General features: G+C 41.5%; 1 protein-coding gene across 1 annotated transcript; it reads right to left on the reverse strand.

The window, feature by feature from the left end:
- Positions 1–8,615: 8,615 nt before the first annotated feature.
- BASP1 (brain abundant membrane attached signal protein 1) lies at positions 8,616–59,380 on the reverse strand. The gene is made up of 2 exons (XM_064427966.1): positions 59,180–59,380; positions 8,616–10,247 (listed from the first exon to the last, which is right to left on the reverse strand). The coding sequence occupies exon 2, from the start codon at positions 10,236–10,238 to the stop codon at positions 9,507–9,509; it is 732 nt and encodes a 243-aa protein (XP_064284036.1). The 5' UTR covers positions 10,239–10,247; positions 59,180–59,380; the 3' UTR covers positions 8,616–9,506.
- Between the last annotated feature and the right edge of the window lie 12,709 nt (positions 59,381–72,089).

Below are 72,089 nucleotides of genomic sequence, written 5' to 3' on the forward strand. Positions count from 1 at the left end.
GAGACATGAAGGGAAGAATGTGTGAAGAGGCTTGTGACCAAAACACATGCTGTTGTTTCTCATTTAAGGAGTGATTGATGTACACAGAAAAAAAGTAAACAGTTTTGCCTATTCATGGCCTGGTAGAGAAAAGAATGGCTGGAATGAAACCATGTAAGAGGAGGGGCGGGGGGAAAGTGAAGTAAAATTGAGAAATATTTCATTGCAGGCACTCAGAGAGCACTTAAAAATGCATGTAAGAATACCTTGTACTGCCCTTAGTCCTGCTGAAGTCAATGTAAAATGAATTCTTATTCCATGAAAGCAGATACAGTCTAACTCTTATTCAGATGAAGGAAAACAGTACTTCCTGGAACAACCTTTGGTAATCATAAAACCATAGAAAACTTGAAAGACTCTGACTTTCAAAGTTTTTTAGGGCTTTCCATTCCCCTGCCCTAAAGAAGAAGCAACCATATCCATGTAAAGCCTGTCAAAGGGTTCTTCTTGACATCCTTACCTCCCTCAAGGTGGTTCCACAGCCTTCCCAGATAATTTGCTGTCCTCCAAGCCAAGTCTCTTCAGCAGGAGACTGGTGCAGCTACATCCCAGGAGGAAGGAAGAGCAGCTGGAGGGCAGACAGAGTTGGGAAGCCCTGGTGAGCTAAAGGTGGGCAGCTCTTCTTACCCTCATGGTCAGTCCAGGCCTGACAGCACACAAGACTGCCAGAGAAGCTGTTCATAAAATGGTCTCACTGGGTTAATAGGACCGTTGGTTTTTTAAGAAAAATCTTAAAACACTAACATCTGCCTCTATCTTCATAGTGATAAAGCAAGGGATAATATCTATGTGGAACCAGGGTAAAGCATGTGATGGTTTCAGGTACCAGGTGAGGTGGTGTATTTCTGTTTTGTACTTGGTTTGAAGGGCAAAGTTGTACATGAAGCCTTCCAGAAGCACAGGAGCTCTCTGGAAATCATGTGGTATGATCATGTTCCTTTTAAACAGGTGTTTTGGCCACTTTAGGAAAATCCTATTAACTAAAGCATGCACTGCGAAAAAGAAATAGATCCTTGAAGGAAAAGTTAGCCTGAAAGAGGAAGTAAATATCAACAGGAGAACTGGAGTGAAAGGAAAATTAAGAGAGTGTGTGACTTTCTCTGTGCGTTCTCATGCAGGAAAACCCTTCTGCTTTCTTCTTGCATAGTGTGGCTAACCTGCAACCCATGCTATCTAGACCAGACTCCCAGCTTGTGTATTGCCTCCACATTCATTTAAAGTATTGCTCTGAAAAATCATTATCCTTGCCTTTCACACTGATTGAAAACTTCTGCTGACATCCCCTCATGACTGACTCCTTCCCAAATGATAATCTGACTTTGTAATGTTTTTTCAGTCAACTTCTCTATCTACTCATACCCTGTCACTGACTAGCCACAGATAGATTGATTCTTACTTTCAATGTCATCAAACAATTTCTGGGATTTCAAAAGTGGACAGCAAGGTATAAAATCAATGGAAACAGCCATTCACATAAAAGTTGCTCCCTTCAAAAATCCATATCTATGGTGAAGCATTATGAGTAGAATTGACTGCAATTGGATCTGATTAATAGTACCGTTGGATCAGACAGTATCTCATGGCACCATCACTAAAACAGGAAATTCACTGAATATTGGCTCAGGTCACTGTGCAGAATTGTTGCCACAGCTTCCATCCCATCCTCTCATCTTTACTGGAAACACTGCACATACTCAGGGTGCTAGAGAGGAAATTGAACTTCACTGACATCACAGTCCATTTCTTTTTACACTCCTATATCCTGCTGTAGGAAGGTTTTGCTTAGGATGCTGAAAAATTTTATGGAGAACACCAAAAGATATTTTATTGCATTTGTCACCTAAAAAAATCAGTTCAAAAATCAATTCAGAAATATAAACATCACACAAAAAACCTCCTTAAACACATTTCAAATGTGATCTCTTCTCTAAAAATGATTGTAACTGTGGAAATGCTTTCCTGCCAAACTAGATGCTCCCCCCATCATTACCAGTTTTGCTTTTGCCTAAAAGTGATATTTGTTCTTGCAGTAACTACATTTTTATACTCAGCTTCCTCCTCTACTGTACTGTATGAGACACCATTCCTAAGGGGCTGCCCTTCTGAGGACACAGCTCGTGTCTTTGTCAACCTTGTTTTACTATGAAGTTAAATATCTCTGTAATGTTTATACCAGCTCTCAGGCTTTCAAACTCCTCCATTCTCTGGTCATCTTGACCAAGGAACTGAACAGCTTTTTTCCGAGTTTTCAAACTTTCAGCTGAGAGAAACACCCTCCAGCTCAGCATGCTAGAATATATCAGCCACCTTTACTCTTGGGAGAGAGGGGAAAAAACACGCATTAAAAACTTCTGAAATCTTTCCCCAGTCCCTGCCATTGGTATGGACATATCAAAGCTAGAGGTGACGAGCACAGATGGAACCCAGTACCACTGAGCTGGTCTGAATGTTAAAGGTTCATCTGACAGTTTGGGTCATCACCTCTTTAGATCTCTATGAATGTAGGCATCTTGGTCCTGGCAGATTAAACAAGAAAAATTAATTTAAAATTGTGTCAGGTATAGCTAGAAAACATGGCAGTGAAGTGAAAAGTCCGGTCCAACATGTGTGTGATACAGCTAATCTAGAAGACCAAGATACAGCAAAAGGCAAAATTCTGGCCCAAGATAAGTGCAGCATGACACACCGGTTTAAATTTAACACTTACCAGGAAGTATAAACCTCTTGTCCCTATAAGCAATAATTTTTATCTTTATTTAATTTTCACGTGCATATGCAGAAATATGCTAATCCTTATGTTGTCTCTTATGACTACCAGAAACACTCTGAATCATTCATAAAATTTGACTATGTAAAGTCTTAAATAAATCCTTTAAATGTGCCATTTCAGAACTTGTATTATTTTCCTACTTATTATTCATATACTTCTTCAATTCAAATCCTGCCTGTTATAAGCTTATCACTAAAGTTAAGTTTAATTCATTCATATCTGACCATTCAGTTCTACATAATATAATGTGACATTCTATTGCTAAGGGTTTGGGTTTTTTTTAAGTCTGTATGGAATAACTGAAATAAAATTATTTTCATACAGTTCAATGGACCTAAATCACTAACTTTGTCAGCTGATGATCTGCCCTCCCATGGTTCAGCTTTTCCTTACTTAGCCTGCAATATGTGGCCAGACACCTTTAGACTGTCCATTTACCATCTGTCAACTGCTATATCATAAAAGTATGATTTTATTAATGTCCTTGAAAAACTGGCTATCAGAAAACAATTCAAAATTTATTCTAGACAAAATGGTGGAAAATATTTCTAGGTAGCTTTAGAGCTCCTTTTACTGAGAAATGTTACTCAAGTTTTAATGGGATTGAAATTTTCTTTTGCAATGTAGTCATTATGAGATACTCTTGTTCGCCTTTTGAAAAAAAATGTTAGCTTATGAATGCTGTCTTTTATTTAAAAATAAAAAAAATGAAGTGCAGCTGACAAAGTTCAGATAATTGGACAGAGCAGCAGAGCTTAAACCAACAATGTATTCAGCATACTGACATGTGATATCTTTTGAAATCTCCATAGGGTCTTTTAGCTTACAGTGAGTCATTGCAGAATCCTGTACTGCTGTAGACTAAAGGCTTTGCTTTTTCAGGCATGCACCAATTTCCAATAACATAACTATTTTTTCAGCTTCTCCTTTCCAGATCAATTAATATTAATCAATTAATATTCTACTTGGTAAACACAGAAGTTTCTGCCACCTAAGTCCAGAATCCTGCAAGTAATGCCAGAACCCTATGCAAAAATTCAAATCCAGAAAAATGTGATTTGTGGAGCATCAGTAGAGTCTGTCATTACTGCACACTATTCTCATTAAGACATAATAAACCTATCACTACTAGAAACCAAATAAAACAAGGATGGGGAAAATGGTGCTAAATGAGAGCCACAGGGATAAAACGAAAGACCAGCAGCTGTCCTCCTGCCACACCACACTGGGTACCTCTAGTAGCCCTGCTTCTTAGAGGTGTGTGTAGCCTGTGATTAAAACATCTGCTATTCAAATGTAAGGCTTAAAGTACTAACTGTAAAGTTTTAAAGACCATTTTGTGGCTAGGAAACTTACAGTCTTGCTGCTATGGTATTTGCCCCATTCCCAAAGTGGAAAGACCAGCTAAGGGTGAACCTTGTTTCTAAGCAGGATGGAACTAAACAAAGTTTAAAAAATTTATTCTATGACTTTTTTATCTCCTATTGCGACCAGTTCTGTTTCTTGAATTGTTCTTGAATTGAGCTTAGTACAATTTGTTTGATTGTCAAGAGAGAATGAATGTCAAACTTTACCAAGCGTTGATCTAAAATTACTGGCCAGCTGAACCAGAAGTGATATTTAGCAAGTTATGTATTTTGCAGCAACCTCATGGCATTACAAAACACAGACTGACAGGACTTGTAGGAAGATTTCACTCTAACCTCAGCAGGTATACTCTGTAAAGCCTTTGTATTTTTGCTTAGTAAGTGAAACAAACTTGTAACTCCATCAAATCTGTATCTAACCTAACTGAACCATCTCAAAAAAATCATCTTGATCAAGCCAAAACATCAAGAAATTCAGTTAGTCTCCTGATGCAATAGGAGGCTCAAAGAGATGTCAGATTGTGGAAGGAAGACAAGCAAAAGATAGAGAAAATACATTTAAACAGCTATGACAGTAAGAGCCAGAACTAATATTTATTGCATAGACAAGCAAATTTGCTAAAAGAGAGACATGAATCCTGACAAGTTGAAAAGGCTTGGTAGCCCTGTGGTGGCCAGCTAACACATAATAGTGCTGTCTCCAGGAAACAAAAGGATTGTGTCATGTTTTCTGTGTCCCAACTCCTGTGGCCATGTTTCAAAACATTTGCACCTTTCCTGTCTTCCCCGACAAACAACAAAAAAAAAGCAAAAAAACTCCTTCTGCTTACCAAACTCTACAGCAGATCTTGACCCCACCATGATAAATGCAGCAAGCAAAGCTCTGCCAGTCCTGGAGAAAACACTTTTTCATAGCAGTGAAGGAAACCACTGGTACATTGCTGTTCCTTTTGCTGGCTATATTTTTCCCATGGCTGCAGTGCCATGGTTTCTAAATCTGACCACTAAACAGCTGATGTGCATTCATGTTGCATGAAGTGTGGTGGGGAGGTTAAATATAAAACAGGATGTAAAAATTTAATATATAAAAATAATTAAATGAGAGTCAGAAAGTCAACTAAATCAAGATAAGCAGTAAAGATTAATGTCAAGAGTTTAATGCAGAAAGAAAATATGTATTGTTGAATAAAAAGAGCAAACCACATGATTAGCATCTCAAAAATCTTGAAAAATAACTTTAAATACTATGAATAACGAGCAATGAGCCAACAATGAAAGCATAGCAGAAGATTTACTAAAGAAATTTATTATAAGAAAATGCTTTCTTGCAGCAGTGGCAACAAATCTGACACATTTCTTTGAGACGCTCCCCTATTTGGTTAAATAAGGATAAATTCACAGAAATGTGATGTAGTGATAGGAAGCTGCTGAAGGAAGACTAAGGAGCTGATGCACCCACTGATTCAGTACACTTACATGAAGCTGGAGTTCATGATGATCTGGAAGAAGCAATGGTCAGGTGAGACAGACACCAGACAGACCTCCTAGTTCAGTGTTGGGACAAAGGAAGCACCAGCAGAAATTCAGAAGTCACTGACTGTTCAGATATTGGCAGCCACACAGACGTGCCTGGAAATGCCATCACACAGGACACCAACACATCCTGCAATGTTTTGTTGTAGTGTTTCTTCAAGGAGGTTTCTTGTCCTGTACAGACACAGGAGTTAAGTGTACGGAACAAACTACAGGGCAAGTGGTAGGCATTGCTTCTATGAAGCCACTTAATTATGAACAATTTAACATTACTTAAGGGTTTTTTCCATCCCCAAAATTCACTACAAAACTAGTAGCAGGAAAAGAAAAGAGAAGAAAAAATGGGAAGGGAAGGGAAGGGAAGGGAAGGGAAGGGAAGGGAAGGGAAGGGAAGGGAAGGGAAGGGAAGGGAAGGGAAGGGAAGGGAAGGGAAGGGAAGGGAAGGGAAGGGAAGGGAAGGGAAGGGAAGGGAAGGGAAGGGAAGGGAAGGGAAGGGAAGGGAAGGGAAGGGAAGGGAAGGGAAGGGAAGGGAAGGGAAGGGAAGGGAAGGGAAGGGAAGGGAAGGGAAGGGAAGGGAAGGGAAGGGAAGGGAAGGGAAGGGAAGGGAAGGGAAGGGAAGGGAAGGGAAGGGAAGGGAAGGGAAGGGAAGGGAAGGGAAGAAAAAAGAAAAGAAAAAAGAAAAGAAAAGAAAAGAAAAGAAAAGAAAAGAAAAGAAAAGAAAAGAAAAGAAAAGAAAAGAAAAGAAAAGAAAAGAAAAGAAAAGAAAAGAAAAGAAAAGAAAAGAGAAAAGAAAAGAAAAGAAAAGAAAAGAAAAGAAAAGAAAAGAAAAGAAAAGAAAAGAAAAGAAAAGAAAAGAAAAGAAAAGAAAAGAAAAGAAATAAAGTTGCTGTACATTTAAAGGCATCTGAGCTTCTCTTTGCTGTGCAAGTGCAAGCAAAGTATGAGCAAAGCCAATGGCACTGACCTTCCTATTGTTGAAAGGAAAGCAAGAGATTCTTGACAGTTTCCAGGGCAAAACAAGGGAGACCTTGCAAACATGTCTCTGTGGGGGCTCTAAACAATAGCAAAGGTTCTTTCCCAGGGTTGAATTTCTCTACTCCTTTGGCACACTTTCACAAAAGAGTTGGGTTGGGTCCTTTGAGGCTATCTGCAGTGTGCTTATGCTCACAGCATTAACATGCCTGTTAGCTCTGTACCCTCAGCATACTTTTACTGTCATTAAAAAGTGATTATAATGCAGAAAAAAAAATGTCTTGGAGATGAGACACTGGACTGAAGAAAAGCAAGCCTCCAGGCTCTCACTTCTTCTCATGGCTCCGCTGGCAAGCAATATGCATCACATTTCTATTAACCATATATGTTTAGTTCATAACCTCTTTGAACAGAGATTGTTTCTTTCCTTGTGTATGTAGGTATAGAATAACAGCATTTTGGAGCAGTGGTCTGGGCCAGAATGCTTTTTAACCATCAGCTGTACATTAAGAAATTTAGCAACTATGAAAAAACCAATTTTGCAGGCCTCTATATTAATAAAAATATTTAAAACATCATACAGCAACTTTTCTTTTTTATTCTTTGAGAGTACTAACATTTGAAGTGCACTGATCTTTGGCTGTGCTGACTCTCAGTTTCCCAAACACAAGTGTATATTTCTTTGATCATATGCTATTGATTTCCAGCCATGTGGAGCACATTTCTTTGCAGCATTGACCCTGTTGGGATGAAACTGCCATCAGCAAGCAGGTTATGAGAACAAGAGCACGTGTGGTGAGACTTTGCTGTCCACAGCTGCAGAGGCTGCTGGGTTTGGATACAGCTGTGGAGCACAGGGGTATTTTTAATTACCTCAAATAATTTAAGTAAGACTGCATTCAGCATCACATTAAGGATCCAAAATCTTCACGGTGGTGCAAGAATTCGTGGAGATGAATGACCTGATCTAAACCAAACTGAACTATTCCTGCCTGTTCCAGTAAGCTTCTCCTGGGTGCACAGCTGCATAACAATATTGCCAGCATGGTATGGGAAGTTTGTATTTCTGAAAAAAAATTAGTATTAGTATTATGCAAGTCTGTAGAGTGAATCATCCTCACTGCATGGAGAGAAAGTATTTGACATAATTTGTACCAATTTAAACACCATTTTCCTTATTTACTAAATACAAGCCTGCTCAGTCCTTTGGTATGTGTACCAGCTGTGTTTCTATTTACTACTACCCACTTCTTTCAGAACTTCTGCTCTAGAAGTTTACTAATAGGCAGGCCAAACGTGCTGCTTTAACTGGTTTGTGAATCCCAGGCTCTGCCCTGAAATCGTTGTCCGTATCCACCAATGACACCACTCAGCAGAAAGTGAAATTACTCAGCTGTTCTGTTGAATAATAATGAAGCAAGTAGGCAAAATTGGTGAAAAAATGTTTATGCTGGGCTAAACTCTACTTAGTCACACAAGATTATCCATATTTGAAATACACAGGACTGGCCTTTTGTGGCATCAGTTGTTTATATCCTACACAATAGTAATGGGGAAAAGAACAAAGTGAAATACTTTAATAGGACTGGGATTGAAATTAATTGCCTCATTTTAAAAGATCAGTTTATCAAATCCACTGTCTTAGTCCCAATTAAAACACTGTCAGCATGCCTGTGGCTCTTCAAAATAGCAAGACAGCATTTTTCATATGTTAAGGCAGGCAAAAGCCATTTTTACTTTGTCTGGGATAAAACATATATGAAATGCACTTCTCATTGGCCACTTCTTCCAGCCTCACCTGAGAACACTTGTGGCTGTTGGAGAATGACTATTTATAGGCAAGTAAACACCCCCAGACATAATACCTCTTGTCTAAGAACCTCCTTTGCCTAGTTCTCAAGGGGTGAAAGTGAAGATTTAATCAGTCTTTACACTTATATATTTTTTAAATTATTTAACTTTTATTACTGTTGCACCATTTATACAATTACATATAATTTCAATGCATCCATTGTACATTTTGTTTTTTCATTTGTTTTCCAATGAGTGTGTGTTGGTGTCTGTGACACAGAATGGAAGAGAAACTGGAACTGCAATGAACGCAGACTTTTTCATTTCCACTGACCAATAAACAGAACTACAGGTGCACCCAACCACGGACATGCATTAACTCGTCATGAGAAATCTAGGTAGGCTAAGTAGGATGAGAATGCTTTTTACTCCCAAAAAATATTTGGAGAGGAAGAATTGGAGGATTGGCATTGAGAAATATGTGGACAGCTAAGTGGGTTTTGTCTGAAAGTTGGCATTCATCCACTGCATAAAAAAAATATCAAAATAAGAAAGGCTGTAAATAAAAAAAAAAAAAACACAGAAAATACTGCTTTCATAAAGATCTGATTGCCTTGGCACAAACCTAGTGGGCAGAATCAAACGCATCACTCCCAAACCCCATTACAGAACAAAAAGAAGATTTTGATACACTGGTGGAGTGCATTTACAGCAGTTCAGATACAAAAGATGTGCTGTACTTTCAGACATCCATTTATTTATTTATTTATTTATTTTAATCCAGGACTTGTGTCAAGTTGGCAGAAAGTATATTAGATATTTCCCCACAAAAATACTATTTGGATTCTCCCCCCTCCCTCCCTCCCAACTTGATGGGACATCCTTTTCACTTTTTCTCTCTCTTTTTTTTTTTTCTCCTTCTTTTCTGGGCAATACACATTTGCTATTTCAGATCTGAAACGAGTTAGTATAGCTGAAAAAATAAAAAAAAGACACAGGTTGTTTTAAGTGGTTGTTTCAACAGGCTGTCCAATTTAATCTTGCACTGCTATGGTTTGATCCGAATTAGTCGCTGGAACTTCAGAAGGTTTCGCTTCCTCTGGAGGGGCTGCAGGGTCCGAGGCCTTAGCAGTCGAACTAGGTGCTGCTGTTGCCGCGGGCTCCTTGGAAGAGGGCGCAGCCTCGTTGCTGCTAGGTTTTGAGTCTGAAGCTGGGGCCACTTCACTTTTAGTTTCTTGGGCTGCAGGCGTTGCGGGAGCCTCAGTCTTTTTGGCTTCCCCTTCCTCTTTGCTCTTGTCATCTGCTTTACTGGGAGCTGTGGCTTCTGAAGGCTGGGAAGCTTTTGCATCGGTGCTAGGCTCAGAGGGTTTGGGTGCTTCGCTACTGGCAGCAGGAGCAGAGGCAGCAGTCGGCTCCTCTTGCTTGGGTGCCTGTTCGGTGTTCTTCTGTGGCTCTACTTTTGCATCAACAACAGCCTCTGACTTCTCAGGTTCTGTTTTCTGGGTTTCTTCCTGGGTCACTGTTTTCTCCTTCTCTCCTTCTTTTTCTTCCGTCTTATTGGCAGTGACCTGAGTATCCTTTTCTCCCTTCTCCTCCTTGTTGTTCTCCTTCACTTCTGTGGTCTCTGTGGTTTTCTGGGCATCCTCAGCCTCCTTTTGAGTCTCCTCTTCCTCAGTTGCTGCTCCTTCAGCCTTCTTGTCTTTGTCTTTAGCTTTTTCATCATTGACACTGTATCCCTTCTTCTTCTTGCTCAGTTTGCCTCCCATGTTGGAGCTCTGTAACAGAAAAGACAAAAGGGTTGATTACACAAAGCCCAGTATTCACCACTGAGAGAATGAGCAGAGTGCAAAGGAAAAATTTATTCTGGTTCCTGAAAAGGACACCACATGAGGTTTGGTAAGATGTTGCCAGCTGAATGTACTGATGCTGCAGAGCCCCACTGTCACTGAGCTTACGTCCTGCTCAGCCCTGCAGAATTTCAGTCAGAAAACACCCTTCTGCCACCTCCCCTTACAGACAGTCCTGCAAACACCTCTAACCCTGGTTACAGTTCAGTGGGGAGGAAGGGGACAGAGTAGCAAGAAGTACCAGGACGACGTAGGACTAACATACAAGCACAATCTTCTGTGGCCTGAGAAAGACTGGAAGTAGAAAAAAGACAAATTTATATTCAGGCTGGGAATGAACTAAATTTGGCTGCCAATTGTGGCATCCACCCCTGGTTAAACACAAAGTCCACCATCACTTTAGCAAAGACTCTGAACCAACTTTTCATTAAGGTTTGGAGAAATCAAAGGTAGCCTAGAGTCAGTGAGAAGACTAACACAGAAGACTGCATCTACTCCCTACACCTCACAGCCTGTTACCCTCACGGCCAGTTTTCCTTGGATATACAGCCTTTGTTGGTACCAGGGGCCAGAAGCATGTGCTTCCCTCACCCACAGGGATGTAGGCACCCACATCCAACTGCCCCAGGAGCAGGAACAGCTCCCACTCACAGAGTCCCACCCAGCTTTGCAGCTTCCACAGGGATCGCCTACCCAAAGCCCTGCATTCCCACACTCAGCAGGATGGGAGACACAGAGCCTGAGGCACAGCAAGACCACTCCATAAGACAAAAGAAACAAATACGGGTACTTCTGACCACAAGCTTACACGTGGCACGTGATGTGATGCAACATAAAATGGGAGAAGGGAAGGGCACATTTGTGCCTCTGCTCCAGTTTTCAAGCAATAACTGCTCAGCTATTTAAAAGAAGCTGACCACGTGTATAACCATATCAGTATTTATATAGCATTTATGTGGGAGTCTTAACTAAGAATACACAAAATCTTTCACAGTACTTCAAAGCAAACTTTGTCTATAAAAACAGAAGACACAGATATATTGGGTCATTGTCGAAAACAAAAACCTCTATGAATGGAGAAAAATTACACTCTCAGTATTAAAGGTATTTAATTCATGATTAATGAAAGGTTAAGAAAAATATTTCTGTGTTTTCTACTATTTGAAAATAGGAAACAGTGACTTTTCTCAAAGAACTGTCAAACAAATGTTTAATGTAAGGACCTCTCCAAGGGAGATGAATCATTCTAATTTTCCATTTTGCACAGGTAGATATAATTATAGGCTGTATTTTTTTCACACACTTGCTAAAACTGTGAATACAAACCAGTAAAAATCCATATGATTGCTCATAGCAGGCTGAATATAAAGTAATATTACATACTACTAAGAACTAGCTGCCTCTCAGCAGATTATCTGCTACCACAGACACAAGCCCCAGGCAGAGCCCAACAGCAAAATATCCACACACCCTGGGCAAAACTGAGATATCATGGTCAGCAGAGATCTTTCTAACTTCAGCTTTCAAAAAGAGAGTAATAATTTGCAAATACTGTTGAAAGGTTATCACACAACCCTGCAAAATGGTAATGTGATGTTACTGAAACACTGCTTTATTGTCTGAAATTTTACGGTAACAGCAATAAAAGGATTAACTTCCACAGAGTCACAGCTGAGCAATCTAATCTCTACCTTCATGACAGAGTTATCAGGTTTTTAGGTATTTAGGGCAGGCTGTGGACATTAGTCCATTATCTGACAAACATATAGTCTTCTAGATTATTGTTTATGTGCAGTTACAACTCAATATTTTGGCAGGGCATTTGCAAGTCAGCCAGATTGGAGATTTATATTGAAATCATGTGTGTATCCCAATTCGTAATCCCTAATTAAGCCTTTGTTTCCCAGCAAAGTCCAGGTACAGTGAGCCTAATTTCATTTGTTGTGTCTTCTGTATTTTTCAAGATTTTGCTGTTTCATGGATAGTAGTAACACACCACAATTTATATTTATTTCCACAACAATTCTTTGACCTCAGATACAGTTGGATACAGAATGTCTATGCCAAAGGACCTTTAAAAATTAGAGAAGCATGCATACGAGAAATGTGCTCCCAAGCTAAGAAAAGAAACATTCACTGTCTTTGCTTGGAGATACAATGTGAAATCTCTGTGTCTCAATTGGCACCAGGGCCAGCTATCCCAAGGTACTGGAGCAGTAGATGGGGAAGAGGTTCAGAGACTACCATTGTGGTCTATTAGCAAATATTTCCGCTTACAAATGGACTGTCGTCTTCCATCAGAGTTTCAACTACTTTACAACAGAATAAATTCACTCCTTGGGACACTGAATCTCATATCTCCCTGTTAAAAAGCTGCCTAGACCATCGTGGTAACAGCTGTGCCAGGCTATGATGCAAAAGCAGAGCAATCATTGGGGTCATCACCCAGGTAGTAATGCTACAAAGTCCCTTTTTCCCCAGATCTGATTTACAAATATTCTTCCTGTCCCCAGTCTTCTGATAACACATCTGGGCTTCCCTGAAACCTTTTTTAGAAACAGCTCCACATGCTCCACTTCTTCAAACAGATTCTGGTCTTGTCCCTGTCCCAGCCTGAAGCACAGCTCTGAACCATCCAGTGCAGACTCTAAAGGTGTGGCAGACACAAACCAGGCCTTAAGAAGTATTTTAAAATTACAACCACCTGTACCCGCAAGAAGACCAGCATGTGAACCACAACACCTAAGCATCTCTGTGACTGTGCTGGATATTGTTGCAGGGATAATCCTGCCTGGTACTAAATGAAAGTGGATCTCAGTGAAATGTCTCCCAAGTGAAGCAAAGTGCAGAAAGTCATTGAGATGCGAATTTGTACAGTGTTAAATCCACTCTGTTTTACTACCTACATGTTAACACTTAAAAAGAGACAGACATCTTTCCCACCCCCCACCAAGGGACTAAATTATGAAAAAAGAAAAATAAAGGGGATGCACCCTCTATCCCAGTGAGGTCCTGGCTGAGGTCCTGGCTTCACTGCTCAGTCTCTTCCTTTACCCCTGCCCCTCCCTAAACCCATAATCACTGCATTCACCTTGTGAATGAGGGACCCAGGACCAAAGTTTGCCTACAACTATTGACCACTGTTTAGAGGCTGAACCCCAGTAGGTCTTCAGTTTTTTTCACTTCCACTGACAGGTACAGGTTTTCAGCTAGCTTGAGCAGCTGCCAGCTGAACATAATGCTCTCTGTAGCAAGTCCCAAATGAAGATCCTTGAGAATTTTGGTGCTGAGCACCATTGCTATAAAATGGCACAGCATTTGATGTCTGTGCCTCCTTACTGCTGGAAAGAAAAGGGTCTAGAGAAAGAGAGTCCAGAATCCGATTTTATATAAGAAATTGCAACTTAGCAGTAATTTTCAGGGAACTTTGGTCAACAACTCTGCAGAGCAGTAGTTCAGAATAGTGAGGGAAAATACAACACTTGGAAGCTGTCTGCTTCCCAGGCTGGTCAATATACTTTGTATTGCTGTTCTTATGGAAAAAGAAATCAATCCAGAGATCACTGTGTCTGCCTGTAGAACAGGAGCAAGGATTTCTTCAATTTCTAGAAGCTGTTATACATTTTGCACATCCTGAAGTTTCCATTCTCCTTCAGGAAGCAGAAACAGAACCAGCATAGTTATCTTCCTTTTTGTACAGTAGAAATAATCTCTGTGGTGGATTATTTAGATGAAAACATTTCGGGTGTACAGGTCACCCAGAGAATGTTAAGCACTTTGAAATTTCCCTGTTTGTGATAATCAGGACTCAAAAATTCAATGTCCATAAGACCATAACGCAAGAGGAGGAAGAACTCATAAAACATTTCAAATTCTCCATCTGAAGAGTCATAAGCATGAGTCCCTGGAACATGGGCAGCACACATTTGTACTGTTTGTAAAAAGAACTATTATTTGGAAGTTTTATACTTCAGATTTTTCTATATTGAAAAAGTCTCTAGAGTCAGACTTTTACTATCTCTTTAGTCAGTAAAGGTTTGTCTGCCCAATTAGTTAATTAGTTTTATGTGTTTATAAACTTCTAAACATTTCTTTCAGCAGAGGCTTTCACACACCAATAAAGAGTCTGACTATTACAAGACCGGGTTTGCTATCACCCTCCCTCACAGTATTGCGACCAGGGCAACAGGAAAGGACAAAGTCACAGATTGCACCTGATGTTACCTCAGTCTGATTGCCAAAGCCAAACTTCCAAAGCTCCTGTTCGACTGCGTGCAAAGCTTCAGGAGTTCAGTCCATTGCCAGAAAAACCAGTTCAGGAAGACAATAGGTACCTTCTGAAATTCCACTGCCTCCAGCGCAGGGCAGGCACGTGCTGTGGGTCAGGCCAAAGTAGCCCTTGCACAAGCCTGTTCCCAGGCATGAGTTATCTCACACTGCCTGCAGACAAAAATGCACATCCCTCCCAAGGCAGGGTTTCAACACTCCAAATCAAATGAAATACCGATCCCAGAAACTGCCCCATCCCCCAGGTGCTGAAAAGAAATAAAAAGATCTTGAATAAACCATTACATCTCTGTAGCCCTACACCTTCATTTACAAAAAAAAAAAAAAAAAAAAAAGGGGCAAAAAGTTTTTATTAAGGGATACATATGGGAACTGAAAGAAACAAGGGGTATGCAAATGCTGGTTTTGAAAGATTTTCTGAAATTTTTGTGAAAGAAAAACACCCAACACATACTTCTTCTCAAAATACGAAAAATAATGTCATGCTCCTCGTTACACTTACACACACTCAAGAGACATTCCTCTCCTTCCCAGGTCAATCAGTTTTCCAGGTTAACGTTAGAAAATGTCTGTTAGCATAACCTTAGATACTATTAGACTTGCTAGCTTTGCTTTTTAGCTACAAAGCCGTGTTTTTCTGTTCTTTCTCCATTATCTTCACTCATACTTTGTTTCATCTGTTTTTACTTGGAATTAGCAGAACGGAAATGCTAGGTCTCGTTCAGGTTCAAGCCTCTTCAAACCTCAGAATCAGTGACCTTTTCTTTTCTCTTTTCTTTTCTTTTCTTTTCTTTTCTTTTCTTTTCTTTTCTTTTCTTTTCTTTTCTTTTCTTTTCTTTTCTTTTCTTTTCTTTTCTTTTCTTTTCTTTTCTTTTCTTTTCTTTTCTTTTCTTTTTTCTTCCTTATCCTACCCTACCTCATCCTCTTTTTCTATGTTACTTGTGCTTCAGAGCAGTGATGGGAAACAGCTCTTCCACAGTCAGGCAGGCTGGTGTGAGGGTGGCAGAAGGACACACACCCTTGGCCATCTCTCCCTTCTGAGGAGATGCTGGGTTGGGACAAAGCTGTGCCAGGAGAGGCAGAGCACACCATGGAAATCTGCACCTGTGGGGCTGTGAGCATCACCTGCACGGACCCCAGAGCAGCAAGGTGCTCAAACATGAGGTGCACACAAAAAAGTATAACCTGGTTGTTCCTTAGCACCATGCAATTTTGTGCATTTTGTGCTGTGAGACACAATAACAAACTGGGAACATCTCAGCTTGGCACTTGTGGTGTTTTCTTCATGGACCACAGATAATCTTTAATCCTTCCCTCAACATGTGCACAGTCCTGTAACTACTGCATCTCCTTTCCTTCTTCCAAAGCCTTGTAAATCTCTCAGCAAAGGAGTATAGAGTAAAAGAACAGTGACTGCTTAAAACACAGAAATTATGCTCATCTGATATCCTAACCACAATCTTAAAAGAAGCCAATTTAAATTTTGGGACCTATCTGTTTTCTTTTAAAACTCAGACAATAAAGGAATTCTAGGAAGTAATACTGCCCAGTTCAAGTGCTTAATTCTCAGCCAGATTTCAGTTCTAGTTTCCTCTGGTGAGCAGCAGAATATATTTAATGCAAATTTCTTTAAAAAAAAAAAAAAAGGAACGTCAATTTTTATATTACTTTAAATTTCTCTGGGACATGTACACAACACAAAAATGGGAAGCATGATTTTAATAAGAGCCATTTGTTATTAATATACCTAAATTATTATTGTTGATATTATACATCAATTATAATAACTTAAGCTACACTAAAAGATTATATAAAATTACCTCTGTCTATTTAAGAACTCGCACATGAAAATCTGCTTAATTTGAGAAGCACAATTTATAGTAATACAGCAAGTTATTAAAAAAGCTAGCAATCACGTGATAATTTTTCAGAGAGCAAATTAAAAAATTGTACCTGAGATACTGCTAAGATTTATGTGACTGTGGTCAGAGGTGTGTATTAATTAATCAATTAGGAACCAAATTTTTCAAGAACAGATGAAGAGTGATGTCAGCAGTTTCATAAGAGTTAAAGGTATTGCCAGAACTATCAATTCATAAAGCATCAACTGAAACCACAAGCACTTCACACATGTAATCCATCATTGCACCCTGTGTGTAAAAAAGGTAGCTAACTAGGCAGAATTCCTGAATAAAAGTTGTCCATTATTTGATCAAAGAGTGATGAAGATTTTATGGGTTACTTTGAAAGCCACTGTTGGAAACTCTGGACTTGCATCCTCCTGACTTGGAGTGCCCTACAGATGGAGAACCTGGGTGCACAGCAGCGACTGAAGATCCACTGCTGAGCCTGACTGTGGTCAGACAGCAGCACTCCCTTTGCTGTAGGAGGGTCTGTGGGAACAAGGTCTGTGGGAACTGCCTTGTGCAGTCTGTGTGTGTCACTCCATGAGAGCCACTTGACTGAGTACTGACCTGTGTGCTGCAGTCACTCGGTGGGAGCAGGTTCCCAAATATAAAACACCTCATTTCCAAATGCACAAGTAGCCTCTCCAGCTACAGAGCCATCTTGCATAACACTTAAGCTGAAAACACAGGCCATTCTTGTCTTCCCAAGTCAATGAGCAGCATGGAAGAAATGCTCTGCTGTGCACAAATTCCCTCCTCACCCCAGGCAAGGCTGTGCTTTGCAGGCAGAGGCAACTTCTTCTGTTAGACCACCTAACAGGGAGAGAGATCACAGCACCCCTATTCTCCTGAGACAATTGTCTACAACTGACACATTTTTGTGTTAGTTTTCTTCGTTATTTTCCCATTGCTGCTTTCAAAGCAGAATTGTGGTGTTTTGCTATGTGTGGGCTTTTTTCACTGATCCAACACAGTACTACTTTGCCCAGCAGTGCAGATACAACTTCCAGCACGTTCAGTTTCATCCCTGGCAGCAAATCCAAAGCTGTTTTGCATTGTGTACAACAAAAACAAGTCATGTTAAAAACTGAACAAAAAAGAAGCGGTATAAAATATATTATTTTTATAGTGCAGTGGATGTATTGCTCAGGTTTGCACTCAGTTCATCTGATGCTCTGATTGCTTAAATTAAAAATGCTGCCATCAATTTCTATTAATTTGCCTCATCTGCTCCATTCTGCCTACCAGTCTTCTTACATATTCAAGACCTATTCAAAGCATTTCTCCTATATTCAGATTAACTGCATATGTTCTCTTTGTTGAATAATAAAAGCAGCTTGCAGACATGCTCATGCAGGCACACACATGCAGCCAAAAGTCAGCCTGCCCCAGAGTGAGATCTTAATCACACTATTGTTAGGCACATGGTTGGAAGAGGAAACTCTGCTGTAAACACCTGCTTTGCAAAGACTGAAATTAACCTTACAAGAACACCTCTTGTAGAAACAGCTTGCAGGATTCAAATAACCTGAAAGACTAAGCCAAGACATATAAGCATATGCTGTCTCCTTCTTTCTAAATTGCCACATCATTTTGGGCTTTGTGCATGTCTCCTCAACGGCCAGTTTAATAAATATTTTGTACTAGCCCGTTTTCTAACCTGTATCCTAGAATCAAGTTTCTAAGTAGGTAATGATACAAATTTCAGAGGTGGTTATTACCCACATCTTTGAAGCTGTTTAGGTCCCGGGACACGCAACACTGAGGGAGAGGTGAGATTCCACACATATTATTCCAATTATGGCCAGCCACTTTCTGCCTTCCTCAAATACCTAAGACACCACCACCATGTATAATTACAAAAACACACAAGGTGATAAAAGCCTAGATAATGGGATGATTTCCTTTTAAATCATGTTTTGCTTGAATTCTGTCCCTTCAGTGCAATCCCTACCATGGATCTCAACACCACAAATATGCTTGGCTTGTAGATCCAGGAACAGTTCCTCCTTTGGGTGCCTCCAAAGACTACATTAAAAATGTAACAGTCAAATGCTAACAAGCAATGAAAACATTATCCTCCTCCACACTACAGTCCTACTGAAAGCAGTGGTAGAAGAGCAGTGGTGAGAAGACCTCATTCCTGGACTTCACACTGTTAAAGGGAAGCAAGCTTAACACCTATAGCTGATATTTTTCTAGCCTCTTCCTGAACAAAGAACAAACAGTCTGGGGAACATGAAGACAGTTGAAACTCATTTTTTCTATACTACAAAAAGAAATTATCATATGATCCTAATTTACATGTTTTCTTCAATAGCAAAAGTTCTTGGTTACTGTTTGTATAAATAGTAAACTTTCCTGTCATTTCTTAAAATAATGGAGAGCCACATTCATATTCTGAATACAGCATTTGGGTATTTAACTAGGGAACTCTCACTAAAGAAAATTATTTATGGGGATCTATACTTACTTTTTATTTGTCTAACATTCCACACTAAAAAGACTTCTATTACTTTAGTGCCCATTTAAATGGTCAAACTAGTTTTAATCGAACTTGAAAGAGTCCTTAGAGCATTAATTGCGGTATTCTACAAGAAATAGCTTTGAAATATAAGATCTATCAGTTTTCCTTTGAAAATGGATTCTCCAAGTCATTGTTAAATTCTTCCTCATTTTTGTTTTCCATCTCATGGTGCTGCTTGATGAAAAAAAGCAATGGCTGTAAAAAAACATTCATAAACCTGGCTGTAAGAAAGCATCCTATACCTGGGAACACAACCTTTAACAGACATAGGATAGGTCATGGCAATCCTTAGACTATGTAATTTCCTTCTTCTGTTTGCATGACACCCTCACCACAAGGAATGAAACCTCATTTAAAATTATACACCAAATCCAGTTCTCAGTTTAGTTTTTCCTTTTTGAATCTGAGGCACATGGACTGTAACACACCATTTCTGACTGCAGCACATGACTCCACAACTGCACCACTGAAAGGAGGAAAACAGGGAGCCAAGACCAGCCACCACTGAATTAATGCAGCACCTGCTGCTGCTGTGCATATTGTGGTGTTCATGAGAGCACTGCAAGCTCTTACTTCCAAAATAGACAGTTCACCCAGCAAAAAAACCCAAAAAAATAGCAATTAAAATTAAATATTTATTTTTTACTTCCTGATTCCATAGCGTAACTCTTCAAGTATTTTAAGATTTAGTATTTAGTTAATATATTCTCTGCCTGATTCTATCTGTTTTAGCTCTATATTGAGCTGCAGGAATAGCTTTTCTCTCTTTTTCCTCAAAAGGAAATGATTGCACATCCACTTGATGCTCCTGAATGTACCATATTTTTGGGTTTAGACATCAGAAGAGGTTGGTTGATTTTAAAAGAACACTGACAGCTCTTTTCTCCCAAAGAACATGCATCTACTTCAGTCACTGTTGATGTGCCAACCCTTCCAATAACCTCAGCCCTGAACACAACAACAGCATTCCTCAAAAATAAAGGCACATGCAAGAATCACAGGATAAAACCAATTTCATCCTTCAGTTAATACACAATTGCTAATGACAGTTAAATTAGTAATTGAAACATTATTCCAAAAATACCTGCACGTCTAACATGGCATTAGAAAGCTGAGCATGCTTACGTCTTTAGGATACTGTTACACATCATGCTTCTGCTGGAATTTAACCTCCTGCAAGCAACCATCACAAAGCCTACTCACCACATCAGCAGCACTTACAGGCTATTTTATACCAACTCCCTGAAGAGCTGTTGCATTTCTTCTTGGAATAAAAACTTCTGACTTTCAGTCCTGTGCACAAATTTCATTTTAAACAAAAAATGTTTTACTGAAGTCAAGGTATTCAAGTCAAGTCATGCCTTGCGTAACATCAAAACTACCTATAATTAAACCTGTGAGACTTTGGGCTGAATTACAAGTATTTCTCATGTTGCTAAGAAAAATTCTTCCTCGTGATCACAGTATCAGTGTCAGCAGCTTATCAGCTCTCAGCTTCTCACAGCTCTGTTGTAATAACATTTTCTAGTAAAGACGTGTTCTTTAGAACTCAGGAAAATGGAAGATGGAATGCTCAACACCTTGGAAAACTTTCTCTATTTCTGTTCCTAAGCAGTCATTTGTGCCATATACATTTTCTAGCAGACTGCAGCTTTGTCTATTATAGTAAGTTTTTTCACTTCGGTCTCTTTCACTTCCTGGTTCTCACACTAGCACAATATGCAGAGTTTTTTTTAAACCAGCATACATTAAGACAAAAGAAAATCTCACATTCCAGACTTTCTTTTTGATCTTATTTAGAATGCATGTCTAATACTGCAATTTTACTTTTTCTTCCTGCCCCTGCCCCCCCCCCTTCTCCTTTTTTTAGCAAAATGTTACATTCAAGCCGATTTACCAGTTTCACTTTAGCCACTGGGGGAAGTTTATCAAAATAACATGGAATGGGTACTCCAAAACCACTGAAAGAAAAGAGCATTAACCAGATAATTTTTACTTGTGTCTCATCTCTCTCCATCTTTTCCACCACTACTCATTTGCACTCCTTTAATCACTGTTAAAAATACCAAGACATCTGAGGCAATCTTTAATTAAGACTTGCAATAATCTCCAAAACCTAAGAAATGAGAGTTGTATTTCCTGACACACATGGAGAACCATAGGTACACATCCATGAGCACTGTCAGTGGAGCCTTTTACATTCCTTCAGTGCCACACGACTTGCTAATAAGGTGAAGCATATTCTGTGTGCCAGAGGGTTGAGAGGAAACAACCACTGTTTCCTTTTTGATTTCAGTGGTGCAAGAGAACACTGGGAACAGCAGAACAAAACCAACATCTGCTAGAGAGCTTCATCTCCTGATCCAACAGGATAAAGGTCAGCTTTAAAAAATTCGCTTTAAAAACATGAAGTGTCTCTAATCATCCCAAAATAAGAGCCATGGCCATGGCAGGCAGTAAGCTGTACAATGTCATGTTTAAGCTATTAGACATCAGCTTGGATTCAAGACTCCCAGGCTTAGACTGATTGTCTAAATTTCTTTCTGAAATCTTCACTGACTGTACTTTCTCTTTTCTTTGTGCTTGTTTTGGTTTGGATTATATTGGGATGTCTGATCAGCTTTGCTAGATGGAAGGTTACATAAGACCAGAGGCAAACAAGTCCATTTGGCAAGATATGAAGTGAGCAGCTAGTGCAATCCATGAATTGCACTGAGATTTATGTTTAAACCAGGAAAGACAGCAATCCAATTTAATAATTACTCAGCCAGAACCATTCCAAGCTAGCAACTACTCAAAAAGAAGAACACCATTGCAGCAGCAATGAAAACTAGAAATCAAGAAAGATGATCAGATGCATATCTCCTCTCGATAAAATAGCCTAGTTTACATTTCCATTTAAGTATCTGTAGAAAACCTGTCCATAAGAACTATCAAATTTAAACTCACTAAATGAAAGCAAAAATAACTTTGCAGGGATGGCTGTGGAGTTGGATGCCCTTTTCCACCCCCTCACCTGAGCATTAGCTTGCATTTTATGTCAATGAATTTAGTTATACCTAATATGGCCACAATTCATTTTTAGCAGTTCAGAATCCATACCAACTGTCTTTGATGACATAGCTCTTAGATGCACCTCCATCAAGGCTGTATGTTGGCCACTTTGCAGTTTTGCAAAGTATCATACCATATACCAGAAATGCCCATATGCTATTTATAGAGAATTCTTACAGTCATTCCTCAGTTTAAGAAAATTTCAGCCCATGACTATGTGAAAAATTATTTATTCTAACCAAAGAAGGTAAGTAGACATTAATATAAAGTATAACCGAGCTATTTCAGGATTTAAATGAGAGAAGTCTATCAAAGCAATGGAGATTTCAGAAATATGGAAAATTGGTTTTCATGTTTCAAGACAGAGCCATAAATAAAAAGCAAAATACCACCAGAAAGGTTCTGCTAGCTGTTTCAGCACTAATATATTTTAGTAGTAGCCCATGTTTCAAACCAGCACTGCATCTCCAGTTCTCTGTCAACCATACTAGCAGATGCATGGAACCCATCTGTGCCCCAGGAAGCCCATGTTGTAGGAGTAAGAGGATATAAATTCATTTTAATTCCATTAACAGAACACAGCTGCTACAACTCCCAACAGTAACTGGCTTTTCCAGAGGCTTTTTATAATCAGTTCTGGCAGGTGAGGTAGCAGTGGTCAGACTGGCCAACACTTCAGTTTGGGGATTTTTTCTCTTTCTGCCCTAGCAGGTCAGCTGGTGGGACAGGGCCCCTGCATTTCCCTGAGAGATGTCATCAAGAAATGTGAACTGAGTAAATGCCTCTGCCCTGCTGCCTCAGCTCTGCCTCCCAGAGTTTGGCAATTCATTTTCTTGGGCACTGGGGAGAGGGAGCTGCATTTCATAAACTTCAAGATGTTGGCTGTCAGGAGCCAAGGCATAGAGCTCTGCAGAAATCATGTTCACAGTTCTGCTCACTGCAGTTTTCTGGGTAATCCTCCCCATATGCACAAGCTGAACACCAAATTCACACATCCCAAACAAGGGGGCTGGGTTGAAATATGATTCAAGCACATTAAAGTCTCTTATCCATATTTGGAAATATTACTTTCAAAGGTCTCATGCTATCCCAAAAAAATGCCAAGTGAGCCGGTTTTAAGAAATATGCCACAAGAAACACCTAACTATTTTAAGAATCTTTACAACCCCAAATATATTCATTTCAGTCTCTTGCCTACCTCTATCTCTTGCTTTCTGTATTTCTTTTATTTTTAGTCACAGGTAACTGGTAAGCAATACCACAAGTAAGGTTATTCTATGATTTACACATAAACAAAAAAACCCCGCTTTTTTTGCAGAAATGCCCAATTTCCCTGTCCACTTTCAGCTCAGCAATTCTTCACTACAAGTGGACAAATCTTCTATTTAAGTATTTACTAGCTTTTACAACGTGGTGATTAAAAAGAAGTTTCCTTTTCAAATTCTTCTCTGTGTGAATATATGAGTCTAAAATGTTTAGATTCTTTTATGTTGCTTGCCAATGACTTCAAACTCTGCTTGTCATAAACTTCTCCTCACAGGATCTGACATGAGCCACTTCATTCCAAAACGGAAATCAGATACAGAAGGAATTATCCTCTTTACTCAGGACAAGTTAGATAAGTAATGCAAAAGTACAACCACCCCATCACATTTTCCCTAAAATCACAATATGCTCATTTACAGCAGGAGGCATCTGATTCTCAGAAGGTGAAAGAGCCTCTGGGACCTGTCATAGTACAAAAGTGTACCATTGTAAAAATGACAGATGAGATCTTCCCTTTAAAGCAGACATATATCACTGCACTAAAACCCTAACACATCACTAAGTCATAAGATTACCTCTTCCCCTCTTTCTATTTTCAGGGATCCACAGCAGCCTGTGGTTGGAGGAGGCAAGAACCCAAAACCTATTCAATCTTTCCCAGCTGCTCTTGTGTGGAAGGCCATCTAACTTTCAGCCCAACTTTCCCATTTGAAAAATGAGATAATATCCCTTCCCATCCTCAGAAAAGTTCTGCCTGATGCCAGTAGGTGCTGTAAGGGCTTGGAGATATTTCTCCTTGTTTTAAAAAGCAAGCCCATCCCATATGACTCCTTCACCCCAATTCTCTGTTAGAGAAGGCTGTTTTTCTGCATGTTGGCACTGTACTGAATTGCTCTCTTTGAAGCTTCCCACTGTACACCATATATGAGAACAGCATAATAAGCAAGTCACTCACGGTGATTTTACAATACTATGCCAATACGCAGTTGTAAAGCATCTCTGACCAATTGCAGGTATTGCTTAAAAATCCTTCTGGAACCAAGATCCTTCACATTTATGCCTCTAGGCTGAGAACATCTGTACATGGACATTTTGATTTATAGTTCCAAATATGCACATTTTGCTCAGTTATGGTTGACTTACTGAGAAGGATTTTTTCTCAAGCTAAGAAAGCTCAGGTGTATCCAGCTGGATGAAGATATAGCTACTGCTTGGCAGCCATCTTAGTGCTTTATTGAAGACAGATGTAAGAAAACAAAGCCATTTTTTCTTAAACAGAAAATTTTGAATCTTTTAAAAACAACCATAAGCCCTTTTTAATCTGCTTTCATTATGTTTCTGGGCATTGGACACATTCTGGTCACTGCTATATTCCTTTTATGTTTATCAACTAGATGCATGTCTCTGTTAAAACTACATCCCTTTTAGGAGTGATTATTCAAATTTGAACAGATACAAGAGGAAGTTCTAAATTGGTTCACTAACTTTCCAAGACCTTTTTAAAGATTACACAAGTTCAAAAATTCTGAGTTATATTTGTCACATTCTGCAGAAGCTTCCTTTCCTACCCACAGATCTGAGCTGTAGCAATTACATTATTACAGTTATAGAAAGTAATGAAAATCGGAAGTGTCTTTCTTTAAAGTGTGATTAAGCATCAAGAAGACACAGCGACATGGCACTGCTGGAGATGATATTCAACAGAGCAGGATATGAAAGGATCATCTGAAAGAAATGGCAGAAATTAGGGATTTGAAGGGTGACAAATTTAGATACATTCCCCTTTATCATGGCGCTCAAACTCATTTCTAATCTGGAATTTCAGAAGTCTTGGTAAGTAAATCAAGATCAGCAGTAAAAATTTGACCATGTCAGTATCAAGGGAATAAAGAACGGCCTCACAGCTCTCAGTGCTTAGCACCTGCACTGAGGGACAGACAGCTACAAAGGACTGCAGGCCAGGCTCAGTGTCACAAACTGAAGTTGTGAACCACTAACTTTGTACATTTTGACTTGTTTTTTTTTTCAATATGAGTATATTATGTGGCACTGAGGCATGGTGTAGTGCTGAACTTTGCAGTGCTGGGTTAAGTGCTGGACTCAATGATCTTAGAGGTCTTTTCCAGCCTAAATGTTTCTATGTTTCTGCAGGTTATTTCAGAACATTTACATTACATAACCACAAGTCTTTTAAAAACATACTTTCCATGTAAAAAAGTTCAAAAGTTACAAAGGGAGAAAGAAAAAAATTGAGGCGCTTTTTTTTTTCCTTTAAAAGAAAACTGCTTTCATTATCATATTTGTCAGAGACCAGTCAGGAAAATATTCATGTGCCAAGAAACATTCTAGCCTGAGAAAGAAGAGACCTTATGTAAATGAATAATATGGGATCCTAACCAAATGACACTCAGCTTCATATTTACTCAGTTTCTATGAACTCTCATATTTGTAAATTGACAGCTCATAATTTTATCATATACTCCAAGCATTTAAAGCATCAGCTCTAGAACAGATTACAAAAAAAATCTAGATTTGACTTCTAACCTTGGATTAAGCAAGAAAAGTCTTGAAAGAGTCCTAAACCATAAGGCAATTTTTGTCTCATTATTTCTTACAACTTCATTCACCATAATTAATTTTAAATGTTTATGCCTGGGAATACTGCATGCTTGCAAGAAAGGTATGTGAGACATTCATTTTAAAAATGGATGCCAATTTATTTCAATCATTCATACTTTTTAGGCTGGTATTCAGAACAGTTCAAGAAACACAAGAGTCCATTAAATTTATTTTTAAATTCGTGTGAGTGTTCTTAACTTGCTTTGTTCTGGCAAGTTAACTGTACATATTCAGAAGCCAAGATATGCAGCACCATTTGAAATAAACCTAATAAAGGACTGTATAACAAGGCCATAGAGAAGACAGAAGAATTTGAGATGGAAAGTAGAGAACTGAGTCTCTGGTAACTAGCTTGCCAGGAGTACTGAGATGGGAGTCTGTCAAAGTCACCACAGGTAGAGAAAGAAGATATCTCCAGAACTTTTCCTTTTCAAACCTACACATAAAATACAAAATTGCCCTAAAAATATTAAATTAACCTTATAAAATCGAGACAAATTTTGTCATTTACAAGCTAGATATAATGAATCACTGTAAGACAATCTATGCCATTAACTCTCCAGCTACTGAGCGTTCTGATATAAATGTCTTTGCTCGTTTGCACATTACTGATATTTTTATTTTTGGTGCTCTTGAGAGGTTTTCCAGCTGAAACACTATAACAATAATAGGATTTTATTTATTTTATTTATAGAATTTAGTTATTCCACTAATGAAAGCATGGAAATTTTACCTGGCTGCCTATTAGGCCATTTCAACTGTTTTTCCTGGATATTTTTGAACATCTTTTTTTGCATCTCATCCTTATTTTTAGAAACCGGCAAACAAATATTTGCTATTAGAAAATATTAAATGAGCAGTTCTAAAACTTGTTCAGAGTAATGTGGTAATTCAGTCATAAATCAGTGTGCAATTTCAGTATTGCTGAAGAGACAGGGGCTTCCTCACATTTTTTTAAGTTCCAGATTTTATTTGCAGGGGTTGCACTTTCAAAAATCAGTTGAGGGGTCTTGAGAGTTTTTCTCTATGATCTTTTCCTCAAAGATAACTACAGATAGTGCAAAGCAAGAACTCAGTCTTTAAAAAATGCCGTCATTCTTAAGAATCATTTTATCGTTTGACTCAACTACAATAAAAATACTTAGAAATGCTAAACAAAAGTGATCTGCCATGAATGTTCATAATTCAGTACTCAAATAAGTATTAAAAAACTAGGTTTTATACTTAGGAAGGTAGAATTTAACTGGGATCTTAGATCACATCTACATCACGTACTAGTACAAATCTCAGTTTAAAAAAACAGTAAGAGATAGAAAGATTCCAGCACTGTCTGCTTGTTCTACACATGAAGTTAGTAGCTGGAGCAAAGAATACTTAACTAGAGGCTCAAGCCAGTTGGCTTTGTTGGACCAAAAATTCAACAATTCTTTTTAAAAATCAAGCGTTCCATATGCGGCCCAACCGTATGACATCTACAGTTACTCAAATGCAGGGCTCAGTTGCCAGAAACATGCTCATACTAGCAAGCAGCAGCTGGAAAACATTAGTCTCAATGGCAAACCTGGGTGAATATCAGTATCTGCAAGCGAATAGCCAGAGAAAAGAAATATTGCAGCTACGCATGACCACCTGCCTATACAGATTGAAAGCAATTAAGTCTCTTCTCAGCTGAGTGTCACTCTCCTCAGATCACTATAATGACTTTCTAACAGTGTTCAGAAAGTTAGTGGAAGCAAATTTTTTAAATTTTCAAGATACACCACCATTTCTCCACTGTAAATTGCTGAGATTTTCAGCCTCCCCTTGACTAGCACCTCAGCACGATGCTGGGTAGCAGAATGCACCACAGAGCCTATGAAAGCTCAGCACATGGAATTAAGCATGTGGAACAAAAGACTCAATGCTCAGCTGCAAAAACATTCAACAATTAATTTAACTACAGAAGAATGAAATTAAAAGCCTGAGTTTCCATTAGCCCTCTGTAACTCTACCTTGGACTTATGTCTAAGAAAATATAAAGGTCTGTCATCCCTCATGTGACATGATTAATCACTTTACAACTCTGTTAATAAGTAGACAGGAGAAGAGAGCAACAGGAGAACAACTTTGTGCACGTACCAATTTTCTGTATTAAAAAAGAGAGACATTAGACCACAATTGCAATTAAAGCTGCCAGGAAACAAAGTCTGGAATTTGTAAAGAGGTAATAATATCTGAGAAAAGAGTGGTTTTTTTTCCCCTTCCCTTGGTACTAGAAAGGAAGTAGAGGAAAAAAATAAAAGAACAAAAGAGTAAATGTTAAACATTACCACTCTCCATTCCCATTCAGATGTGGGGACTTCACTGAGCCTGTCAGTCTGCACTTATTTTGAATCAATGGTTACCCACCGAAAATAGGAATGCATCACTGAAATGTTTGTTTTCCCTTTAACACCTCATATGGAAATCTTGCAACTCTGAAAGTGTCCATGCTCCACTGCTGATCTTGCTAAGGTTTGAGAGACCACCAGCACTCCAGGGCTCTGTGCAGATTTATAAGCACTATGGGATGAATAAACAATCACGGCCTGAAACAATGATGTCTACATGAAGACACTTCCCTAGAATTATTGTATGAACACCTCCAAGCCATACTTTTGTTCTTGGAGCATGATGTTGCTGGGAGGTTTCTGTGGCACTAAGGAGACACATTTCTTTCAGATATTAGCATAAATTTGATAGTATAGGTTCATGGAGGCTAATATTCCTGCTAACCTAAATCCTCCTAAATTTTCAGCTCTGCTTTAAATACAAAAAGAAAATAAAATATACACTGTCCTACCACACCTTTTCCCCCTGAGAAGACACAGGACTTTGTATCTCATCTGGATTTGGTATCATGAGGTCACACTGCATAGGAGACCTAGAAGCCTGAACAACCTATACTTAGCAAATGCATTCCATGCAAATGGGACTTACAAATGTTAAGTAGTTCTTTCATTCCAGGCTATGTTTTAACTCTTTTCTACAGCAGTGTTATAGATCTCAAAATTATGAAGGCATTAAGGCACTAATCTGGACATTGCAAGCAGTTACCAAGGAAAGCTCTTAGGTAGAATCTGCAAGTTAAAGGTACAGAGGAAAGTTAAACCACAGATTTAAACTAAGACTACTAGCCAGAACATAAGGTATTGAAGCATGAGTTATGATTGCAATTCAGAAAATTCACTCTATGATATTGTCCATACTGAGCATGGTCTAATAGGAAATGTTAAGCAAACAATGCCAGGAGAAGGTTGCTAAACTGGTCCTTATGCTTTTCTGATAATTCAAATGTTGTGTAAGTATTTCACAAATGGCAGACATCTCTGCAGCCCTCAGGATTAACAGTCATTTTAGGATGCCACTGATTATTTTTGAGGTCAAGCTGTGTAAATGTTAAAGAGTGAAACTGCTTTTACATCCAACAGAGTTTGCAAAAGAAGGAGAAAGGACAAAAGGGTGACCTTTTCCCCTCAGAACATTTCTGAAGAAAGGATGTCTTTTAGCTTTTAAGTGGATATTGGAAAATGGCAGGTCACCTCCCTCTCACTGTCTTTCCTCTGTTTTTTTACCATGTTCTTCACTGCAGAAATATCCAGAAAATTATTCTAGCAGGCAAGGTAGTGTGGACCGTCACACAGAGAAGGCAAGATGTGTTCTTTCCTAACCAAAAACCCAAATCAGCTTTTATACAGGGTCAGTATGGCTCATATTATTCTCTATAGCCACGACAGAACATCTCAGCTTCAAGCTGTCCTGTGCATGTTCAGCACAGGATGTGCCCCATATTCCTTTTCCTGATGCCATTTACATCTTCCTACTTCCTCTGCACTGGCATGTAGCAAAAGAGCCCATGAAAATGCACACTTTTACTTTGCAAGGGAGAGAAGGAGAGGGTCAAAAGAGAGACTAAAAACCTGGACAAAAGGATATATAAGAAATCTATCCTTCACATGTTTGAAAAGAGCAAGAATATGCTAACACAAGATGAGCTTTCATCCATTTTTTCATGGGATCTCAGCAAACAAAAAGTTCTCCCCACCCACAAGTGGGAATTAGATATACTAGCTGTTATACACAGGTGTAAGATGATGCTCTGGACTAGATGAGAAAGGTACAGCATTAGGTAAACATCAAAACAGCAAACCAGCAAAGAACAAAAGCTCTCTCAGACCAGTAGCAGCAGCTCCGGCAATGGAGCTCAGCATCTGTTTGGGCACAAGGCTGGCTCGTCCAAGTGCCTGGTGTCACCAGGGAAGTGGCACAGTTTGAATGCACAAGGCTAGGACCAGCAAGGCACCATGTGAAATCCACACAAAGTGTACAGGGAAAAGTGTTCTACATGACCCATTCTTTATAAATGGTTGTTCAGTGAACTTGGGTTGGGATGTAGGGCTGACCCAGGGACCTGAGCAATCTACATTTGCCGTAACATTCTGCAGAAAAGGGGCATGACATTGTTAAATTGTTTGATAAAATCCTTACTTTCGGTTTAATCTAGAGCAGATAGAAAACAGTAGAGTTACTTAGCAACATTTTTTTAAGAGATAGATGAAATTAGAGGCAATCATCTACATCTCTAAAACTACTTTTATAACTGTTCGTATTCCTATAGTTGCATAAACTTCATTTATATGCTGGAAGTGATTTCTGTGCATGTTTTCTGTGATAAGCAGGGATAATCAACAACAGTCTTCTGTTCTTCACTGTCACTTTCTGCTGTATGTCACATTTTGGTCTGTACAGTACCTTCCATAATTTACCCTCCTCTTTTACTTACAGTGCCCCTTCACTTTTATAAAACCGCTGTCAAGATCTTCAGTAACAAAGAAATTCCCAAATTCTCTCACTCTCAAGCATCTTCCTGTCTACTACACTGCTTACAATGTCAGAATGGCATTCTGTGGAACAAGGCTGCCTTAAGAGTATAGCTGCCACTATCTATTGACACAGGACACTTTAAAATGAGAATGTAGTAAGAGACAGAGTTCAAGAATTGTGCACCCAGTCCAGCTGGAGAACATACAAACATCTTACAACTGTCTCATTAAATGAGTTCAGGGAAAGGGCATTGCTAAAAATGAAGAACAAATGTCTTGATTTACAGATCTACAGAGCATTTGCTGCAGCACATTAAACAGCAACAGAGGTTGTTTTTAATTCAGCCTCTTTCTCTGAGAAGCACATAATGACACCACATCACTGCTGCTAAGGAAGAGCCCAGAAACAACATGTACAGTGTAAGTCATCTGTGCTACCTTTTATTTAAAGCCCATACCAGTATGGGTGATGATGGCAGAATGGTTATGTACAAAATATTGCTGCAGTTACTAAAATCAGACCCTTCAATCCTTGCCCTCCCTTCCTGACCACTGCCTGTTCAGCAGCCAGGACATGCTCTCAATGACCACCAAGTTGCTCAAATGCACTGTATGCCACCACATTTAAGGGACTCAAACTCATGCATATAAGCAGTAGGATAGAAGATCAGAGATTTGCACATTCATATTTTCACATAGGGATGTATAAATCAGAATACTGATTTACCATTTACCAGCAATAACCAGCTGGTGCACAGCAATCATACTGATTGTTGCATAAAGGCACTTTGTTGTCTGCAGTGTGCACATACCTCTGTGAAAGAGCTCTGTGTCAGGGCAATTGCTTCTGAACTGCTACTCCACTCTTCCCAAAGATGCCTAAGCAACTTCCCACACATGTTTTATTTCTCTCTTACTGCGAAAGGCCATGCAGCACAGGGCACATAGGCCAGATCCCACTTGGGTGGATGTGAAGCATTGGCAAAGGCATCTGCCATGGTGAAACCAAGTCAATATGTTCATGACTAATTTAAAAGTGAGCTGCTTGGATTTGGGATTTTGGGAGAGGGGCAGCAGCTCATTTCTTTTAGGCACAGCATTAGTTAAATTTCTGCAGCTAAGCAGACAATCAGAAAAAGACTCACAGGATTATAAGGATCATGTATCCATGGTGATTTTAATAAGAAATCTTACTTGCAGTAGAATAGATAGAAGCAAGAAACAGAATCAGGCTTCACGGATGATTTATTTTAGTTCATCTCCTAGGAAGTAGAATGTTACTGGTTTGATTTGAAGCCAAAAATTGTAAGCCTGGATCAAGTTCCTGAGGTTCAAACTCAACTATATTCCACTCTCAAAAACCAGGACACTGTGGCTGTCTTTATCTTGAATATACCAGTTCTCTTTGATAAGTTGCTTATAATGTACTAAGCCAAGTTTTGACAGAGTCATGCTGTGAACATTAATTTCATCAACATAAGTATCTTACTTTAACTGCCCTGTTTCTTTTCCTGTAGCTTTCTGACAGAGCAATATTTATGGTTCCTTCTGTTCCTTCCCAAGGCCACCAACATTTAAGAGCGCTCAGGTAAAGTAGCCTAATAGAGATATACCTAATATTATTAGGTCTATCAGGAAAGATATAGAAGGAAAGAGCCAGGAAAGAGCAAGAGTTTTGCTGGATATGTCAGGATGATCTGTAGGGGGAAAAAATGCTAAACAGTTGCAATTTTCATTTGTATTTATATTTAAATTACAGTATTGCAACTCCTTGCAGCTGATTGCAACATTTTCTGAAACAAGTTCACTGTTTCTGGTTATTTTGACAAGCTTGTCCATCAAGCATTTTTAAAATGCTCACTACCACCATATTCCCCAAGATTCAGCAGTATATTTGGACGCGCAATACCCATGGGATTCTGTGACTGAACTGTCCAACTGCAGGTGTGTCCTGAGCAGTGAAGCTATTTGTGATGCTATTCTATGCACATTGGGTTTCCCTGTTGTCTACAGCTATATTTTACTCAGTGTCCTTGCTCAGTCAAAAAACTAGAATTTGATGGAAAATCTTGTAAGAATACAGAGAAAAGAGACCTGTTTGCATTGAGACTGACTCTGAAGGGGGGGAGATGCCATGGTTAGAATTGCAGGTTTGAATGAGCTAAGACTGGAATAGAAATTATGTTAAGACTTCTGAGAAAAGGACTCTGACAAATGGCAAACCAGCAATGAAATGTTTGCATTCCTTTTACAAGGTGCAATAGCTCTGTTCCCATAGCTACTGTATGTTGAGATGGATGATGTAGCTACAGCAACAGAGCCAACATCCATGCTCAGTGTAAAATTCCTAACTCATTACTTAATCCTTCTTTTACCTCCCTGCAAACTTCTAAAAGAGGAAAAAAAATAGGATTATCTTGTTCTTTGAATTAATTAAAACTTCATAAAAATATTAGAATTAAAAGATCCACTGCAGACAGCTGGTGCTAGAACATGCCTCCCTGACACAAATTGCCTCATCCCATTCCCCTCTCCACACTGACTGAAGTCCATTGCTTTTTTGCTAAAAGAGATCTGTCTCTGCCTTCCTCAATGGGTGATGTTTGGCAGTCTGCAGCTCCTCCAGGTCCCACAATATTCAAGTGCATCACAGTCACTAATAAACCAATCCTTCCATTGGGTATATTTGGTTGTTTCTTATCACCCACCACCCACTATGATTTTGAAGATAAACTTCCAGTCAGAAATTCTGCACTTTTTCATAGCAATTATTTGCTTCCACTTAACAGCGCTAGTTCCTCTCATAAAAAGGGAAATATTACATCAAGTACAGAAGGTGTTGTTTAAAGCAGACTTTTACATTTCAGCATGTTGTTTGCCATATGATTGCCAACTGGATAACGTTTGGCAAGCCAAGGTCATATTTTGTTATATATATGTACAACTAAACAGAAAATAGTTTAAATTTTAACGCCGTATAATTATTTCTGCTTTAATACTACAATTCAAGCCTCACCAAAAACAAGGAATCTCTTCTAGGGGGATTTACACGGGGTCCTTAAGAGGAATAAACAGCACAAGCCTTGATTTCCTAAGGATCCCATACAAAAATATGCCTTATCATTGCAAAATGCCAATGTGAAAATACCAGCAAAAGCCAGCACCCTGAGGTCTACCTAATTTTGCTTCAATGTTCTATTTCAAACTGCATTTTTTTCTAAGCTACATAATCTTAGTCAAGTGGTCAGTCTTTACTAGAACTCTAAAAGGATTAAGCAACACTTAAGCACTGATTTAGCATAAATTAATCTGTAACTGTTGATTAGAAGAGGAGTAAAGCAGTTTTATTTTAGTCAACCTTAGAATATTCTCAATTAGAAAAAAAAAATCCTCACTGTTTAGAAATAATCTCACAAGAGTCCATAAGGCAGCAGATTCTCAGTATAAATATTTAAACTTTTAATAACAAGATGTTTACACAAGCTCATAAATCCATGTGTGGCACAACTACCCAGCATCTACACTGACGTTGCTAATTTTGGTTCGTCTGGACAGAAGGAAGGCTCAAGTAAATACTGCAGGGCATTTTTTTCCATACCCTGTCTTTCTGTCAGGTCAGAATTGCTAAGCCTTTCAGAGACATACAGTATATGGCAGAAAAAGTTTTTTTCTGTCTGAAAAGGTACAGCACAGGTAGCATGTATGCAAAGTTATTCCTTCAGCAAGCGTTATTACTCAACAGTTTTCCATTAAAAAAAAAATAGTGAAAAAATAATACAAGCGCAGCCCAGGTTTCAGCATTTTCAGGGAAGAAGATGACCATGCAAGTTCTGAGAAATGACCATTCTGTAGATGAGGCTGGTGTGCTTTTTCCCTCCTCCCCAGCATTACAACATATCTTTCCCACAGCTGAGGGCACAGCTTCTGAAAGAGGAAAGTTTCACAACAGGCGCCGTCATACCACACACCGGCCTGGGATGGCAGAAATGGTGCAGGAAGTGAAACTACTGTAAGTTCACAAGTTCTCTAATATACAGCTGAATATAGATACCATCTAGCTGAAGGAAAGAAAAAAAAAGTAGTGTTGATTGCGTTCATGCAATGCAGTGAGACAGAAAAACTCAGAGCCAAGAGTTTATGGAGTTTTCAATCACTTCACAGATAGCCAAACTGGTTGATATTCCACACATATTATGTTTTGTAAAGAGAATTTACAAATAATGTCTCCCTTTTTTTTTTTTTTTCTTTGGTTGACAAACTGTATGAGCTTTGGGCAATCTAACAAAATGAAAACCTTGTAGTCACCAGGTAATCACTAACCCTGGTGCTGTAATACCTTTGAAGTACTGCAGCAAAACTCATTTAAACATCTAAAGCCAGCTATCAAGTTGCACTGGCAGAGTTCTTAATATCTACGAATTTAGGATGATTGTAGGCTCTGAACTAATTAACAGCAGAACTGGAGATAGGCTGCTCCACACAAGACCTGCATACAAGCAGGCACTCAGGCATGATAGGAATTTCAATCAGAACCAGGAAAGGCTTCCTAAAGCACAGAAGTATTTGCCACCACCCTTCAAGTAACAGTTCTGAGGCCAAAAGGAAGGAGTAGGAGATCATCAACATTTTCTTTCAACACTTAAGATTCTACCTGCATACCACAGTCGTGTGAAACATGTCTGGTACAAGCCTAAGCAAGGAGAAAAGAGGATTCAGAGGGCATTCTGCTGCTTCCAGACCTAAATACATACAGGTTTTCACCTCAATTTTAACATCAGATTCTTGAAGAATCAACAATCTGGATGACCAGGACCTCTACAAGCTCTGTCTATTCTATGAAACCAACCACTACACATTATAAGGAACTGGGTCTACCACATCTGGATTTGGCTTGCTTTATTGCCTTAAAAAGAATTTGATGCAAAGAATCCCCATATGACAGAAAGCAAGCTACAGTTCCAGAGAAAGCTATAGTTCCTTCCTGCACACTGGCCACTGCAAGAGGATAGACAGGAACTCCAAATGCACATAACCTTTTCAATACAGTGACAAACCCTGTAAAAGTGAAGTGCAAAGCTGTAAAATAATTTGCTGTGGGATTGCCCCGAACGTGAGTAGTATCACTTCTTTCTGAAGGAGAGATGGAAATAACTGCAATAAATTGGATTTCAATGGCAGAATATCAGTATGGGGACTAACGGTAAGGAAAAAGTTGTAAACTGTCAGTATCCTCAAAACTCAGCACTACCAAGATATTAATTTTGTGCATTATAAAATAAATTTAGAAAAAGAAATCCTCCAAATTCAAGAGAAGTTAAAGCGCCACTCTCTCAGAGAGGAACCAGTCTTATTATTAAAAGCAGTTGTGGTACTTATTCCACTGAACACAATAAAAGTGCCAGATCCAGGGCAACGTTTCTTCTGTTCCTCATCAAATTTGTTCCTTAAATTTTACACACTGATTCCTGACATGGTTTGAAGGTGTCCTGCCTGTCTGAATTACCCATTCTGGTGTGTCCAGCATTAAGCAAGGTTTTCTCACAGGAGTCCAGTGGACTTTCATCGCAGCAACAGAGACTCAGCACAATGATCTGAATGAAAAAGAAAGTAACACCTCACAGACACAGTCAACTCTATGACTTCCATCCTGAATTTATTTTAAGAAATGCAGTAACTTACTCTAATCCACCTGTGGTAGGATAAAGGTGCTTTACACACAAGAACATCAGAGCCACAGCATTATTTGATAAATATTTTCACAGCTTCTCAAGCAAACAACTGTCATCCTCTGATCAGTGTGTCAAAAATGAAGCTTACATAAATGGAAAGTATAAACAGCAGGTGGTCTGCACCCACCCAGTAAAACTAGCAAGAGAATTAATCAGTATTCTGGTAAAGAATCTGGAAGAGAGAAGCATTATGGAAGGTCATCCCAGAGGCCATCCCAGTAGCTGTGACATAGTTCTAAAAAAGTTTGCAATTTTAAGTGATTCAGCCTTCTTGTGTCTTCAATAAAGAAAAGTAAAATTTTAAAAGTACAACAGTGATGTGGGCAACATTTAATCAGTATTACTTTAAAGGAATCAGCCATGTTGTCATGACAAAAAAAGAATATTATTCAGACATCTCCATCTTATATATTCTTCTTTTTGTGTGCACCAACAGAGTAGAATAGTAAGCCTTTAAAGAGTCAAATGGATGCAAATAGAAGCTGTTTACAGTGAGTGGTCTGAGGTGACTGCAGGAGAACTCTTTATTACTCAGTGTTGACAATGGTAGCCATGAGGTGTTCCAGGAATGGAAAGGAAAATAATTAGGATTTGGTGATATGGGTGAAGTCATTTATGCATAAGAACATATTCCAAAAGACAAGATGCAAAAGTCATACCTGAAAATTCTCATTAAACGTCCTAAGAAATGACATTGGGAAAAGATCATAACTGATCTAGAAGCTATCAAGAGATGGCTGGTCTGATTCATTTTCTATGTTTAATCAGTGTTTGCAAGGCAAAAACTAGAGAGCTTCATGCAGCAGAGAAGGGCTGAGCAAATTCAGGTCTCCCCATAGGTCTGTGAAACTGTGTTATGTAAGTTCTTTCCATTCTACATACCTCAATTATTCACTACTTCCAACACACCAAGCACACAGGATATTTTCTCTGTATCCAAATGAATGTAGTTGCCAGCTAAAAGCAATTATTTTCTCCAGCAAAGGAAGTAATCCAGATATAGAGACTTCTGCTTTGAGGTACTCATTTGCACCTCCCACTTGTTGGGGGAGGTTGTGGGGGTGTAAAGTATCACAGAGAATTTCTTAACCCATGAGTGGCTTTCAGCTCAGGGCAGCTGAACACATGGCTGATGGTCAAGGAAAAGAAGGAGCTCCTTGCTCATGGATGTGCTGCACTTGTGCACTTAGTGTGGGCCTCCTGGGCTCCACCCATTCCTATAGCCCACAAGAGAAAAGCTGATCCCATAAAATTTAAGACATGCAAGAGAGGATTTAAAATAAACCAAAAGTAAGGAAGGACCAGTATTTTTTGAAATGCTGCAAATACGCAAAAGAATCACTGCCAGCTGGCGGCCTGGTGACCGTACAGCCTGCCAGAATAAACTATCCTGTGCCCTGGCGCAAGGTTTTGGCAAGCTTTGCAATGTCTATTGGAAGAATATTTCCCGTGAGCCTTGGCAGCACCAGGCAGTCTCTCACCTAATCTGCATCCAGGCAGGAGTGAACACAGGGAGAGGGGATGAAGGAGAAACAGATGAGCACAAAGGGAAGCCCATGGTCAATCAGGGGTCTGGGACTACCTTGCAGCATGTGGGAGGAAAAGTAAAACAGATGGGAATTGACTGCAAGAAAAGCCCTAAGATCCAAAGATATGCAGGATTTGGGAGAAGGTTGAGGAAATGGCACAAGAGGGATTCTTAACGGCAGAGATGCCTGTACCAATAGTTCACTACAGAGGGTTCAGCACAATAAAAAAATGTATTTGAAAGAAGCTGTTGCTGTGATACGGAATAGGACAATTGTGACAAATTGTAAGGGCAATGTCCACAGAGCAGAAACACAGAAGCCCCAGATACAGGAAAATTGCCCTGTTAAGGGACAAGAAGAGATGGAGTTCTAGCCCGAGAGCCCTGGGTGAGTACAGCCTTGTCTACCTTCTTTACGTTTGGAAACTGGGAGGTGGAGGGTCTCAAAAGGAAAAAAGATGAAAGAGGAAGCAAAATGTTCAAGGTAGCAAGGCAATCCTTGTTGCATACAAACAAATTTTGGTCTGTGTTCCAAACTCCACTGAGAACAAGAATAAGTGCTTGTGCCTGCTTGCTGCCTTGCAACGATTCACGAGGTCCTGGAAACAGCTAGATTAGGTTTGGTACTGAACAGGAGTTAAAACCATGGAGTTTTGTACAATCAAACTTCTCTCTACCAAGCCTTTCTCTTCCGTGTTTTTTTCTTTTCCATTATCTGAGCTAGTGAAGAATTGTCCATTACGCTGGTCCAGTCCCAAAGCAGTTGCCCAAGAGAAACAGACGTGAAACAATCTCCAGTACTGCAAGAAACCACACATATTGGCAGACAGCAATGGATTCAATACAAGTACAGGGTTCATCTGTTTTTCCATTCACTCTAGTATTTAATGCTATTAAGGTTATTTTAAATAAAGAGCTCTCACTCACTACTGTAAGGAAATATTTTTTGAAGTAATTCCAGGATATTTTCACCGTGCTGCTTTTTTTATTTTTTTCACTCTAATGGGAAATCCTCACACTCATACAGACACACAGACACACACAGACATGTGTGTGCCTCAATTTTAAGAAAATGTGTCAATTCTTTTATGTTCTCAAAGACCTGGAAAACAAGAAGAGTTTTCAAGCAGAGGAATGGCCAGGCAGCAGCTTTTAGGTTTATGGACACAAAGGCCAGTGACACAAGGCACATACACTCTGTACCACAGCTGCCTGATACTGAATTTTCACAGTAGTTCAGTGACTTGATTACATAAATAGTTGAAATAGAGAGCAAACAATTCCCAACACAGATGATCTATTAAAAAATAAAGTCTTGTTGTGTATGAAAAATCAGGAATTGGCAAAAGATAATCTAGGAAGGTTCTGGGCTTAAAAGACAGTACAAGCCCTTCTCGTTTTTACTTTGCTTCAAAGAAATCTTCAGATCATTTTCATTGCTGTCATATCTGAGTTATGATAAACATGTCCAAAAATGGTCAGCTAATTATCTTCAGTGGATAATTAGGAGTACTGACGAACGTGACTTTCTCCACCAATGGTAGATGTCAAGGTTTCTCATTTAGAGGTTCAAGTTTGCTTCTTAAGATACTTGACAAGAACTGCAACATTACATTTGCAATTTTTGTAAAACCTACAGAAGAGAGCAAAATCTTTTATGTAACAATGATGTGTTTCGGAGCACTAGGCCGTGGCACAAGGGCCTTCACAGATGATGAATCAAGGCTTCAAAATACCATCAAACCCAGGCATGTCATGTAACAATTCAAATACCTGCTAACCATAGCTAAGTTACGATCCCCAGATCACAATGAAGGGATAAAAAGAAGCAACAAAAAGGTAGGAGTTAAAGCATCTTCTTTAAGAGTTACTTGAATATTTTAACCAGATGGTTTGTAATGATTTGTTGCTTAGCCAAGGCAGCTCAACAAAAAAGTCAGGGTTCCATTTGCCGTCTAGGAAATGAAATTTCAGGTGTCAATATGTAGTAATCTTCAGATGTACTAACATAATATCCTTTTCCTAGAAGCATGGTAGGGGAATTGTAAATTGCCACCACATTTCGTGGTGGCAATTTCAAGAGGGAATCCTTAAATAGCGTCTGCAAGATACCCTGTGCAGTCTTGAAGTGCTCCACAATTGTTGAGGTAGCAGCCAGTTGAAAAGCAAAACATACTCTCATCTTTGCTTTATTCTTGATGTGCATGACATCCTTCTTTAGGCTACTTTATGTGTTGCTCTGTGCAAAAAAATTGGGCTATTTATCTGAAATAGAAATTCTCTGTAGAGTGAAAAAAGGGTTTAATTTTTAACTTTCTTTTAAGATGATGTAAGAGACTTCTGAAGCAGTACAAGTTACATATACAGTTGAAATGGAAAATAGAAACATTGTTCCAAGAGAAAGAGGAAACAGCCTCAGAATACTTAATGAATTTTCCATGCATTGCTTCATCTGACCAGTTGCATTACTCACACCATACAACATGCACTGCACCTTCTCACCTCCCAAAACTGCGCATGTTTTAGACAAATAGAAAACTAAACTCATGAAAAGTTAAGAAATTGCAAGCCCCTGAAAACAGGTGATTAACGAGTCTTATCAATCACATTCATGACATTGCTAAATTTGGAGAAGATCTTGCTCTTAGCTTAAGGATATTAGGATTTGTCTTTGACCTTCAGCATTTTTTTTTTTTATTTCTCGGCTAAAGTACTTCATAGGAGAAATATCTGTACAAAAAATGTACTTGTTAGCTAGGACAACGCACACAAGCCAGTTGTTGAGGCCAACAATACCCCTGAAGCAATGCTTCAGCGCTAGACTGCGGAAATAGCAGAGCAACCCAAATGAACCCAGAATTTCAAGGGAGAGCTCTTTATATCCCTCTAATTGGGTGGACACATCAATCCTTGTTAGAGCACCTCAGTGATTCATTTGTTGTTTACTGAAGCATGTGCTGGAAGAGTCCACTGGCGTGCCTTTAAGGGTCACAGAGAAGCCTCTTCCATTGAAATTAAAAATTTAGTTGTCTTTAGCAGCTTTTTAATAAACAGGATTTCCATTTGACCCACATTAAAAGCTTGCTTTGTTGAGATTTAGAAAGAAAGGTTTGTCCTCGCAAAAGAGCAGAGGGAGCTGGTAACATTCAGATTAAATTTTTGCAGTGATTATGTATTACCAGCAGTTGAGTTTCAATTCAAAATTCATATAGCTTCCTCCCTGTCTGAAGTTCTTCTCAAAAAGTCACCTTTCTTCCTCTCAGAGACAGCAGCTCTTATACCTGCTGGAGTCTCTTTAACAAACAGCTTTTCAATCAGACATGCTAATGCACGTAAGGAGCTGGAGTGCTCCAAGGCCTCATCAGGCACAGGCTCGCACAAGAACAAGGCAAGCACCAAGGCATGCTGCCTGGCTTTAACACCAGCTACACCAGGTGCTGGTGGTCATGTGGCTACCAAAGCACAGCATGGGCTAACTTTTTGTATATTTGTGGGGCTGCTTGCATGGTTTCTGCAGACTGCTGAGCCCTGTGCTGCCATGCAGCTCTTCTCCCTTGAGAGAACTCAAAACCACTGGTGCATCACAGACTCATCCCAGCAGCACCAGAAGTGCAGATAAGCAAAAAATTCACAGGCAGAGGGAGAAGAAAGCAGGTTTTGATGTAGCAGCAAAGTTGTGCAGCTGCCCCAGCAGGACCATTGGGTAAGCTCTCAGGCACCACTCCTCGCACCCCAGTGCTGGGAAGCTTCCCCACCAAGAAGCCACGTGGTATTGTCCAGGGGCAGTCAGGTCAGGAAGCTTTGTGAGAACTTCAAGTCAAAAACTGCTTTTTTTTTCAGTCCGTTCCCCTTGATCACTTTTAGTATTTATACCATATATATGCTAGCCATACACTTGTTATCTGAGTGTACATCACAGTTTATAGAAGCTTCATTCTTTCACTCAGTGTGAGTTTGCTTTACAGAAGCAAATCCATTAAAAAATAGGGGTCAGTGTCCTGCTCCCTTTAACAGAGGGAGCACTGGTGTGCTTTAACCTGCATTTATGCTGACTATCTATGCTGAAGGAATCCATTAACACTTGTAGGATGGATTCAGTCTCTGTACTGCCATACATATGTAGAAGTGTGCAAATGTAAGGCAGCAGAATCTCCATCATTACTGTCATCTCTCATGTTGCCGTTTGGTGATTACTCAGTTATTTAAGACTGAAGAGTCTTGTAAAATCTAGATTACAAGATTAGATTTTACAAACATTTCTGAAAAGCTGTGTGTGCAAAAAAAAATTTATAATGAAAAATAAAGCTGGTATTACTATCACTGATTTTTTATATGTTGCTTTTATTCAATTCAATTTAGTTCAATTGAAAAGAATGGAACAAGAACACTTACTCCAAGCAAAGCAATACTGAAAATGGTACTGAAGCATGCAGTTGGAAGGCAGAACTACGGGGCACAGAGAAGTATAACATACTGGTGTCCATGCTACTGGAAGCAGTAGGGCAAAATGCATGTGAAATTCTATAGGAGGTTGTTAAAATTCTCAGAAGGATAAAATTGGATCCCACAGAGCTTCCTCATGAACGTGGCTTACAGTGCTGCTGTGAACAGAGCCAACTTCTGCACTTCTAAAGCTACCAAATGCATGATGGACAGGCTCCCACTTTTATGGCTGCAATATAAACAAGCAGAAAGCTGTAGATCTGATGGATGAGGCTGGTACAACTATTCTCCACTTCCAGATAAAATCAGAAAATGCATTTACTCGCAGTTTGTTTTTCAAAAATCCCATCAATAGGCCTTTTTACTGCATTGCCTCAGGACATGGTAGAAAAGACTTCTCCGGAGTTTTGGTAGGCAGGAAGTGTCCAATGAGTTACTGCATGAAAAGACAATATGATTGCTGGGCTCACCTCATAAAACACAGCTTTACACAAGAATAGCACACTTACCTTGCTGTCCTGACAAACTGTCTCATGTTGTGCTAACAGGGCTAACTTCCCCTCCCTTGAGCAAGTGGCACCATTTTCCTGCAGCCAAATGGCTGACACAGTAGACATAAATACAAAACCTCTGTACAAAATGAAGTGCAGATTTACAGCTGTTTCATAAATATGCTAAGTGAGAAATCATAAATTATGCTGGGCAGCTTTTCACAGGATAAGACATTTTTGAAAAATTGCTAAGTTCCTGTTTACGATAAAAAGGATTTCTTAAACCAGCACTGGTGTAGCAATTTGTTATGTGCAACATGTTTTGATTGCTGCTTCACTGAACCAGTTCTATCAAGGAGTACAGCCTATAGTTGGAACGACATGTTTTGTAGTGAGAATCAAGAATTACAGATGAAACCATCAAGCTAAAACACCTTTTATCTTTTAAAGCAAACTTTAAGTGACTCTATATGAAACAAAAAAAAAAAAAAAAAAAAAAAAACACCGAAACAAAAACCCCACAACTCCTTTGAAGAGATCATAAATATGTATTAGTAATTAAAATATAGGCCCCTTGATTAAAACTGATGGAAATCCCCCCCAAACTCCCTCCAACCAGCATTAAGCAAATACTAAGAAACTTGAAAGTCTGAACCCAAGTTTCCAGTTCAACATAAGTTTTATAATAACAACCCACTCACTATTTTAATTAGTCAAATCAAAAGACAACATAAAACAAGAATTTAGTGAGCTTTCTGCAACTCTATTTCAATGCCAAGATCACAATGTCCCTTGAATGATCTGGCTCCTGGCCAAGACATCAAAGTGTCAAATGGTCAGAAGCATCCCTTTACTCACCATACCAGTTTACTCACACCTGAGTTTTACCCATCAATCTTCACTCAGATGTAAACAAAAGGATTGCATGATAAAACATAAGGGTTACTGCTTGCTTTAACAGGAAACTACTTCAAAAGACCAAAAAGAAAAAAAAAAAGAAGAAAAAAAAAAGGAAAAAAAGCAAGCTTAATATTTGATTCAGTCTTCTTTTACACAAAATAATGGATGCAAAAGAGGCAGATGGTCATTAAAGGTCACAGTCTGAGTTCACTCAGTTCTGATATCCCATACTGGAACTCCCTTGCAAGACATGGAGTGGTCTTTGGGCACATTTAGCCCTTCATGACTGAAGTAATTCATTTATTGTATTTTAAAACAAATGCATTTTATTGGAAGACTTCACAATTAGGTTTAAAGTACAATTATTTTTTAAATTTCATAATGTGATGTTTCCATGTTCTAGTCACAAGATGAATCATCTTACAAGTGTGGGTTTAGATGAAAAGCATGCTTAGATGAATAACATCAAAAATCTTTACAACATTGGAATGAAGGTGCATTTAGGTTATACGGCTAAGCCAAATGAAATCGTTTGCTGTCAAGTGGGACAGCCACTTCCAGCTCCTCTTCCCTTGTAGCTGGTCTGGCTCTTAGCTGAGCCTTGTGTGAGGTGATTCAGTTCACTGAGCTGTGAGGAAAGGAGCCCAGCCAGAAGAAAAACAAAACAAACATGGGAGAGCATGAAGCCAGCCCACCCTGTGGAGCTGCTGGTTCAGGTCAGCTGTCATACCTGCACCCTTGGGGTGGAAGTATCTACCATACATTGGTATCTATCTAATATCTAGATGGGATTAGTTCTCAAATAAGAAAAAAAATCACAGGCTGTAATATAAATTTTAAATGCTCACATTATGTTTTTTGTCTTTAATGTAAAGTAAAATGGGACCAGCTCTGTGGGTAAGATTCATGCCAGGCATTTAATTGGCAGTTGAGGACTTGAACATCTTCCCAGTAACTCCTACAAATAAAATCATGCAAAACAGCATAAGGAGTACATATTTAATTATGAATTCAAACAAAGACATTTTCTTTATACTAGAGCTACATGGTAAAAACCTGTAACAGTCTCCCAAAAGACTGGAATTCATGGCATTTTTATATAAGCTTTCACAGTCAAACAGGAGAAAATTTAGCTGCCCCTTGCTTAAGGAGGGTCACTTTTTCTATAAAATAGCATGTTTCAATTCTCCCCTGCCGATTTTAGGCTTGAATTTAAGCTTTCAACACCTTGGTGAGGGCTCAGACCAGAGACATTCCCTTGCCAGCTGGTACTTTGTATAGCACAGAGCAGACAGCTCTATCAATAGAGGTTGAGCCCGACCCAAGCCAAACAAGATAATATTCTGCTGAATATGTTTTATAGGAGACAAGACTAATACCCCAGCTGAAGTCAGCAAGAGCAAGGGTTTGCATCCTGACTGTCCATGTTATATATGTCTTTCATTAATTAACACTAATTAGTCCATAGGCTTTGTGTCATATTGCATGGTTTAGGTCTTAAACCTAGAAACTCTTATGAATTGTACTCTTTATTAAGTGGTTAGTTACCTTACAGTAGAAAATGGAAATGTTATTATGATCACAGAATGGTTTGAGTTGGAAGAGACCTTAAAGATGATCTGGTTCCAAATCCCCTACCATGGGCAAGGACGCCTTCTACTTGACCAAGGGCTGGGACATGCACAGATTCTCTGGGCAACCTGTTCCATTGCCTCACCTCACTCACAGCAAAGAATTTCTTCCTAATATCTAATCTATATCTACCCTTTCAGTTTAAAGCCATTCCCCCTTGTCCTATCCCTACATGTCCTTGTAAAAAGCCCCTCTCCTGCTTTCTTATAGGCCACTTAGGGTACAGAAAGGCTGCTCTAAGGTCTCCCTGTAGCCTTCTCTTCTCCAGCATAAAAAACCCCAACTTTCTCAGCTTGTCCTCATAGCAGAGGACATTGCAGATAGTAGTTTCAAAAACATATTCTAGTCCTGAAACACAAATTTGAGTGTTGATTTTAAAATTCATGTTTATTTTCCTTGGCCTGTCTGTTCAGTAGAAAAGGTTTCTGTAAAAGTGACTAACTGTGTCAACCATATCTGACTGATATCTGTGAGACATTCCTCTATGATAAATCAGACCAGCTCTGAGGAGTTTAAGCATCAGCATGAATATAATACTTAAATACAAAAACTGTTTTCTAGGATTTATCAGCCTGTAAATGAAGTTCCAACATGTCATTTTTAGCCCTTCATCTTGCTTACCTGTTGCTTGCCTGACAGAACTCCATAAGGCAGCTGATGAAACAGGCTTGATTGGATTACTTGTGAACAGTTTTAACAAAACCAGGTTAACCACCAAAACACAGCTGTCGGCAGCTCTGATTCAGGGTGCTGCCTCAAACCCTGGACAAGCAGTGAAATCCCCACAACCACTCTACCTCACAACCCTCATTCAATAGCTCCCACGCAGAGATCTCCCGCATAGAAGAGGGCACTGCCTGTGTCTACACTCTACACACTCCCCACCTACCCTAGTACGTGCTACTGCACAGCAGCACACGCTCGCAGTTTATCTAGGGCACACTCCTCTTCCTCACTGCCATAATTACCAGGTGTGCTCTTCCTCATGTACAGGCCCATGATCTGGGAAAAAAAATGTTCCATTTTGCAGTACTTTGTGTCAGTTTACATGAGCTTATTAATATTAATAAGACCTAATGCCAGGGATTTTGTTTCCAACCAAAAGAATTCTAACCTAAGGCATATTGTTTTCTGACCTATATTCTCAACATGAAAACTTCACTGCTGCACACACTTACCTTGCACAGATTGAAAAGATAATGCTTCTTCTTCTTCTTCAGGCAGTAGAAAATTCACCTTCAACATCGATACTATTCAAGTTAACCTACCACTGGTTTCTCAAAGGAAGCAAGGAGAAAGGCAGAAAAGCAGACAGATGACAGAACACTGGGATTTAATGTTCTGGTAAATGCTTTTGTATTATGATTACAAACACAAGCATTTTATATATTTTATATGTATATATAAACATCAATCCCTATCAGTGCTGCTCACTCAACCATCCAAATTACAGTGAAATTCTAGTGGCTCACAGCTCTGACTTTATTAGTGCAACTCAATTAGATTCAAATCAGATACTCACTGATCAACATGAATAACACCAGAATCAAGCTCACCACTCCAGTTCTGCTCTTAAACATGCCTCCCTCTTGGAAAGGTTCATTTTAAAAAGTGCCAACACACTGCTGTGCATGACTTGACATCCATACGTTGCTGAATAATCTAACAATTAGCAGCTAAACGAAGGTGAGCATTCCCTTATCTCTAATAATCCCAAGACATGGGCAACTAGCCAAAAAGCTGGTACATAAAACAGAAAAACACAGGCAAAATCTGCAAGTGCTTCTTGAGAGCACACAATTTCCAGTAAGCACATGTGGAAACTAAACACCTCTTTGGCTGCCCTCAGGTAGGAAAAGATTGATTGATTGATTGATTGATTGAGTGATTGATTTCAAACACATAGTCCAAAATAGCATGGATATAGCCCCTGGTATTGAGCGAGGAACTTCAACGGCAACTGCCCACCTCCATGCAAAAGATAAACTGCACAAAGATATTTGTTCAGCTAAATATTATGTTTATTCAAAAGCATTTTGAATACACCAAGGATTTCTTTAGAAATTATATCACTTTCCAAGCTAGTTATTACACCATTAAGTTTCAGTCACCATGTGTTGAAAACATGTGAATAGCCTTCTCCACTCATTTGTGGAACAACCCAGCAAACATTTCTGCAGCCTATAGATTAAGTAACAAAATACATCGTAGTGTCATATCAATCAGAAGTACTCAACTGTCCCCAGATGCAGTCACAAAACTTCATTCTGGGCTTGAAGAGTAAAATTTTCAAACACACACATGATTACTTATCACTGTCTTGAAATAAAACTTATGACCTGAAAAGCCTCAATCATTTTTGTAAGCTTCACTCCTCTTCTTGCCCATCAGCCCCATTTTGAAGAATAGCCTCAAACTTACAGTCCATTTAAAGAATTCTGTCAAAAGTACTATGAGAAATCTTCATTTAACAACCTATGCTGTTCATCATCAATAACAAACAGCCTCTTGCCAGCTTTAGAAAAGCCTTATTTGTGTATTTATTTACAACATATACCATGTCCATAAAGCATCTTAGCAGAGGGTTCATCTTTGGATCTCAATATTAACAGACATACTGCCCATGGGAAGGATTTTGTTTCAACTGAACTAATTTCTCTGCTCTCAAGAACTAGCTCACTCCAAAGGTTCACCATGTCCCTGATCACACAAACCACAAGACTGAAAGATACTTCAAGAGAAGTCAAGATATTTCCTCTCCTTGCCCCAAGGCAGAATGAGTCACATTTAAGTAATCTCTCAATGGTTATGTCTTACCTAGTTTGAAAATAATAATTCGCTTCTTTACACTGCACAAAACCAATGTGTTCATTTCTCCTTTTCATAGGTCCTGTTTGATCACTCTTATTGTTCACATGGGCATCCACTTGAACAGTAGCTCTCTTTTATGTGACATATGACCCATGCAAGAAATATCCTTAAATGTTCAAAGCGAAATATGAAAAAGGAAATTCTTCGATGTTCATTTTAGGGTAGTTAAAAGGCAATTTATTCTATTCTGGTTCTAAACACTTAACCAAGGAATGGACCTCTGTTATCCTTGTTTTCCCTTTCTCATCAACAAAATCTTCTTTATGGCAATTCTGACTATATATTCTCAACAACTACCACATACTGTCTTTATTAGAAATTATTCCACAGACAAGGAATTTTTACAATTATTTATTCATCAAAAATTATTTAAATAATTTAAATTCAGCTTACTGATGATCTATCATTTGTTACAGATCAAAGAACAACTATTTTCCTCATGCAGTCCAAAGTTATCTACATGAACAGTGGAAATGCCATTTCTTCTGTACAACTCAGTTACTTGCAAGTCCTTAGTGGCAAAACACAGAAAGATGACTCCTTGTTTCCATGAAAGGCTTTAAAGTGATTGTAAGCTGTGAGGTGTATTGTTAAGATAAAAAGATATTCCACTGTGTTAGTTAAAATGAACTCTCTGTATTTTTTATTTCATATGAAGGTATTCCTGGCTGTGACTGTAATTTTGAAATACAGTCTCTTAGGAACCATGAGCAGATTTAACCACAAATAGCTAAATGCGCCTAGATACATGAAGTTATATTTAACTATCTCCCTAACTAATTAGATCAGGGGACCAGAATCATGTGGCTAGATAAAAGATAAGGATAAAACAGGCATTTGTAATAATTAAGTAACCTCTCTGGTCTTCTTTCCAGAGCAGAGAGTCAATGAACATCACTAGTGAGCAGCTGATGACTGACTTCCAACCAAGGATTCAGTCTCACCAAAGCCACTCTTTGCAAGACAGCCCAGAAGGCTCCCTTGGACACTGATTTTGTTTGCTTTAAGACCAGAGGAGCTCCTTGCCAGGAGGAATCCCTAAGGCTGCTCAGAGGTGAGGTTTCCAGAGACAGCAGGGTGAGACAGGCAAGAGATTCATGCCGGCAACCTGAAGCTTAGGAAAAAAAACCCTTAAAATGCTGAGGACCAGGTAGCAGACCCATAGTCAAATTCCAAGGGTGTTAAAAAGGAAGTTTGAGACTAGGGAGAACTCCAGATTTTCATTCCAATGCACAAAACTTCTGCATACTTGAAACAAGCATTAGTATTCAAAACTTGAAAGGGCTTGTGAGCGGAGATCAGGCTGTGAATAAACCTTATATTTATCTATTATTTTGGCTGTATCAACACTGTAAGTTTTCTCTGCATACGGAGTCAATTAACTGAGATGACTAGCTGTAATTCTAATGCAAAGAATGTCCTTTGAGAGGGTTTTTGGGAGCACAATGTACAGCAGATGACCTAAATCAACACCCTTCAATTCCCTGGCCCCCTACTTGGGGAACCTCCACAGAGACCAAAGGCTATGTTGTGTCTTCACCCTGTAGCTACAAACTTGTCCTTCAGGATAAAAGACATAGATATCTGTCTTCATGAACTCACTTGGCCTGAACATGGTCCTCACCTTGATGGCATCACACTCAATGTCCACAGCAATCACGTTGTCATCTCTATCATTTATAGATGTTATGTTTTATTTAGACACAATTAAAATCTAGAGCAATTAGAAGTGGATCCAAATAATGCTTCTCTATAAAAGAAGCCTGGGCAAGTATGACTGTGACAGCTACTGGCCTTTATGCAATATGCAACCCAGCACAGCCACAGCTTGACAGACAAGCTTTGTCTTTTATAATAGCAAATTTTTTCCCCTAAAACTGTGTTCTGGATGGTTTTTCAACTCACTAATGCAGTCTAATTATGAGCTTGCAGCAATTTAATTGTCTACAGGATCAAACAAATCTAGTTCTTCTTGAACTAGAAAATATGACACAATTCAAGCTATCACAGAAGGGTTGGGTTTGCTGGTGGATTTTTTTTATTTAGTCAAGAGCCACTTTTGTTTAAGACTAAAACAATGTGTAAAAAGGAAAAATTCTCTCTCTTTTCACTCAGCAGAGGAAATCACATTAATATTTCTTCAGCTGGTAAGAAGTTTAAAACTGTTGAATGCTTCCAGCTGGCAGAGCTCCAAGTTTTCCATATTGTTACCGGATTTGCATGAAACTTTGTTTAAGACCAAGTTCTCATGTTGATATGATCTCACTTTAGTGAACATCTAGATTTGGGAGCCATATGCATGCAAACCGTTGGGGTCTAGTAGCATGAGTTATAGAGTTTAAAATTAAAGTTTTACAAGAAGTGGTTATGGACTCATACGTCTGCTCATTACATATGAATGCCAGCACACTGGAATTAAGCTGATGGCATAGATCTTCCTGTGTTCTGCATGTCTGCTAATGCACACACTGCCTGTTACTGTGTGATTACCAAGGTGTTCCCTGAAATAGGCTGAGTTAGTTCATGGATGAAAATATGGACTTCTAGAAAGGATAAGCAAGGGAAATGGCAACATAGCCACCAATTTCAATATAGATAAGTGAGCTACGGTAACATGGCAAGGAAGGGCACAGAGCCAAAGCTAGATTAAAATTAGTTACAAGACAACAAAACTCTTTTAATGGGATACATTTACAAATATGGACAGAGAAAATATGGTATATCCCAACAGGTTAGAATGCAGTTTCTAACAAGAAGCATTTAAAAGAGCTTCTTCAGTCAGGAGAAAATGTGCCAAAGAACTTGGGTTTTAAGTAGAAAGGAAATAAAAGCTGCTGAGATAAATATTTCTATCCTCAGTCTGTAAATTTACTGTCATTGTTCCACAGAAACTCCTGGACAGACATTTTTTTTTCTGAACCACAAATCTGTCGGTGCAGAATTTCCTTCATTCTCTATCACCTCTGTTTCAGAAGGTGAGGCACTCGGATGTTCATCACAGGGTCAATGGCTGTGGGAGAGCATGCAATGCCAGCTCATTTCCCTCAACACCATACTCCATATATCATCTCCAACTCAGAACACACATGGCAAGTATTTAAAGACACAATATTTATCCTGCTTCAAGCATTTGTCATCTGTTAGCTGATGTGTTTGCTCTTCTCCATAATGTCTTGGTAACAGTGACGTTCCAAGAGGTGTTTGCAAAGACACCTGTAGGTGACAGTCCAGTTTGAACCCTTGGCAAGAGAAGGTGCCTCAGCACTGAAGGCCACTTTCAATACACTGTGGCCCAGTGGACTGTCAGCACAGTGTGCTGTTCAGTCGGGAATGAGACACCATAAGGAGTGCCACATTCCTATTGCTAGCAGCACCAATAATTTCTTCATGAATCTGTCAGTCACTGACTCATCCACAGAAGAGGATGACAGCTGAACTTTCAGTGACCTCATAATCATTCTAGTGCTTATAAAAATATACTGTAATATTAGTTTTCTTGAGCTCTGTTGAGGCTTCTACTCACTATTACACGAACAGGAAAAGAGTGCACTCCAGTGAACTATCATATTTCAGTGCACATGGCACCCTTATTTAGCTTGGCTCTAAAAGTATTATTCATTAAGGTAATGTCATCCGTTCAAGGCAACTGGATGGAAAGGATGGGCCACTATGCAGAAAGCTGAACGTTCCTCTAGCACTCACTAGGGAAACTAGCACTGAATAAATCATAAAATGCACAATACTGGTGGAACATCAGACGGCTACAAGCAGCTAAAAAGGTTTCTGCTGGTATCTCTTCACCAGGGGAAGTTTTTTTTCCAGATGAAGATCTCTGAGGGTAGGAAATGAGAAAAGGGAACAGCATACAGAAGCAGAGAATGTATAAATTCCTCTTAGTAAAATTCTCGCCCGTGAGTTATACCAGATCCTTCAGAAAAAAAGATATCTTCAAGGACAGCTTGTCACTCTCCTTGAACTCTCACATCCGACATGCAGCATTCTAGGGCTATCAGAAAGCTCTTAGCTATGATTGCTGGAGTTACATACAGCATGTGTGGACTGCAAACAAGGAAAGGGTTTCCACATTTCCACATTTGCTTTGTTCTGCTAATTTAAGCATTTGAATTACAGGCTCAGGGGCTATCCTGAGCACTCAGGTACCCTACAGAATCCTCACAAGCTCCTAGTGAAAGCTCCAAGCAAAATAATGCAGCAAACCAGCAGTACTCTCCTACATCTCAAGCAAAGTGTGTAATGGAAGAGCCTGGAAAATCTGGCCTGCTTTTGAATTTTATCCTCTGGAGAACTTCTGTCTCCCTTGCTTTGCAAGGCCTATAGATCTGAAAAGCAAGGGCCAACACGCATATTTCACCCTCTCTTCAGTGACACCAGCTATTTCCAGTGCAAAATATACTTTCACTGGTGTAGGGTTTATGTGCAGGGCTGAGTGATGCTGCTGGAGGAAAATGAACCCCACTCTCTCAGCACATCTAGTTAGGAAATGTTGTTTAGAGCAGCTAGCACAGCTTCCCCATTTGCTGAAGTTTTTCTGGTGACAGCAAGAAACCCATAAGGACGGTTTTCACCACCTCAGATCTCATTGAATTTGCCTCCTCCCACCAGATATGCACAGTTAGCTGCAGAAGTCAGTCATGAATTTACCAGCACCGGCCAAAATACAGCAACTTTGAGTTACTGGAAACTTTGTATATGAAAGGAAAACGTAGAAATAATCTGAACACCACATCCAGTGGTGACAGGTTTCACCCTGTCCTTTTCCAGACTCTTAATTTTATACCACCTCTACCCTGTTTTTGTTTTCGTTCTCCGCTAATGACGCACTTCACTGCCTTGAGGAAGGATGATTACAGGAAGCTGATGTAGCAATTTACTGGCTCCAGTCTATCTCAGACAAGCACATACCAAAGCATTTCTTATGGTGTAACTCTTCCATGTTGACTATGTTTGTAATTGGGTTTTCACTGTTTTATACATCTTTATTTATGCATGTTTGGCATGTGCTTTTCTAAGGTAGGAAGATGAGAGAAACTGGCATCAATTCTACCATTGCTGATCCATGCTTTGTTTTGTCTAACTTTGCTTCATTTCTTCTCCATAGTTCAGCAATCATCTTAAATTTGTCTAGCAGATGCACATCTACAGGATCCCACTATGTGGCCATCTACTTCATCCTAAAATAGTTCATCCCATCAAGATGTAATTTTGAATATGAGCCCTTCCATCACCATCCAATCACACAAGGAAAATAGTAATAGCAGAAAATAAGTTCAAAAACTATAACCAGGTTCTGTCCTTCTGCAGGGGTTGTGTTCTGCATCCCACTGAGTATTTAAAGACTATTGAAACAGGAGATAGCCAGCAGCCCCCTGATTTCACTACTTGTACAGAACTAGCTTCCATTTCTCACAGAACGTCATGATGGCATAGATTTCTGTCATTAAAATTAATTCTTGGGAAACTATCATTATAGCTACTAGGCTTTTGCCTGAAGGAAAAGATTATGCTTCAACAGTGCATTGATATACTCTTCATGCCAAGGCATCAGTAGTATTACAATCATCATCATGGCATCATCCAGCAAGGTTGGTAACTAAGGCCCAGTCTCATTATACATTCAGTGTTGTATATTTTGTAAGGACAGTAAGTCTCCAATCAAAATGAAGATCCTGCCATCAGTCTTATAGTTTACATGAAGTACCAGGTCATGCTGCTCTGAACAACTGCAAGGCAGTGTACACAAAATCAAATCTTTTGAAAAGGTGCTCAAATTCCTAAAGGTTAGAAAAAAAAATCCTTGGATCAGCAGATCATAATCATCTGTGGCACCACTTACCAGGCTAAAATCTAAACTATGCAACATGTGACTAAAGAGCATGTGGCTTTCCCAGTGCTATCACACTGGTGTGGTACTTGGCAGTACATACCCAACAAGTCAGGCAACCACACAGACTACTTCATTCCTATTCTGCAGAAGACAATAGCAAACACATCAAAAGAGATCAGATTATGATTTATATCGTAAAACACAAGGTTTTTATTAATAAAACTGTTTCCTCAGAGTTAAGTTCCATTAACTGTACTTAAGAGAGAATTACTACACATCTTGCTCCCAGGCAAAACCTGACCATTCCACATGTGTTACAAATCAGTATCTCTTTACATTTATTGGTGTGCAGACGAAAGTCAAGGATTTCTTTTCAGATTCTGGCAAGTCAGGAATCTTTCATGTTTGAGGAATCACATTGCTATCAATCTATTTCTGTCTTAAACTTATGAATTTTCATACCACATAACTAATAGATACATTTTTATATTAACCACATTTCTCCATCTTGAAATGGAGAAGCTTAGGTGGCATCAGGTTTAGGCAAGAGAACTGTGAGATAAAAGATATTTTAAGGAAGACTTTAAAGTCCTTTCCATTCTGCATGAGGTTTCCCCCCTTCTTTCCCCTGCATATTTTTTTAATCTTGAAAGTATTTCCTACTAATGCATGAAACCCCCATTATGCTGCATATGGTTTCTATTATCAAGTCTATAATGCCTTCAGGAATTTCTTTGATTTCTCTGGTTTTTACCTCATTTTTTCATTCTTGATTGACATAGAAGCAGCAACCCAAGTCATTCCTGTGTATCTTTCTTTAGTTATAAATCAGTCTCCATACTTCTCTAGCATACCTCAAAATGGCTTGTCTTTACTACCCTTGTATGAAGAAAGGAAAGGCCTTGAATATTGGTTATTATACTCTTCATTATGTATTTGAAGATCATCCAGTGTTCTTATTTGAAGAACTAGATTTTACCCATTAAATTTACTTTGCAGCCATGGACACTACACTTAAACCTGCACACCCAATTCAAGACCTGGGATTTGTGCACAAACGTGTACAAAAAACTGCAGAATACTCTTCATAGAGATGGGACCAAAAAAAAAAAATTTAAAAAAAAAAAAAAAAAAAAAAAAAACCACCACCAAACAAAAGCCCTCCAAAATTCTTGCTTTCAAAACCAGTAAATTAGTGCAAGACCAGCTTTCACGGCAGATTTCCAAATAATTACTAACTCAATGGTAGATGAGTGTCTAAAAATGCAACCACACAGAACTCACCCAAGATTTCATGGGAAGGCCTGTTTCTACCCTGCAAGCAGCTTTTTGTTCCTGCCCTGCTCGGTGTGTGCCATTGGGCCATGGGTGGGTGCCGGCACAAGGGAAGAATTTACCATTGTTCAGACGGAAGCCGTTGTGTACGCGGGAGGTTCTGCTGAAGGACTTCATGGATCACTGCATGGGCCAAAGCTACCAGTGGAACACAGCACAAACAGAAGCAGCTTCACTTGGAAAACACAATTTATTCCACAGACTTGATTTTGAAAGAACAAAACACAAATACTTGAGGACTGGAGACAACTCTAGACACGGCTCAGAAATTGTGGAGGTTTTATGGTAAAAAAATGGTCTGTACTCTTAGGGTAAGGATATGCACCTCCCACCAAAGACATTCCACTTTCTGAAATAAATCAACCTTGTATCACCATGTTGCTTCAGAGGGTGTTACATCTCAAATGCAATGATGTATGGAAGAGGGAGAGGGGCGGGGGGGGGAGAGAAAAAAAATTCACCGGATCATTGCTTCGGGCTATAACTTGAACAGTGATTTTACCATTTTTACCCTTTTCATGTTGATTTTAACTGGGTATGATACACTCAGAGGTTCAAATGAGCAGAAAAAACTGCTGCATGATTGCATTTTGGCAGCTACGTACAACTTCCCTGTATTACACAATCAGCTATTTCATACGTGAAGCATACAAGAATAGACAGAGCCATGAATTTCCCAACATTTTGTGTTTATTCTGACCACAGATCAGAGTTGGTGCTCCCTGGCTAAACTGAAAATGCTGGACAAAAAGAAAATATCCATCGCATACAATCCACTACCAAGGGAGATCACAAAACAAAGCTTCTCCCTCAAATGAAGTTCTGTGAGACAATGAGTCGACAGCAACTGTGAAAAAGCTTCAGCCATGTCCTTGATTCTTCTTATTCCCCCATCCCTAAAGGTTGCCCAGAATTCTCAGGAACACCCTGAATACAAAAGGATTGTGTGGGACAAGGTATCTCCCCTGGAGAGAGCAGTAGCAGCAGATGCTGCATCGTCCTTCAGCATGGCACTCCCACTCCAGACTCTCCCTGGCTTAATGGGGAACATTACAGGAAAAAAGCCCTCAGTGTTTGAAGCCTGGCCACCAGTTTAGGTGGTGCCTGGCAAGCATCTGGCAAGCAGAGAGGGGACATTTGGACATATTTTAGGGCTCTGATGGCTTCTTCAGAAGAGATCTTAATTGGAAACACTGGAAATACCAAGTAATTGCTATGCAAGGAGCCTTGGGGTGTATGTTTTCTAGTGAATGTTCATCACCCTCGAGGGGAAGCAATAAAATCCACTGCCATCGCCTGTTTAGCAGCCCACTGGCAATATTCTTTTGTCAGCTTTAACTCCAGCCTGAATAACACACCAGTTGTCTTCGGTTCAGAAACTGTCATTAGCTTACAAAATCATACATTTCAAACAGGCTTAAACATGCTCCCCCTAAAGAGATATATATATCCGAATTTTGGACAAGAGTTGGGAAAGAAGAGCGGCGAAGAAGGAACACGCACCAACGCCAGCATCGAGACGCAACAATTCGAACAAAAGAGATCTCAAGATGTCGCGCTAACAGGCACGCACACAATCTTCCTCTTGATAGATTGCTTCCCCTCGGCAGAGGGAGATGCTCCAGGAGCGCGCCCGCCCGGGCACGCAGAGCACGCGTGTGTCTCCCAGACGGAGCCGGGCAGGGAGCGCATCCCTGCGGCGTGCCTGCTCCGCGGCGCTTCCTACTGCGGCACGTCCGCGCCTCCCGCCTCGCCCTCTCTGCTCAAAGCCACCCACGAACGACCCCGGGCTGCTGCACAGGGACCCCCTGTCCCGTCTCCTGCCCCCCAAGGCCGCTGAGAGGAGCGGGGCGGGTGTTGGAGCCCGGAGCGGGGAGCTCTGGGGGCACCCGCGGCCGCTCGCCCGCCGAATCCCGCTGCGGGCGGGGCGGGGGCGGGCGGCACGGGCGGCCTTTTCCCCTTCCTAAACGCCAAATTTTGCGTGGGTGAGCTGAGGGGGGGGCACGGGTCCGCTCCGCCATCGCGCACAGTAACAGACGGCAAAGAAAAAAAAAAAAAAGCCTGGCGCAGCGAGAGGAAGGAAGGGTGCCGGGGTACGGCGGGGTGACCCCGATGAACCCCGCCGGGGCGGGGGCAGCGCCCGGGGTCGCGGCGCAGCGCGGAGCCTTTGTTCCGCCGCGGCCCCTCCGCGCCGCCGCCTCCGCGCATGCGTCGGGCACAGACAAAGGCGCGGGCAGGGCGGCGGGGGCTTCCCGCATCCCTCCTCCAGCCCGCATCCCTCCTCCAGCCCGCATCCCTCCTCTAGCCCGCATCGCCCTCCGCCCCGCATCCCCCCGCCGCCCCGCATCCCCGCTCCACTCCGCACCTCCCCGTCGCCCCGCATCCCCCCTCCCGCCCCGCATCCCCCCGCGCGGCGCCCACCCGGCGTGGCAGGAGGGTGGCGGTGTCCCGGGGGTGTGCGTGTGGCCGCCTCCCTCTCCCCCGCCCGAGCGCCACGCCCAGCTGAGGCGCGGGGAAAGCGCCCTGCGGGAGCCGCGTTTGAAAGGCACGCGTGTGCGTGGGGAAGGGGCGACACGGCGGGTCGGGAGGGGAAGGAATAAAAAGAAAAAAAAGGTCGAGGGGAGCTGTAGCTTTCTGTGTTGGAGGGAAAACGGAAAGCCAGAGATGTTGATGGGGACCTGTGGGGAGCGGGGGGCGGCAGTCGGTGAATATTGATAGCACAGGCGCGCCGGGGCGGCGGCGGCGGTCCCTGTCGTGTTTGACGGCGGGTCCGCAGCCCCTGCTCGGGCAGCCGAGCCCCGAGCCCGGCGTGTGCTGTCCCGCCGGGAGCAGCGCTCCAAACCCGCCGGCGCGGCCACGCGCGCGCGTGACCGCGGAGGCAGCGCCGCTCCCGCGCCGCCTCGCCGGGGACAATCGCCTTGTCGCCGGCCACAATGGGCGAGCGCCGCTTCCCGCTCCTAGCCCGCCCCGACGCCCCCCGCACCCCGGGGTTCCCCCCCAGCGGCCGCCCGGTCCCCGCGGTCCCCCTGCAGCACCGCCGCCCCCCGCCCAGCCGCCCTGCCATCTTCCTGGCGCCGTGCGTGCTCTTCTCCCAGCGCTTCCTTTCATGGAGAGCTTGGGGCATCTTCCTTTTTTCTTTTTTTTTTTTCTTTTTTTTTTTCTCTTTTTATTTTAAATTATTGTTAATTAAGCAGACTCCCTTTGGAAACAGGCTAAAAGCACCGAAAATAAATCGGGCATAAACCAGTATTATTCCCACCACACCCACCGCTACCCCCACCCTTCCCCAGGAGAGCCTTCCCGGGCATTTAAACCTCACGGAATCGCCTTCGGTCCGTTGTGTGCCTCGATCCCGCTCCCAGGTGGTCCCCTCTCGAGGAATCGAGCTCCTCGCAGCGATATTCCTAAAATGTGCCCGGGCAGGCGCCTCCCGGGCTGCTCCGCTCTCTCTGCTCCTACCAGTTCACACGCTCATCCCCTCTCCCCACAATCGAGACACAACGGAAAGGGGGAAAATGATAAAAATGGCAAAAGCTCTCGCGGGCTGCTGTGTGAATGGCACAAGTGAGACACACCGCGTCTTACCTTTACGTGTCTTTCCTCTGTCCCTGTCGGTGTGTTTGTGTGCTGGGGTGTCACAAAGAGAGTCCCAGGTAGCCCAGAGCCCCCTCGCCTCGCTCGGAGCGCTGTGGCTCTCGCCCGCTCGCTCGCTGGGACTGGAGTGCCTAGTGCCTGCTGGAGCACTGCCGCCGCTACCGCGGCTGCTGCCTCTGCATTTCTCACTCTCTCCCCCTCCCTCTTTCCCTCCCTCCCCCCTTCCCTGTGACAGTCTGTGGGCAGTTCAAAAGCCACGCGCTTTATTTATTTATTTTCCGGGCTGGCGGGCGGGGGATGCGCTGCGCGGCGCTGGCGCTTAGGGGGCGCACGGAGCCCAGGTTTAAATATCAGCCGTGCCGGCTGCGGGGGGGCTCCATCGCGGCTCCGCGATCGCACCTTGCAGCATTACACCCCCACACCCCTCAAAAAAAAAAAAAAAAAAAAAGGGAAGGGAGCGGCCAACCTCCCTGCCCCGAGGAGAGCGGGCGCGGCGCGGCGAGGTGCGGAGCGCTCCGCGACCCTCCGCGCCCGAACCGCAGCGGGCGCGACTGTGCACCATGGGGCGGACCCGGCGGAGCTGGGATGCTGCGCGCCGGAGGGAGCGGGCAAGCCTGCCTACACCTGCAGCCCGCTCGGGGAGAGGGACAGCCGCTTGCACGGCGGAGAGGGGCGGCACGGGCGGAGGAGACTAAAAATTCCCGGTCCTGGATGCTCTTGGTACGCTTAAGGAGAGGGTCTGCCGGTTAAACACAAAAGGCAGCAAAACAGAGGAAAGCAACACATTTCTCAGGAGAATGGATCTCTCCCGGGCGCTCCTGCAGCTGAAGAGCTGGCCTGAACGTCGCTGGGGCTTCAGGACTGGTATCCCTCCAGATCTCCCCCTATTCCAAAGGGATGCTATTCCAAAGCATCCCTGAGGCCGCCACAGCCCCACCGAGGGTGCTGCCCTCACTTTCCCACCGCCCTGGTTTTGCAGCCTGGCTGTGGCGGGGGCCGGGCGCGCCCTGCTCGTGGCTCCGCGCCCGCGGCACGCTGCGGGAGCCCGGCGGCGGCGGGCGATGCGCGGGGCTGGGGCGCCCTCTGCTCCCCGAGCGGCGGCCGGGCCGGGCCGGGCTGGGCTGGGCTGGGCTGGGCTGGGCCGGGCCGGGCCGGGCCGGGCGCTGCCTCCGCCCGGTGAGCGGCCCCGGGACCCGCAGCCCGGGAAGGACGGAGCTGCTGGGAACGGACCGCGGTGGCGGCACGTCTTGGGGGAACCACTGGCTCAAGGGGCGCGGTCCGGCTGCGCCGGGGCTTCAAAGCCAGCAGCACCATCTTTCAGCAAGAACAATGGAAGCCTTTTCCCATCTATCTGGGGACAAGGACCGAGTGAGAGACGCGTGGTAGGCTCGTGATAAAGTTTAGTCCGGTTTGCATTTTCGACGGATAATGGATCGAAAGGGGAGCAGGGCATGTGGAGAGGGAGGGCGTGGCCGCCAGGGTGTTCTTCTGATGGCCGTGGTTTGCGGTGTGATGTGCGGTGTCACGCTTCCCCGACATTCCCACGAAGGAAAACTATCGGGCAATAAAATGCATTTGAGTTTGTGTTTCAGACACCGCACCCTGCAACCTGTAGCTGTGCTGAGCATCCATCCACCCATCCGCTGCCGGGGCGGGGAGCCGGTCCGAAACGCCAGAGGAGAGGCTCAGGGACGACCTGGCAGCGCTGCGGGAGCCCGCGCTGTCCCACCGCGGTCACACAAAAGCCCTGGGCATAGGGAGGAAGGGAGGAAAGGAGAAGCATGGACACGGCGGATTCACCGGGAAGGGACAATTCCTTATATTTTCATGAAAGCGTTGGCAAGCCAGTCTTTTCCTCATATTTTTATTTTACGGGGTTTTACTTTCCTAGCTCTGCTTCGTGTCTCCGCGTTTTCCTGGAGGTTTAACCCTCGCTCTGCAGCCGCCGGGGCGCAGAGCTCTCCATGCCACACCTGCCCCGATGCAGCATCCCACCTTCCCGAGGCGCGGTGCGGACTGGCTGCGCCCTGCCGCAGCTGGGGGAGGGAGGGAGGGAGGGAAGGAGGGAGAGAGGGAGGGAGGGCAGGCAGGACCCTTCCCCCCGCGCTGCCGGCCGCGATATCGCTGCGCTCACGACACCGGGCTCGGGGGGACGGCTGCACAGCACGGGTGAGGCATGCGGCAGTCAGCGTTAAATTGGGTAATCGAGGAAAGAGAAGAAAGGGAGGGGGACACGCCCTGACACGTCGCAGAAGGAGGTAGCTTCTCCCCACGGAGGCGAGGCGCGTCCCGCCCCCGCGCTGCCTCTGCGCAGCCCGCGGGAGCGGGGTCCGCCCGCCCGCTTTCCCGGGAGCATCCCTGTGGAGGCAGCGCTAACGCCGGCGCCTGCCCGGCGGTTGGCGTGCTGCAAGGTCAAGGGAGAAAATCCCTCTCCTCAGTTTTATTTCTGAGCCAGGAGTATTTGTGAGGCAGGGCTGGCGAGAAGTGAGAGGGAAGATGAGTCCAAAATCTAGCCATGGAGTAAAGCAGAGGCGTGCAGAACACAGCAGCGTGAGCGTAGAACGGCTGGGTGAGGGGCTGAGGGCCTGGGCTGGGCTGAAATCAGCCCTGAACCGTGGGCAGGGCTCAGAAGGAGCCCCAGGTTATGCTGGGCTGGGACCATCAAGGCTAGCCGTGCCCATGAGGCCATGACTGTCGAGATTGTCTTGTAAAATTGCCCAACCACCACACAATTAGTGTGAAGCAATATTAGAGGGAAAGAAAGAGGCTGTTATTTAAGCTTGTGTTTAAACATGGGCTCAGGCAATGAATGCTCACCTGTATGAAATCGAGCACTATCAGACTTTGCAGCTGAATTACAACTTACACAGGGTTCACAATATATCTCAGAAATAAAAGTGTGTTCTGTCATTTTCTTGGAAAAGCCTGTACAACTAAAAATGGCACAGAAATAATCATTGCTGCTATCAGTTTGTGAGGTGTTTTGATCCTTTTACTGTTTTCAGCAGCTAGAGGGCTGAGATGGTAACCATAGTTTACCAGCTAGTATTCTTGTAAATACACCTACATGCTAAATTATGTATCTCAGGACTGCCAAATTCAAAATTTGTCAAATGCTCATTTCAGTTACTCAGCTGCATCAAGGTAAGATACATATCTGAACGTCTTGTTTAATAAAAGTGATACTTTTAGGCTAATGTAAAACAGCCTTTGTCTTAACTAAGGTTGTATAAGATATCCTCTCCTTTTTCTTTTGAAATGAAAAAATGGTAGCTGGAGGAAGAAAAAGTGCAGAACAGAGACACCTGCAAAAAGATGAATAACCAGGTCTGTTGTGGAAAGGCAAGTCTAGGCCCTTTTGTGTAATTAACAGCTGCTTTTCTGAAATCTACACAGTCACTCTGCTTTGACAAATACCCGAGCTACCTCAATTTTCTTAGCCAGCTCTTCCTATCACCTCTTGCCACTTAGTGTACCTCAGTGTTCTTCCCTCCAGCTTCAACATTTCAGGCCCAGCCTTGTTCAGCCCTGTCTCTCTTATGGGTGTCACCTGCTGTCATATTTCCATCTTTTCCAGAAGGAAACAAATGCAATCCTAGATACTCTTTCCTCATACTTAATTTTTACTATTTGTTCTTCTGATTAATAAATCAAGTCTTTGTTCTGTGATTATACTAGGTCTGACAAGAGCCACAAGCCACGTCTCTTAGCCCAGCATGTCCACAACACAAGTCCAAAATAATCACAAGCCCACCTCTCATCTCCTTCCATTTCTCTGCCTGTGTCCCTGTCATCCAGAATTCCATTTTTGTGTCTGAGCACTGGACGTTTTCCTCAGAAGAAGCTAGGATCAGTAAGGAGTACCTATACTGGGGTAGCAGGGGAACTTTCCATTTTATTCCATAGGAAGAGAGAGATGACCAGCGAACAAGGGAAAAACAAACCAAAAACAAGTGAAAACCCTCACCTGTGCCCCTCTTCCAGCCTTGCAAATGAAACACTGCCTTCCTCGCACTTACAATCACAACCAAACAGAAGCAAATCCAGGCTTCTCGCAGCTCAGAGCGCTTCCCAAACCTGCCAGCTCCGGCTGCAGCTGCAGGAACAGCCGCGCCCCCCCCGCCCAGCCTCCAGCCGCTGCCCTGTGCTCTCCTATTCCCGAGTTTACACCACGAGAGGGAGCATTTTGTTCAGTTTATTGGCAGATCCTGGTTTTCCCGGTATCCAGGCGAAGAGAACAGCCGCAGTTTCCCGTATGTAGTGATTTTCCCAAGCCCCATTTACCCCATAAGCATTTTCGTAATAATGGGGTTTTTTTCTTTCACCATGCTAAGCAAATTTTAAGTGTTTCTTAAGATTATTATTAATGTAAAGTAAATTTTATAATTAACATCTAAACTGTAATTACAGTTAAAATCCTTGTTATTCTCTTGGTTATAGAGTCATTTATTCTGGGGAAAATGCAAGATGCTGGTGTAAGACATATCTAAAATTTTCTATCTGCTGTGGATATCATCTCCTCTCCTACAGAACTACGAGCTACATGAATTTCAAAAATTGACTGCAATGGTATAGGCAGACACAAGGTATTATTTCAGAAATTTGCAGGCAAAGCACATAAAATAAAGAGCTTTGATCAAATCCCAAAATAACAACTTTGATAAATCACTACTGGAACACCTCAATCCAAATTTAAGTCCTGACATAGAGACAGATGCAAGCTTCTGATTACAATTTTAATCCAGACAGCCCAAAATCTTATGGTAGTAGGTGTATCTGAGTCTAGTTTTACAAGACTGGTTCTGTTTATACCATAAGTGGCACTTTGTGCCTACAGCCAGGTAGGGATATGTGGGTTGTGAACCCTGCTTTACCCCAACGTTTCTGGCTTCAGCTCAATCTGTAACACAAAGCATATGTGCCTCCCAGGAGGTCCTGCACTAGCCATCGATTTTAAAAGGCTTCTCTGCTCCACTGAAGTCTGCGTGCAAGTTTTGCCAAAGATGGATATATTTGCTGTTCTGACAGTACAATTATCTGGGTTATTTCTGTCTCTTACCCCACTTACTCTAAAGAGTTAGAGTTACTTATGTGCAAAAAGAAGCAAATGTGTTCAACTACCATGAGCTTCCCTTATGATTTATTCATGCCAGGCTTCTCCATGACCATCTATAGGTTAGATCTCAGACTCTTTGCTCCATTTTCACTGGCAAGTTTCACTGAAGAAATAGATGAATAAGGTATTCATTGTTTGGCTTCTATGGCCACAAAAATGTTTTTCAGTTAACAGCTGGAGTGACCATATCAATATCTTGATAGGGATCAGAATTGGCTTCTCTTGTAGTATTTTATTCTGTTTTCTTTCAGCTACAAGAATGTCAGTAATGCAGGAGCAAATGCACACCTGACTGGATGATCAAACTGATGTGACAGCTATCTACGATGTACCTCCTAAAAGGCAGGAGAAGTGAGTGCACAGAAAGGAGTATCAAATACCTTCAGAGATGAAAAACATAATTCTTTGCTCCAGTATTTGGTGTTCTGATCTCTACAATAAAGGATGCTTACATACCTTACTTATTGAACTAAAACCTTATTCTGTCTGAAACACAAGTTTTTTTATTCCTACCTTGAGAGAGAACTTCTGGTTGTGAACCCCAGCACCATGGCCCCAAAGACACTGTTAGCCCTGACTGCCCCTGCCAAGCCTTCCCTGGGACTTCTCCACCCCTGCACGTGACTCAATACCCCATTGCAGCTCAGCCCAAGCCATCAGTCCCTGTCGCAGCTACACCACTCTTGTCCTTGATCCCATCCCCGTCTCTGACCCAATCTTCTGCTTCTTCTGACTGAAACTTCTGGATGGACCCTGGGTCTGGTTTATCTCCTTAACTTGCCCCTATCTCAGCACATTAGCTCTGTGCTTGCTGCTCTGCAATATCCAGTTTGTCACAGGTGCCTGCTGGCACCTCCATTAGCTGTGTAAAGACAGCACAACATGCAGTTCCTTGAGGTAACTCAGCTTTACCTGGCATGCTGCTCCTCAGTGAAGGCACTCATACCACAGCTCAGCTTTTGGATTCAAGTTGGGTGACATGAGGATCACCTATACCTGTACTTTTGGAAACACAGTCATATAATTAAAACTCTCCTAACAGTGCCAGTGTTACCCCAGAGTCAAAGCAAAGAAAGGAAGAGATGGAACAATTTTTTGAACACAGACAAATTTTTCTGATGGGGCAGATATTCCTGAGAGCCAGCTGTTGTGGCCCCTGTTGACACCACTCCCATCCTGGAAGCTGACTGTGGGAAACCCTGGGGACTCATTGTAGGAGATAAATTTATAGGATCATTTGGTTTTCTTTCTACTGTCTTCCCACTGCTTATAAACTTATTTTGTGTACCTTGCCTGTCCTTTCCCACCCTGTCACGATGAAGGGTATCTCTAGATCAGGAACTGACTGAAATGAGGCATTCTGGGAATCTGTGGTGGCTGAAGTGGGCATAGAAAAGAGTTTAAACCTTCATAAATGATAGCTGCTCTAGTCCTATACCAATACATCCACCTTTCTCAGTCCCCCTTATTCCTTCAACTTGGAGGCACTAGATTTAAAGCTGTTTCTTTATTGTGCTATTTGTGCCAAGAGCAAGCTGCAAATGGCTTGTGAAGAGTCAAACAACTACAGTTGAGGAGGCTAAAGCTAAAAATATTTGTAAATGCTGAGATTGAAGTGGTTCCCCCAGAGAAAGTCAGATTGTACTTCTGCCTCTAACCCATTATTTCTCAACTAAGAGCATGTCCATAGAGTTGCTGAGAAAACTCCTGTGTTTCCTCTGCTTCCAGTCAAGAGCCAGCTGTGGAGATTTATCTGAAATCAAAATGTTAGCAGTAGATGGTCACACAAAGGACTCAGTGCTTCAGACTATCAAAAGCAAGCAGCTATGTGGTAAGTTGTGCACCTCACACCTAGAGGACCTGTTTTTTCATACCAGAGATGAGTACATTCTCAGAGCATGGGTTGTCCAGTCAGCCACAGGATTCTCCATGTTGGAGCAAGACAGGCTGTCTGCTTCCTGAATGCTTCTTTGAAATGCTACACTACACTGATATTTTTATTTTCACATTTTTACGTGCCGAGTTTAGCTATAAGAGAGGATGGGGGAAAGTACTTGAGCTTTAAATAAGCCTTGTAATGTGCACTACCAGCTGTTTGTAGCTGAATGACAGAGGGTCTGTAGCCAGGCTGTACCTTTTGCCTTTATTGAGTGAATCTTGTGGATGCTACAAATGAAAGAACATATGGGGATTCCTGACATATGGCAGGATCAAGGTTGTCACAGTACATAAATCCAACGCTTACTTACACACACAAAATAGTTCAAGCTTTACTGAAAAACTTCTGAAGAAAAAAATTAAGACCAGCGGGATCTGTGGAGATGCAGAAGCTGATAACTGACTGTACCCCAGCACAGAAGTATCAGACTTTGCCTGCTTTATCAACCAGTTACCTTGGCCAGTGTAACTGGAAAACTTCATGTAGCAGAAGCCGATGCAGCTTTTGCTTGCCCAGCATCTCCTATTTGTTTAGGGACTGGTAGCAGCCTTGGTGACATGCATGGCTGCTGTTGCCACCATGCTGCCATTCTGTCCTTCACTGAAGATCAGGTAATTTCAGTAACAACCACTCAGACCATGCAAACAGCACCTCCAGATTATATTTAGTGAGTTAAAAAGCTGATAACTTTCCTATGAGACAAGGAGGGCCTCATCTTTTCTCATCAAAATCACTAGAAAATGCCTCACTGCTGGTAGGTCTGACACAAATTTGAGAGGACAAGCCATCTGTTGGAATGGAAAGTTTTAACTTTCAGCAAGAATTTTCCAAGTGTTCTTTCTGGAGCACCATCATTTCCAAGATGGTAAAAATCCTAAGCACCTTCCAGAAGAGCTGTGACCAGCAGAGCAGTCCGTGGTGTGACCTTACAGTCTAGACTCCTCAACATGGGATTTTTGTGAAGAGGAATATGGTTTTACTTCTGGTTAGTCAAGTTCACAGATTCCTGTTTTTATTGACCCCATCTGTTCTTTGGTCTTAAGCAAACTTGTGTGTTTTAATTCATCAGTCAGGATAACAAGACTAATACCACACCTGGAGGTAAGTGCCAGTTTAGTAAATGCGTTTTGGGTTCCATGAGCTCCATAATCTTGAGGCTGAGCTGTTAACAAGCAGAGGTTACTACTCAATTCATTAGAGTTTTTGCTCCACATATGGTAGCCACTGCATTAGCAGGAGGGCTTTCAGGCAGCTATTTGTTTGAACTGAGACAGTGAACTGGGAAATGAGAGCACAAAACAGTGGCCAGTGAACAGGGAGTTATTGGAGTTCAAGAGATGTTGTAGCTCTTCTTTGTACTCTTCCTCTCCACTTTCTCCCCTTCCTATTCTTACAAAGCAGCACTTTGTCTCCGTGGCAGGGGTAGGGGTTTATACCACTTTTGACCACTGCAAAGGGAATGTAAGGGATCTACAGGAATTCATAATGTAAGTAAAATCGAGTCAAAATTGACTGAAAATCAATTCACAGCCATCTTGCTGTTCAGTCTTCCACCTGTACAGTCTGTCCTGTTGTGGGGTGAGGCCACTTTTCCCGGTCATGCTGAGCCGTGTGCTGCACATCCTGGCCAAGGCACGCAGAGCAGCAAGTCCGTGCTGCTTGCTAGGCTGCTCTCCGGTGTGAGGATCACAAAACGCCATAAGCACGGGTGATACCCCTGTAGTGGGAGTGAAAGAGCCTAAGAGGCAGCAAGGCCAGATTTAGTGGGGGCTGCATCCCTCTGTGGTGTTGGTAGCTAATGGCTCTGATGCTGTCACCTCTGAAATGATGCACCAGGGAGGAAGTACTGCTGCCAAAACTGCACCGAGAGCAGATGATTTCCACCTTGCAGAAGAGAAGAAGGGTATTGGAAGGGTTAACCGAACAGTTCAGGAAGATGCTAACCTACACACAATTTTTGGCATGGAGGCTGCCAATACTAAGAATAAAAATCCACAGAAAGAAAAACTGACCATGGCATTTTGAGCCAGTTATATTCTGAGAGAATATTGGTTTTCCAGAACAGATGTAACAGGGTTACTTTTGAGGATTTCATGGTGAATTTGCAGTGATGGGTAATGAGTGCAGTGCATATTCTGAAGCTTCAATCTTCTTCAGTCTACAATCTACATCTAGTTTTCTTGTTCTGCCACTTCTACTCAATGTCTGTTTACTTTGTGTGCTGGTCACATAATAAAGCAAATCTTGCCTCCTTTCTTTGCATATTATTTTTAAAAGCCTGCTTTTATAGTATAAAAGTATATCATGGCCTAAATAATTATGCCTCTGAGCACAGATGAAATTCAATAGTAGGGGACAAAATATAAGCTTTCCCATGTCACTTTCTCAACTGCTTTCTTCTGTCTATAGAAGCAAATGCTTGCTAGCATTTTCTAAAGCATTTTGGAAATTTTGAAATTATTTGTAAAAACTACCAGTCACAGAGTAGGCCTTTCTCAGGGAGGAACAAGCCTGTATCCAGCAATTTATTTTACAGCCATGAGCTATTTAGTCGCAAAAGCCACAAGAAGCCCCAACCAGACAAATAAATAGGAAGCATGAAGGAAGGCTGACTTCTCCTCCTGTTCCCTGTAACCACTGACATTTGTAAAGCTGCTTTCAGCACAAAATGCAAAAGCACTTGAAGCTGGTACAGCTCATTCCCAGTACCATGCGATGAGTGACAGATGCTGACGGTTTGCCTCTACTTCCAGCCTCCTGCTGAAGATAGAACAGGATTTACCTCAGTAAATAGCAGGAATGTTGAGTTCACTACAAGGTCATTGGCGTGTAAGGAATCATGGGAAGAATATACTGCAAGCTCCTGCAGTGTTAGGGTACAAAGGCTGAACCAGACCGTTTTTACCATGGTATACTAAAGCTGATACTGTAAACAAAAATTACATGATAGCAGTTTGACTACAGGTTGCTTTACATTTGATTGCTTATTTATCAGTTTCTGGACTTATGTGCAATCCAATTTTATTGATTACTGAGACCTTTCAAAATAAAATGCTTGAAGATACTATTTCCTCTTCTCTCTCCAAACAATCAACTTTAAAAAATATCTGCTTTGAGATAAGGGGCGGGGGGGGGAAAGGCCATAAACTGAAATTACTTCCTTACCAAGAAATTTTCCCTGACAATCCGAATTTTATATCCTTCCCTGATACACAGCCCAGTAGCAAAATAAACTCCTTGAAATGCCAGATTTCAAGACTAGAGGCACATCACAGCATATTACAAGAGCTGTTTTGAGGACTTACATAGTTCTGTTTTCTGCTTAAATCAGGACAATCATTAATGTTATATTAGGTCTGTCATGGCTTCATCTGGAGAAGTCTTGAAAATTTCTAAAGTTTGACACTCTACAGCATCTTTCACAGCATCTTCCAGTGCTGCATTACCATCTTGGTGAATAATGTTTTCCTAATATCTTATTTGAACCTCCCAAGTCACAAAATGTGTCCCTTACTCTTGTCTGCTTTGTGCTTGCTGCTGTAAAATCTGACTTAGTCATCTTCATATCTTTGCTTTTTATAGTTCAATAGGCGGATCAATCTCCCTGTTGTCTCTTTCTTACAAAACTAAACAAGCCCAGCTCCCTAAATTTTACTTCACAGCTTATGTGTTCTGCATCCCTTGACACCTTGGTAACCTTCTGCAAGACCATCTCCCTCGTGAAGCATGTTCCAGAGCCAGACATGTTGGTCCAACTGTGGTCTCCCAAGCAGCAGATTAAAGGAAGGAGTAACTTCCCTTGTTCTGCTGGCCATGCACCCCTAAGAAAACCCTTAACTGCTTGCTTTATTCATGATGGGAGCACACAGTTGTCACATGTTCAGCCTGACATCCACTGTCACACCAAACAATGCCTGTATTCCCAGATCTTGATCACTGAGGCTGCTGTTCTTCCAGGCACTTCCCTGCTAGTACTGATACATTGGGTCATTCTGCCCCAGGTGTACTTGCCTTTACTGAGTCCCATTTTCTCAGGTCACTGTGAACCTGTGAAGAACTGTGAAGTTCTGCTATTTGAGGTGTCAGTAGCCACCCCCTCATTTAGCATCATCCACAAATTTGTGGAAGGTGTGTGCATCATCAAGACTGTGGATGAAACACTGGATAATATGGATTGTAGTGTTACCCTCTGGAGAACTTCTCTACTTAGCAGTCAGACCCTAAGCCACTGAATTCCATCCTTTGAGCCCAAATTTCTACTCTAGTCAAGTCCAAACTTCCTGAGCTGCTAGATGAGATTTGGGTTACAGTAGGAGGTGATGTCAAATTCTTTCCTAAAGTCAGATATATTATCCCCATCAATCTGCCCTTGCTTTCATAGTCAGTCATTTTGTCAGAAAAGGTAATGGCTAGGAAAGGAGGATTAACCCTTTGGAACTGTTGACTAGTCTTCATTGCCTTCTTGTCCTTGGGTTTGGAAATGTCCAGAGGACACAGTCCTCAGCTACCTCTCCTGATTGTTATTATTTTCTATGGACAGTGACACCACAATCACACCAGCCATCTCTGTCAGCATCCACCTCTTCCCATGAGCTGAATATTCCCTCTAATGTGTTGTGCCTCCCTACTCACCACCTCTTTCCAAATATATGCTAATACACACAGGGCTCTGGGAACAGGTTACGTACATGAAGCAAAAAGGATTTATTACTTCAGTATTTCAGTCATTTCCATGTTTATGTCACTAGACCCTCTCCTCATTCATCTACTGACCTATCTTTTCTCTGAACTTCCTTTTCCAGCTAATGTTCCTGCAACATCTCATATTTCCCTTTCTGATTGTGGCCAGTGTGGGCTCCAGACCCACCTTCTGTTATGACCATCCTAATTTTGTCTCTATAACATTTGTCCTAATGCATTGCTCAGCAATATTGTTGCACACTTATTTCATTATCCTTCTTTGTTCCCACTTCTTGTGCACTCTTTTTTTGTGTGTGTGTTTTACTTCATTGAGAAACTCCTGACTTAGCCAAACAGGCCTTCTGCCAGAATTCCCGTTCAACAGGATGGTTTATTCCTGAGCTCTCAAGAAGTTTTCTTTAAAAATTAGCCAGCTTTCCTGGGCATTTTTCCCCTTCATGGCTGCTTCCCAGGGCACTCTGCCTAGCAATTCCCTAAAAATAAGCCCAAGTCTGCTCTCCTGATATACAAAATCCTAACCCTGCTGCTTTCCTTCCCAGCCCTCCTTCAGATCCTGAGCTCAATCATCCTGTGGCTACTGCATCCCAAGCTGCCAACCATGACTGCATTTTCCATTAGCTCTTCACAGTCTGTGAGCAATAGGTCTGTGGTTGAGCCTCTGATGTTTTTAATGTGAAATTATCACCAATGCAATTTAGGGATTTCCTGGAATGTTGCCATGTTGTTGATGTCCAGAGGCTTGAAAAGCATGAGGATGAGAGCACATAACCAAGAAACCTTTACTAATCATTTTGGAAAGCCTCATCTTCTATGTCTTCTTGGTCAGGTAGTTCTTACAGACTCAGTGCATCCTCCTCCTGGGCTCTTGATATAGGGACATGATCAGTGAGTGTGTCCTCCAGCTTTATGCTGAAACACTGGACAGCCTGACTCTTAATAAGCCTCCCTTCTCTTCTTCCTCACTTGTGCCCTCTTTTCCCCTGCTCATCCTTCCTACAAGGCATGCCTTTACTCCTGTCTGATCATGGCCTTTTAGTTACTGTCCAGCAGGGATTTATGCTATACAAGGAAGGAATACAGAATCTGCATTTGAGTTGTGCAGCCTCGAAGCCTGTTTCTAGCTAGCTACCTGTTCACTTTCACAA

This window comes from Passer domesticus, chromosome 1, assembly GCF_036417665.1.
Source record: "Passer domesticus isolate bPasDom1 chromosome 1, bPasDom1.hap1, whole genome shotgun sequence".
Classification (NCBI taxonomy): Eukaryota; Metazoa; Chordata; class Aves; order Passeriformes; family Passeridae; genus Passer; species Passer domesticus.

What these genes read in the sequence shown, in the direction of transcription:
- BASP1 (XM_064427966.1), bottom strand. Translation starts at nt 10,238, where the DNA reads ATGGGAGGCAAACTGAGCAAGAAGAAGAAGGGATACAGTGTCAATGAT.